Source organism: Geotrypetes seraphini, chromosome 5 (genome assembly GCF_902459505.1).
Source record: "Geotrypetes seraphini chromosome 5, aGeoSer1.1, whole genome shotgun sequence".
NCBI lineage: Eukaryota > Metazoa > Chordata > Amphibia > Gymnophiona > Dermophiidae > Geotrypetes > Geotrypetes seraphini.
In genome coordinates, this window is record NC_047088.1 from 94,209,164 (window position 1) to 94,274,418 (window position 65,255).

Below are 65,255 nucleotides of genomic sequence, written 5' to 3' on the forward strand. Positions count from 1 at the left end.
TAACGTGGAAAAATGCAAGGTCATGCATATAGGGAAAAAGAACCCGTTGTTCAACTACAAATTGGGGGGGGCATTGTTGGGAGACAGCAGACTTGAGAGAGACTTGGGTGTACTGGTGGATGCATCACTGAAGCCATCTGCACAGTGCGCAGAAGCCTCGAAAAAAGCCAACAGGATGCTGGGTATCATAAAGAGGGGCATAACAACCAGGACGCGGATGATAAGTGGACAGAGAGAGGAGAAGGTACTAGATGGAAGGGTTGGAGAAAGAGGGTATATGATGGAAGGAGGGGATAAATAAAAGGAGGACACATGATGGGGAGAAAAGGATTGAGTTAGGGAAACACTGGAGGGGTGAGGTGGCAAGCTTTAGGTAGACAGTAAAAAAGAACATTGATGAGAGAGTAGTAAGAACATAATCTAGACAGATGCAGAAAATAAATTGAAAAGGGAAATGAGGGAAAAAAGGGAAAGGGATTGCAGAGGAGAGGTGTGGGAGAGGGAAGGAGAGGAGAGAGATGCCAGACCAATGGGGATGAAAGGAGAGATGGAAGGGGGAGGCATACAGTTTCTGGAAGGGGCATAGAAGGAGAGAAGATGCCATATAGGGGAAAAGAGACGGCAGACAGTGGATGGAAGGAAGAGAGTTACAAGAAGATGAGGAAAGCAGAAACCACAGAAGACAAAGGTAGAAAAAAATTTCTATTTATTTATTGCTTTAGGAGACATGTGTCACTGTTTCTGTGAAGCATTGTATGCAGAGTCCAGCTTCTTGCTGGTTCAATTTAACCTTTGTCTATGGGAGGGGTTAGTTTGTGATTACATATTCCATACTAGGCGAAGGTGTGTTCTGTGTGTTCGAAAGACATAGTTTTCTGTTAGGATTGACGGTGTAGGATTGATCTGTGTTGGTCTGGCTTGTTTAGTTTTACAATGGGTGTATTGATGTACTGTTCACTGCAATATGTAAGATGCTGCCTTTTCCTAGGTGACGTGTGACGTGTGGCTTGTTACTAAAAATCATGTTTTTCATACAGATGGGGGGGGGGGGTGCCAAAAAATGATGGGCCCCGGGTGTTACATATGCTAGGTACACCACTGCATTATGTAAAGATACCAGAAAGCTGGAGAAGCAAAAACTTTAAGTAAATTGTTATTCTTCTAAGTTTTGAGTATTTAACCCTCCCACAATCTCATGGGCACTCATTTCAAGTTTCAAGTTTATTGAGATTTTGATTTAAACGCAATATCAAATATTTTCAATGTGTATAACAAAAATAAATTTTGGGAAATAAATAAAACCATTTGAACAATAAACATACAAACATATCCATAGATGATTAAAAATACATAAGGAGTACAAGGATAAACTACATTTGTTTACAAATGCGTCCTCCGTGCCTGCTCATAAATTTGTGGAATATGTAACTTGTCGCTCATGCATATTTTTTTTTGCACACACCTCATCAATCCTTAGAGGGAACATTGGTCATCATGCCATTGTATCGAGCGATGGTGCGTCCACATCTGGAATACTGCGTTCAGTATTGGTCGCCGCACCTCAAGAAGGACATGGCGGTACTTGAGAGAGTCCAAAGGAGAGCAACGAAACTGGTAAGAGGGCTGGAACACTGCCCATACGCCGAGAGGTTGGATAGGCTGGGGCTCTTCTCTCTGGAAAAAAGGAGGCTCAGGGGAGATAAGATAGAGACCTTCAAGATCATGAGGGGCATAGAGAGGGTGGATAGGGACAGATTCTTCAGACTGAGGGGGACAACAGGTACAAGGGGGCATTCGGAGAAACTGAAGGGAGATAGGTTCAAAACAAATGCAAGGAAGTTTTTCTTCACCCAAAGGGTTGTGGACACTTGGAATGTGCTACCAGAGGAAGTGATCAGGCAAAGTACGGTACAGGGATTCAAACAGGGTTTGGACGGATTCCTGAGGGATAAAGGGATCGTGGGATACTGAGAGAGGTGCTGAGATGTAACACAAGTATAGAAAGCTAACCAGGTAATAAGTATAGAAAGCCAACCAGGTCGTGCATGTGCAAGACCGGGGGGTTAGGACTTCGATGGGAAAATAGGACTTCAATGAGAAACCAAGGTGGCAAGGGGGCCCCTTCTGGTGATTCAGACAGGTCATGACCTGTTGGGCCGCCGCGGGAGCGGACTGCTGGGCAGGATGGACCTATGGTCTGACCCGGCGGAGGCACTGCTTATGTTCTTATGTTCTTAAAGAGAGAAAAATATATTGACAGAGAGAAAAGGGAAGGGGGAGGGAGAGAGAGAAAAAAGCAAAGATGAAGAACTGGGAAAGGGAGACTTTCTCAGAAGGTGTGGGCTGAACCTTTATACCCAGGCAGGGACTCCCCTGAAACTCCTTCTTACATCTTTACAGAAGCTTCCTCATATTGAGAATCTGTGCCTGCTCTTTACGGTAACGGAAAGAGCTCCAATGTTGTGGCTAAGGCAAGAAACAGAGGGTGAAAGATACTAGAAACAACAACAGGTCAAAGCTCAATGCTACAGCATCAGCCAGGGAAGCAGATAAGGAAGAGACAGAACTACAACCCCTTTCTGAATTCTCTAGTATTATTATCTTAAGAATTGCTTACCTGAGTCCAGGATCACACTATGGTCTCCTTTTACTAAGCTGCGCTAGCGGTTTTAACATGCGCTATAATGCTGTGCGCTAGACGCTAACGCCTCCATTGAGCTGGCTTAGTTTTTCTGCGTAGCGCAGGGGTTAGCGCGTGCTAATCTGCAGCGCGCTCTAAAAACGCTACCGCAGCTTAGTAAAAGGAGCCCTATGTCATGTTTACAAATCTAAATCAGTCCTAAAACTTGTCACACCATTGGGTTTCCGTCGCCACATGATTGTGGACTATAGCAGCCCTAATTGGGAAGGGGTAAATCGCGGACCTTACGGACCTCGCGGATCTAAAACCGCACGTCCTTAAAAATCTGAGGTCAGTGCATTGACAAGTCCGCCTTCGCTTTCCCTGCAGCTCAGCTCAGGCCCCTGGCTCCCTCGTGGACCTCACGGCTCTGAACTGCACGTCACATCCTTAAAAATCCGAGGTCCGCGCCACTTTTAGTCTCTGGCTCTGACAGAACTCTATGACAATTTAACTGTGACGGATCCTAATGCTTTTTCCTCCCTATGCTAGGATCCATCAGAGTTAAATTGTCATAGAGCTCTGTCAGAGCCAGAGACTAAAAGTGGCAGGGACCTCAAAAGTGGCGCGGACCTCGGATTTTTAAGGATGTGCGGTTTTAGATCCGCGAGGTCCGTAAGGTCTGTCAGGTCCCTTCCTGCCCTAATTCTTTTTTGCTTTTGGTACTGCATTGTCTTATACGGGCATTTTGCTGTTCAAAAAGTTATTTTGTGTTATTTTGAAAATTTCATTCATAAAAATTAAAAGAAAAATCCTAAAGTTGTTACAAATGACAGTTAACTAATTTTCCATATGTAATGCGTTTTTAACATAGTTTCAGCAGATTATTTTTCCTTTTCATCTCATTCCTCCCCCCCCCCCCCCCCCTCTTTTACAAAGCCCGATAGTGCCTGCCACTGCGGTAACTGCCCTGAAGCCCTTTGTGCAACTCTGCAAAAGGGAGGGGTGGGGGGGGGTTTAGTATTTAAAAGTCAAGATTCTGCACCTGCTCTTCTCCTGAGTGCCTGCAGTTAGTTCAGCTTTGTTTCATGCTTTTGTCTTTTCCATCTGTGATCCTTTTATTCCTCAGAATGTACTTAAGGCCTTATTTGCTGTTAAGTGCTGTTGGTTTGATATCGACTCATAGCAACCTCTAGACCAGTGGTCTCAAACTCAAACCCTTTGCAGGGCCACATTTTAGATTTGTAGGTATTTGGAGGGCCGCAGAAAAAATAGTTAATGCCTTATTAAAGAAATGACAACTTTGCATGAGGTATACTTTCTAAATCTTTCTTTAATTGCTTCTAATAATTTCAGCTATACACAGCTGAAAGCAGTGCAACATGCAGAAAGTGACGTTTAAATAATTTTTTACTTTCTGCATATTGCACTGCTTTCAGCCGTGTATAGCTGAAATTAACAGAAGCAATTAAGGAAAGATTTATAAACTATAAAGAGTTTACCTTATGCAAAATTGTGATTTAGATTCTAATCTAAAGTATCAACTGCAAGAGACAAGATTTTGGTGTAGTCCTCTAGGCTTTTATGTAGAGGGGAGAATCCGACTTGTGCCTGGAAAACTTGCCTTAAGTGCCTTAAATGTCCGGTGGTCGCATCCGCAACTGCCTTCAGCTTTCACCTCCTCCAGCACCGGACACAACCGCCAGAAGAGGTGCCGAATTTCACGAGAATTCACGAGATTACGTACACACGCGCAAGCTGCGCTGCCTCCAATGTTCTGGAACGTTGCCCGCCTCGATGCTGTAACCTCACGCAAGCGCTTTCCTGCGTCTGTATGCGATGGCCCTCTCCACGTTACCTCATAATCGCGTTCCTATCACAATTGTAGTTCTCCCCTTAACCCTTTGTATCTAGTCAGTTGCGTTAATTTATGTCTCTGTTATCAATTATTTTATTTGTCTCCCCCCATATTTGATTGTACACCGTTTTGTATTTTTTGAAATTGCGATTTATTACATTTGATTACACTTGAAATTTAAACTTTTCCCTTGAAATTCCCTAGTCCAGCAGCTCTAGAGTAGAGAATGACAATGGGACAAATTTTTCCCCGTCCCCGCGGGAACACATTTTCCCGTCCCGTCTCCACGAGTTCTTTTCCTGTTCCTGCCCCATTCCTGCGAGCTCCATCCTCATCTACACAAGCCTGAAACACTTTAAAATCATGAGTGTTCAAGGCTTGTGCAGTTAAGGCAGAGCTTACAGCAATGGGACAGGGACAGCGACAATGACAAAACTCACGGGGACGGGACGGGAAAATTGAGTTCCTGAGGGGACGGGGAAAAATGTGTCCCCGTGTCATTCTCTACTCTAGAGAGCTTGAGTAGGAAAAAAAAACCCCAAGAGTTCAAAAGTGCAACTCTAATTAACTAGAGCTGCAGGCATCTAAGGCTGCAGAGAGACCACAGCACTGATAATGTACTTTTTGCAAAGCTGTCAGCTAGGAGAGTTGCCAGCCGTCACTGGATAAGAGCTGATAGTTGGTAAACAGTCATAGGACACACAAGAAACAGTGGGAACGGACAATGAACACTCCACGAAGGATCACTGATGTAAGAGTCTTGTTTATTCCGACAAAAGAACATATATAAACTATGTCCTTTTATCAGAATAAACAAGACTCTTTTACATCAGTGATCCTACGTAGAGTGTTCATTGTCCGTTCCCTCTGTTGCTTGTGTGCTTTTATACCCGTGGGTTTTTGTCCTGTTGGACTTTTGTTGTTTGTCTAACCCTTTCAGGACCAAGGGACATATTTGTCCCATAACTTTAAAATCCTATAAATTTTGATTGGGATAGTCTACAGTTCTAAATTTGATATGTACGGATTCCATATGATACTGCCTTTATGTAAACAAACTGGTTCCGACATTCATTCATTAGCGTCGTTGCCAGATTGACGAGAAGATTCACTTGCCACACTGTCCATAAGCCAGAAGTGTGATTTTTTAAATAAAAATAATGATATTTCACAAAAAAAATCAATTTTTTGGCATCTGCAAGCCCTTTTTACCATAAAAATGTCGTCAAAACCACAAAAATTGGCCTACGATCCTTATGGTCCTGAAAGGGCTAAACAGTCATAGGAAACACTTTATTTATTTAGCCCGTCCTCCCAAAGGAGCCCAGAACGGGTTACAAAGTACATCCATAATAATCCAGAAAGAACAGAGATGACATAATTTACATAAATTACAATATAGACATGACAATAAAACATATGCACTAAGTAGCATCTGGTGAGATTAGGTGGCGTAGGTAAGTTGACTGAGTGGCATTTCTGGGTGAATGACTTTAAGGTGCTGGGTTAGTAAAGAGGAAGGTTTTCACGGCCTTCCTGAAGTTCCAGAGTCCATCTAGTGATGGTGTGCCAAAGTTTGGGTATGAAATGTGGGTAGGAGCGTTTGCGAGCTGTTTCAGTTTTGAGGGAGTGGCCAGAAGGTATGGCCAGTTGTTTTTCTCCTTGGGACCTCGGTGGTTGCTTTGGGAAGTAGATTTGTAGTTTAGTTTTCATGTAGAATGCTGTTACATAGTTTTGCATCAATGGAGATTAATCAGTGGCTTCACTGCCTGTTTTAGGTTTTTTGCTTTGCTATTTTAATTGTTTATTTTGAAAACATGTCACATTTCATCAGGCCTTTGGCACACACACAGTACAAGTTGTGATCCTAATACCAGTGCCTACTGCTTCATTTTTCCTCTGTTCCCTTTATGCTTAATTTTTTTTTTTTGTCCCTTTTATTTTCTTACTATCTTTCTAAAAACAGAATGATGCTACTTTCTGTCTAAATGTTAAACTGTAAACCACTTTGTTGTATCTATTGAATATTTTATTTGTGTTAATGTACATTTTTGTGTATTTTCTATTCCCTTATTTTAAATTGTACAGTGCTTAGAAGGTTTTTATAAGCGTTTTTATCAAATTTTAAATAAACTGTAAACTGTATCTTTCAGAGAGTTAGTATCAAAAAGGATACAAGACAAGGATGTGTTCTCTCTCCTTTTCTTTTCAACCACTCTGCAGAAGTACCTTATTTACTGGCGTATAAGACGCACCCCCTTTTTAAAAATAGTTTTTAAGAAAAAAAATACTTATGCGCCTGTACAGTGCACCCTCCCCTGTCAGGCTCTGATTGCACCCAGCCCCTTCCCTGCCAAGCACTGCTCAAAGCCCCTTTCCCTCCCAGGCTTTTCACCCTGTCCCCCCTCCCTGCTCTCTCCATCCGTCTGTCCTACCTCCTCTGCCGCTGGAATCCCTGGTGGTCAACAGGTGCAGAGGGCAGGAGGGAGCTTTCCAATCTCCTGCTCCACTGCTAACCTGGTTGGTGGTGGCTGCCACAAGATCAAGTTTCTTCAGCTGCTGAGCGGCACCGAACAGGAGTGTGCTTTGGCGCTCCTGCTCGGCGCTGCTCGGCTTCCTGACTGGTTCCTGCAAATTCTTGTGATTTGTGAGCATTCACGGGAGCTAGTCAGGAAGCTGCTCAGCGCAGAGCATGAGCGCCAAAGTGTACTCCTGCTCAGTGCTGCTCAGCAGTTGAAGAAACTTGATTTCACAGCAGCCACCACTGACCAGATTAGCAGCGAGGCAGGAGTGCAGAAAGCTCGCTCCTGCCCGCTGCACCTCTGCACTACCAGGGATTCTAGCAACAGAGGAGGTAGGATGGACAGGGCGCAGATTATTGGTGTATAAGATGCACCCCTTATTTTAAGTTTATTTTGAGGGGGAAAAAGTGCGTCCTATACGCTGGCAAATACGGTAATTATGAGGAAGTTGGACTGGATGATTTGAGTGTTGGGGCGAAAATAGGCAGAAGAACCATCAATAATCTGAGATACGCAGATGATACTACACTGCTGGCAGAGAGTGAGAAGGACCTCAAGAAGATGATCCTGAAGCTGAAAGAAGAAAGCGAGATGATGGGACTTTACCTGAACATAAAGAAAATCAAAATCATGACTACCGCCAATAAGAGGGTCCACATAAAGATCAACAATGAAGAAATAGAAGTGATTGACAGCTTCATAGTAACATAGTAATATAGTAGATGACAGCAGATAAAGACCCGAATGGTCCATCCAGTCTGCGTTTTCCTTGGGTCCCTCATTGATCACAGTGGCAGTTTGACAGCAGAGATCAAGTGTTGATTAGCACTGGGGCTTGCAGCCATGGTGAGCATAGTCAATCTTACTCACTATAACTGAGACTTCCCCAACAGATTTAGTTACTGATGTCTCCAGTTTCTGTAGAGCCTTCCAGATATTTTCCAAAGTTATTGCCATGGAGGAGCCATTCATTACCTTCTGCTCCCTGGATGTCTCTCAAAGTGGTAGTCTTGAAAAGTGATGTACTCTCCTTGCAAGGGTTCTGTTCCATTTCTGGAGTGAATCTCTGCATGCTCTCACCAACCGCCGCCACTGGACATGGAGGAGGTTGGGTTATCAGAGGAGAAAGAGAGATATTCAATCCCAAGGTCTCGGCAGCTCTTTCCACCAAGACCATAGCAGGACATGCCGATGGCAAAGTGGTCCATTGTCAATTGTTGGGAAACCAACAGTACGGTCAAAGAGGGAGTCGGCTGGAAAGTACTTTTGTTCTTGGTGTATGGCATAATCGGTAAAGAATATGAAAAACAGGAAAGCTCTCAAGCTCAAAAATTAGAACGCTAAAAGGTAATGCAACCACTGCTGCAGTCAGCTAACACGTCACCATCTTAGCCACTCCCCAACTTGTACCTTCTTAATTTTCCTTCAATTTATTTGCTTTCCCCAGAGATACTTTTTAGAAAGTATCTCAAAGAAGTATTGGAGTTGATTAATTCTGAAACAATTCTGTTAAGTAATTGTTACCGCTAAAAACAGGCTTCATGATATTCAACAAGGCATGGATCAATTGGTAAATCCAGATGTGAACTTGACTACTTTCCTTGAAGATTCTCAAGTTGTTATATACACTAAAGCCACGCTCTTAATTACCTTTGTTCATAAAAGTGATAAGTCATTAGTAATGAAAATGTATTTCAGGAAAAGAGAAATGAGCTTTTGTGATGGGAAAATCAATGTGTTTCCTGATGTATCCAGAATCACTCATCTCAGGCGTAATGTCTTATTAGCCTTGAAACCTTGAGTTTTGGTTCTGGGTGCAACTTTTTTTTCTAAAATATCCATGTATGTGTCTTGTCACCTATCAGGGAAAGGAATCCATCTTTTGGGATTCTTTACAATTAGAAGGTTTTCTTAAGGGTCATGAGAAATTACCTTGAGCAATATTGGAAGTAAAATTAAATTTTCAGCCACTTAAAAATAAACAATTTTGTATTATTTTTTTTAGTTTTGCATATTTTTCCTTTGATCAAGTTTGCTATCCCTCCCTTGATTTGGGCTTGTAGCTCTGTTATCTTGTGATATGAGAATGTGATATGAGAATGTTTTCTTTGTGCCTAGCTGTGATGGGGTAGAGTCACTATCATCCCAATCACCTTGGAGAGAAAGCTGCATAGAGAAGCCCTGTGCTAAAACCTGCTGGCTATAGGCTCTTCTCAGCAGGCCAAAGGAAGCAAGCTCATTTGCATTTTGAGCAGATCTCACCCTGAAAGAAATAGGATCTTGCAGACAAGGCCCGGAGCCCAGAAAGACAGGTGAGGGGAGTTCTTGGCAACAGGAACTCCTAAGAGCGACCCTTGAGGGAGTGCATGCTGCTACCTGCCTAACCCTCAGTAAGATTAGACCCGAGTGACCAGAAGAGACCCGGGTGACTGAAAAAGACCTGAGTAACCAGTGGTGATAGGAAGAGACCCGAGCAACCTGAAGTGACTGGTAGAAACTGGAAGAAACCATAGAGAGAGAGAGACCAGAGATGCCTGAGTGACCAATTAGCTTTATTTCTAATTGTATGGAAATATAAAAAAAATTATTCAATAAAAAAAGAAACATATTTCATTTTTGACAGATAGAGTGGTGGATATGTGGAATGGCCTCCTGGTAGAGGTGGTAGAGACAAAAGTTGTATCTGAAATCAAAAACGCATGGGCGAAGCATACGAGCTCTCTTAGAGAGAGGAGGAGGAGGTCTGGATGGGCGGTACAGCTCCGAAGCTCATAGAATTTCTATGAGCATTGGACCTGTTACTGCCACAGCCAGCGCTAAAAAAACGTGCTATAGTTTTGTAAATGGAGGGGGGGGGGGGAGGTAAATAAAATCAATTTCTGGTGGAAATTTAAGTGTAAACTTGGCACACCACACTTGAGTACACACATGCTTTACATACCACATGTCCAGTAATTTGTCTGGAACAGTTTATCATATGGTAGAGTATGAGATCTAGTATTAGTTAAGCCTATTTTTAATAGTAACTCTCAAGCAACCAGAAACTATATTTATCTAGCATCTATCAATCCTCATGGGTGCCGGTTAACCGAGAATCTACTTTAATATGAAGAAACTTTCCTTAATTCAAAATATTTACTCATCAAAGACTTCAAATGAATATATTTACTTGTTGAATAACTGAGCTTCAAAGAATGCTGGAAGATGTTTAAATGGGGTTTCTTGGGTGGGTCTTTATCTATGGCATTCTTTTCTTAATAATGCTTAATAATGCAAATATTCTCTGTAAAGTGACGTAGCAGTATATTAAATCAATAAACCTGTATTTTACTTTTTTCATTTGTAAAGCAATGATCTTTCAAGATTTATACTCTAGATACTATCTGAAAAATTTCACTCTTTGGGATAATTCACCCTTGGCATCTCTGAAGTAGCAACTTTTTAAAAATCATTTTTAACACATATAAATGGCATGTACAGTAACCCTTCTTAGCAGGATAGTTTTCAAGCTGCATTAGGGGACTAACCCATGTTATTTGCCCCTTATCCTGAGAGGAGTGGAGTGAACAAACATGAATCTGTTTGTTTTAATGACTCGGGAACACACCATGAAGTTACATAGTAATACATCAAAAACAAGCGGGAGAAAATATTTTTTTTCATTCATTGCCTGGAATTTATAGCCCGAGGATGTGATATAAGCAATTAGCATAGCTGGGTTTAAACAAGGTTTGTAAAAATTCATATGTTATCTAGGTAGATTTGGGGAAGACCACTGCTTATCTCGGGAGGGGGGGGAATGGGGGGAAGTAGCATGGAATATTGCTATTCTTTGGGGTCATTTCAGTCATTTGTGACCCAGATTGGCCACTGTTGGAGACAGGACATCTGGTCTGACTCTGTATGGATTTCAAATACAGTTTTCCCCCATGAATTTGCGGTTTGCGAATTGCGAGCTCGCTCATTTGCAGTCTGCTGCAACCGCCTCTTCCTGTAGTAAAGTCGGGCTATACCAATCAGGAGCTGCGTGTCAGAGCAGGAGCTGGCGCTCCAGCTGCCCTCTCCTGCCTTTTGACAGGTGAAAAACCACATTCACGATTTTTAGAAATTCACAGGGGTTCCTGGAATGGAGCCCCGTGAATTTCAGGGGAGTACTGTATTCTTATTTATTATGTTTATGAATTGCCTAGAGTAGTTGTTCCCAAACCTGTCCTGAGGGCTCCCCAGCCAGTTAGATTATCCACAATGAATATTTATGAAAGAGATTTGTATGCGCCATCTCTACTGCATGCAAATCTCTCTCATGAATATTCATTGTAGATATCCTGAAAACCTGACTGACTGGGGAGTTACCAGGATAAATTTGGGAATCACTGGCCTACTGACTTTTCACATAAGGAGATTCATAAGTTACATAAATTATATTGAACTGATTTGGGCAGGTGAAAATATTCATATGGTTTGCCCCATCACAGGCACATTCATCATTTCTTTCTAAATAGGCAGCCTGATGAACTGTGTTCATGTGTGTCATAGCGTTTAGAGCAGGGGTATCAAAGTCCCTCCTCGAGGGCTGCAATCCAGTTGGGTTTTTAGGATTTCCCCAATGAATATGCATGAGATCTATTAGCATACAATGAAAGTAATGCATGCAAATAGATCTCATTGGGAAAATCCTAAAAACCCGACTGGATTGCAGCCCTTGAGGAGGGACTTTGACACCCCTGTGTTAGAGCTACATCCTCAGCATCCTGAGATTATGGGTTCCAACCTCATGCTGCTCTTTGTGACCCTGGACATGTCACTTAATCCTCCACTGCCCTAGGTACATTAGATAGACTGTGAGCCCGCTGGGGCAGATAGGGAAAATGCTTGAGTACCTGATTTGTAACCCGTTTTGAGCTCCTTTGGGAGGATGGGCTAAAAATCAAATTAATGTGCAAGGACTGCAGCAGGGACAGATAAGCAAATCAAAAAATGCATGTACAAGGAGGTGCTGAAAAGTTCTCAGCCCAACCAACCAACTTCCAGATTCTGAGCATTATTTTGTTACTGTAGTTGAAAAGAGTGTTATCTTATTTCATTAAGTGCCAGTTTGCAGAAACAAAATTCTATATTTTGACAGCAATTACAAGATCACATATACACACCAAGTTCTTACATAGCCTTGTTGTTTATTGATAGTTCCTATAGTCTCATTACAAAATGGTTTCCCTGGAAGTAACAGATTTTTTTTAAATTTTAAATACCATCAATACAAATTAGAAAGGTATGTCAAATACCATAAATACTTAAATACATACAATAAAATAAATAGTTGTTTCTTTTAAATAAAATAAAAAATAATTATAACAGTACACTAGTGCTGTATACTACTGACAGCTTCAAAACTGGTCAATCAAGTGATAATCCAATAACGGAACATACACACAATACATTTAGTAACAATATAAAAATAATGGTAATAACACTAGGTTCCCAGAGGGATGATGGGAAATTTATGGCAGCAGGCCCAAGGTACTAAGGGGTCTTTGTACTAAGCTGCAGTAAGTGCTAGCATACATTTACCGTAACTTAAAAGGGCTTACCACAAGATGCATTCAGGTATCCTGTGGTAAGTTCCCAAACACTATCCATGCGCTAAAAAATATGTACAGTAGACTCTTTGTTAACCAGAGCTCAAGCAACCAGAAAAATAAAATCTAAGTAATACTGTAAATGAAAATAAAATCAACTTCTGGCATAAATTTAAGTGTAAACTTGGCATGCCACACCCAAGTATGCCCACACTTTGCCTACCACATGTCCAGTAGTTTGTCTGGAACAGTTTATGGTATGGCATAGTATGGGTATTAGTTAGGCCTATTTTTAATACTAACTCTCAAGCAACCAGAAACTACATTTATCTAATATCTATCAATCCTCAAGGGTGCTGGTTAACTGAGAGTCTACTGTATTTTTTTTTGTGCTGAGGAAATGTATCTAGGGGGCTGAGAGGGGTATTCCTGTGATAATCAGTTAGCATGTCCACATTACTGCACGCTAACAGATTAGCATTGGATTACGATCTACAAGACAGGTGTTGGTAGGTGCTCCCATGGTAAACTTTTTTAAATTTTACTGCTGTGGTATAAATGGACTTAGTATGTGGAAAAAATTGGGTAAGGGTACGCTATGACCAACTTTTATTGCAGCTTAGTGAAAGGATACCTCACAATACTAGTCATAGTAGAGCTAGTGTTAGATATTGCTGGGGTCCAAAACAGAAATTTGGAAGGGGACCTGAAAGCCCACTAGGAAGCTCTTCCTTCTTAAGGTAGGCTTGGAGGCCCAGAGCAATTGACCTAGTTACCTGAGTGAGAGAGGGGGATGCTGAGGAGGGTCACTGATCATGTGCCTGGACTCTAATCATCTGTTGTGTTCACAAGGAGGCACATAGTCCTTTGCCAGACTATGAGGGACCTTCAACAAGTTTCCGCATTTTTATTAACACTATTTTTTTTAAATATCTCAAAAGCAAATTAAATCACTACCTGTAAGGTGAACCAGTGAGCCGGCTTGCCTGACTGAATAGTCACATGATATTCTACAACTCACCTTCTTACCACTTCTCCCGCCCCAACCATTCCCCCCCCTCCCCCAAATATGAAAGTGTGGAAACTTTTTGAAGGACCCTCTAATTTCAGGGATGGGATGATCAGGAGTTGGTTCAGGTTTCTACTGATTATTGTTTGTGAATGTTATTTTTTTAAAAAATTGTCAGTTTTTTGTAAAATGCCCATTTAGGAGACAGAAGAGAAAAAGAAAGAGATGGTGAGAGACTAAGAAAAAGAGATAGACTAAAAGGATAGCAGAAACTATAAGGGTCAAAGAATGAGAAAGGTAAATAGGTAGTGATGGGGAAATTAAGAATGAGAGAGAGTGGAAATAGAAACAAAACTGCTGGAGGAGAGGGTGAGCAGAGGAGAGAAAAGAACAAAATACAAGGGAGAAATTGATGAGTAAGGGAGAGAGAGTAGATGAGGTGGGTGGATGAACCATTGGTGAAAGAGGGGGGAGAAGGGCTATTGCAGGGGTGAGTAGAGAGGATGGGTTTTCTGTGTGCTGTCTTAACCAATGAAAGCCTCTTGTTGCTTTTGTGTGTTCAGTTATCATGCCATGTGCAAATGGTGTTATCTTAGGGCTCCTTTTACTAAGCTGCATTAACGTTTTTATCGCATGCCGTATTTTAGTGTGTGCTAAACCTGCGCTTCGTGGCTAGAACTAATGCCAGCTCAATGCTGGTGTTAGCGTCTAGCGAGCACGGCAATTTAGCGTGCGCTATTCTGCACATTAATGCCCTAACGCGGCTTAGTAAAAGAAGCCCTTAGAATTCTCTATCCAACTATCTTTCTGGCCCTCAGTGTAATCCTGCATTCCTCTTCGCTGAACTACGCAAGACAGTGTAATCCCGTACCGCACGCTGTACGAACTGCTCAATGCTCTTCAGGATCAGAAACGCTTTTTCATAGATCCCCCAAATACTCTTTTGCTTCAAGATATTTCCAAGGACCCTTGACTGCCCGACTCTGTGGGCATCCACACCAAGTACTGACATCTGCAGAAATACAAGGACAAACTGCATTAAATATTCACAGGTAAATGATAACTCCAAGCCTAAAACAAAGCTGGGGAGGCCCACCCTTAACCTTAAAGGAGTCACCACTGCCTATAATCCATTCACAGCCCCAAAAAGTTCAGCAGTGCCAGGGTTAAGCCCCAGCCATGCACGCTCGGATCTAGACCCCACAGAGTGCCAATGAGGTGTGTAGGTTTCACCCAAATAAACAATCTTTTCTGCCTTTTGTACTTTCAAAATAAAAAAGTTTTATTTTCCGTGACAATTCTTCAAACAGAGCAACTGGCAGCAAAATCCTCTATTCGGGCTTTCAACTCAGTCCCTACTTTAAAAATACAGCCCACTTTACAAATCTCCCACAGTTCAGGATTTCTATATTTTCCAATTTAAGAAAATCCAGCAAATTAGTTTTATAGCTTTTGCCCTGGGCTGCTGCCTTCTCCCAGTCCAAGCAGCCTTGGCAAATGGGAGCTAATGTTTGCTTCTCTCAGCCCATAAGCAACTCCAGGCAGTGCTCCTGCTTGCACTAAATTCACAGACTGCTACTATGATCCACAGTCAAATTAAAGGACACTCTCTGGTGCCTAACTCCAAAAAGCTCTCTCACCTTACTGCCCTGACACTCTCTAGCTGGGCCAGTAGGTGTGGGAACAAGCTCCATCCAAATACAGACAAATGGACCCTGTACACTTCCCGTGTTCCCAAATAATCAATGTCTCTGGACAGGAACAAACTTTGGCACTTGCAAGAGCCCTGGTTTTAAACTTGGCTTCCTCTGCAATACTGCTAGGCTTTTCTCCCCCACTACACCAAAGCTCATTCAAACACACCTGTTCCCACACTCAAACAATCACTGTTTTAAATCCTTTCAGTAACAGGATCCTTACTTCACTTTTAACCAAGAAGGTTTTATTCCAAATGAGGTTTATTCATGCATGCTTTCCAACTACATTCCTTCCTCTGTCTCACAACTATAATCCATGTCATAGTCTACAATATCATTATCAAAACTTTGTTCATTCACCTCCATAGGAACTACTTCACTGCCATGTGGCTCCCCTCCCCCACTCTGTAAAAGCTCTCATTTCTCTTAGCCAGCCTGCTTACACTTTTCCTCAGAAACTTCCCCCTCCCAAGCTAACCTGGCTTTGGGACATAGACCCTTGCTTTGCCTGGGAGTTGCAGACAGCAGCCTTAAACGAGGCAATGATACTGTGATAGAAACAGGGTTTTCAAATGCTCCTGGCAGCCCTCTAAGCTGTGCTGCCCTGCTTTGCAGTTTCTGTTGCTGCTCTGGCTCTTCTTGTTTCTGCCACTCCTCCCTCCAGCTATCAGCTTTATTCTTCCCGGGCTCTAGCCCTGCTGGATACAAATCAGCCCTGCTGACTCCACCCTTTTCCTTAACCCTGTGTATGTCAGCTGGTAAAGCTGCAGGTTTAAAAGGAGTTTTTACTGTTGCACTTTTGAATAAGGAATAATAGGGTAGATTAGAGGAATTCTGAGCTTCTGCTGCACTCTGTCCTATTCTCTGACTCTCTGATGTGTGAGCTGTCTGCTTGCCAGACCTTACAGTTTGCTTTCTGATCCTAGGAATAGGCACTGGTTTGTCAGGAATAGGGTTTGCAGCAGAGTCTCTGAATGCTTACCACAGCAAAAAAAAGCCTTACCATGGGATGCTTTCAAGTGTTCTGCTATAATTTTGTGATTGCTGTGTGCTTCCAACACACAAAAAGTAGATTTTGGGGTGAATATTAATTTGACGGGTGATGAGCATCTTGCTCACTATTGACAGCTTTATTCCCAGATATTTAAAACCAGGACCTGTGTGGGATTTGGCTTTGAATATCTGGTTATTTTTAAGCCAGTTAAGACACAGGGGGCAATTTTTGATGGGACGTCTAAGTTTGGATGTTTTGAGAAAGATATCCAGAAATCCTGTAGAGAAAGTGTCCATTCTCAAACAGCAAGATGTTTATCTTTTTTTTTAAATGACCTATATAGACATTTTGATCCTTAGTAAATCTATCTTTTTTGGCCATTCTCAAATATAAAGATGTCCACATGAAAAATGCACAAAAGCAATCTTTTCGGACGTTCAAGCAGCCAGCATTCTTAGCAAACTGTTTACAGACAACTGAGCATTCCTTGCCACAGGAGAGGGGCACTCTAAGGATTACTGCAGAGAATGTCATATTAAAAGTCCCAGGTACAGATGTCATTATAAAACTTACTTATACTGTATGGTGAGCCCATTATAAAACTTACTTATACTGTATGGTGAGCCCACAAAAACCCACCCAAAACTTACTGTACCCCCACCTGTACACCACAAACATAGCCCTTGTGCCTACAGGTATCATTTTTATGTAGGTACAGTAGGTTTTGGAGGGATCACCATACAATATAAGCAAGTTATAATGATATCTGCCTGGGACTTTTAATGCGATGTGTCTCTACAATAACCTTTAGAGAGCCCCTCTGCTCTGCTGTGGAGATGTAGGAGGGGTACTAAAAATTCTCAGCCCAACCAACTTTCTAAATCTGATGTTATTTTGATCCTGTAGCTGAAAAATGTGTTGGTTTAGTTTTGTAAAGTGCCAATTTGTAAGCTCTAACAAAATAAACTAAAGTAACACTCTTTTCAGCTACAGTGACAAAACATCATCAGATTTAGGAAGTTGGTTGGGCTGAGTACTTTTCAGCACCCTCTTGTATATGAGCCATATGAATCTGTCATACAGACTGGAAAATACTGGTGTTTTTTTCACATCTTTGGGTGGTGGGGGGGAGGTTATATCTTAATCTCTCTGGTCAGTTTGGGCACCTTTTGATCTTTATTCATTTTTAAAACAGGTCTAGCCCCAAACGTCTAAATGATGCCCCAGATATTGTTAAAGGTTTGATTATCCCTTCAGGATGTCCAAATCCTAAGCCTGCCCAAAACACATCTCTAACCCCTCCCCCCCTTTTTTTTAGATGCACTGGAAAGAAATAGACCAGAAATTCATCTGGGAAGTCTGCTTTGAGAATGCCCTCTTGGACATTTTGATTAGTAAGATGTCCAAGTGCTGGTTTATGATGTTTTTTTAGATGTCTATCTTTTTTGAAAATGAGCCCAATAGCCACTTAAGTTAATATTCATCACTTAAGCGACCATGGGTTTCTGCATAAAAATAGGACAGACTTTTATGTGGTCCCATTTATGCAATAAACCTGGATGCTTAAGGGCTGAATATCTTAAGCAACCAAATGCTGAGTCCACCCACAGAACGCCCCTAGTTTGCTGCTACATTTGGAAAATCAGAACTCATCACAGGGGAAAGTTAAGATGGCAAGAAACTGCAGGACCTTTCCGCCTAGGTTGCGTTAGAGGCCTGCCTGGTCCCTGCCCACTCCTGTTATGGAGTGGTTGGGGGTCCAACAAGCCTTTAGCGTAGGGTTGCCAGTCGTCCGGATTTCCCCGGATATGTCTTCCTTTCAAGGACATGTCCGGAGGTCTGGACGGCTTTTCTTAACCTGGCACTTTGTACGGGTTTTGAAAAGCTTTCAGACAAAATCGCGTCGGGAAGGGGCATCTGCGCTTGCGCGGATGCAACACGGTGATGTCACACACACACACGCATGTGAAGTCATTGTGTATCGGCAGCATATGCGCAGATGCTGTGTGGGGGTGGGGCTGGTGGAAGAACAGGGCGTGACAGAGGTGGAACTGGATGGTCTTGGAGGCATGGTCACGGGTCCAGATTTTTCTGAGGGAAATCTGGTAACCCTACTTTAGCGTGATCTAGGCTGAAAAGTCCTGTGCTTCCTTTCTGACTTAGCTACCCTTGCTGCTGCTGAGCTTTCAGACTTGCAGTTTTGCAGCAGACAAGGACTGCCTAGAAGACGTACTGAGGAGGGAAAGGAAGGGATCTCCCCACGGCCTGGCCAGCACTGATGGGCAGCAAGCGATCTCATTCTCTCCCTGAGGCCCTAGTCACCTGACTATAGATGTGCTACATCAGCAGCTCAGAAAGTGTGAAATGGAGGTTCTTTGATGATGTAATGTGAGAACTGGGCCAAATGCTTGCGTAACACACCTAATGTATGGGATTTGTTATATGTGGTTATCAGTGCTGGAAATCTCACTAGTAATATCTGATCACAAAAGATACCTGCAGATGAATGTGGTGGAGAAGGTCTCGTAGGTCAAGACTTGCATTATCGATACTCTCACTGAGAGCAGGGTCACCTTTATCATGCTCATAGGCATAAACTTGATCCAAGAGATTTTTGTAATCCTCACAGCTCTCAGCCAGAAATCGTAATCGCTGTGCATCCTGGGGAGAAACAAGCACATAAATATTAGCTGTCATGCACCTTCTAAATCCAGTCTGCATCTACTCCAGATCCATCAAAAGCACAAACTTACACCATGCCCAATTATCCTTTGCACTTTCCATCCCCGGAACCCAACCCAGACCCCACGCCAGGTATCATTGACTCTTTCTTACCCCAATCAGGGCAGGATTAATTCATTGAGGGCCCCTAGGCACACAAATACCCTGGCCCCCCCCTCCGACCCACCCCACCATGTGCCTAGGCGGAAACAGGAAGCTGCGTCAGAGGGAAGCTTTGGGCAAGCAGCACCGCTTGCACAATTACAGTTCCTGTTGCCTTTCTTACCCATGCTGCTTGCTTGTCTTACTTTCCATCAATGGGGGATGGGGCCCATGTTGCCAATCAGGGGGGGCCCAAGTTGCCCATCAATGCTGGAGGAGCCCATCGCCGTTTGGAAAAAACAATGTTGATGCCCTTCTTCATCGTGCCCCCCTGACCATTTCGGGCTCTAGGCACGTGCCTACTTGGCCTATTGGTTAATCCTGCCCTGACCCCAATATTTATTTATTTATTCATATTTATAACCTGCATTATCTCAAAATCTAAGCAGATTATTAAAATTAAAAAAAGCAGAAAATATAAAAGAAAACATGAAACAATAAAACAAAACAATGAACTTAAAACCTAAATAAAATTATCAATCATGCCTGCCTGAAGAATATAAGAAACAGATCATAACTAATCAAATTAGATCTCCAGGAGGCTGATTAAATAGATAAGTCTTCAGCCTTCTCCTAAATGTTATGGTGTCTTCGACATTAGGTCTGCCAGTAAACAGTTACACAACATAGGTCCAACCATGTCTCATCCAAACATATATGGACAAAGGACAGAATAGCCAACAAACCTTACTATATACAAGGGGTAATATAGTGTATCTACCTGGTTAGGCTCCATCTCTGGCGGTATTCAAATCTAGACTGAAAGCCCACTTATTTGAAGCTGCGTTTAAATCCTAACCCTACCAACATATCTGTCTGTCATCCCCTCAATAGTTCCCTACCACTTCTCCAGCCCTCTCTAATTCCCTTCATGAGCACTAAGCTCAGACTCTCCTTTGTCCTATGTGATTCCACCTCATCAACCCCTGTCTAATCCCCTACAGGAGCACTGTGTTCTGACTTCCCTTTTGACCTGTGTGTCTGTCATAATTAGATTGTAAGCTCTTCTGCACAGGGACCATCTCTTGTGTGTGCAATAAGCAGTGCTGCTTGCGTCTGGTAGCGCTTTAGAAATACAATAATAAATAGTTGTTGTTGTTGAAAGGGAAGTGGATGCCTATATTTCTTTACAGAATTATCTCCTTAGTAGGCAATTCTGTAACTGGGTGCCTCCACTTAGGCACTCAAACAACACAGCCAGTGAGTGAGCTGTTCTCATATAAGACACTTATATGTGTAAGTGTCCTTATTTATTCATTTAAGACCTCATAACATGCTGTATGAGGTCTTGTCCAGTCATTGTAATGGATGTAAACCGCCTAGAACTCTTTGGGTATGGCGGGATATAAGAACATAATAATAATAATAATAATAATATCCTATGGATTGTCCTATCATGTCATGACCTAAAATGTACTGTTATGGTCTACATTACTATTATGCTTTATTATGTATATAAATCTGTAAACCAGGGGTCCCCAAAGTCCCTCCTTGAGGGCCAAATCCAGTCGGGTTTTCAGGATTTCCCCAATGAATATGCATGAGATCTATGTGCATGCACTGCTTTCAATGCATATTCATTGGGGAAATCCTGAAAACCCGACTGGATTCGGCCCTCAAGGAGGGACTTTGGGGACCCCTGCTGTAAACCGTCCTGAGCCCTTCTGGGAGGATAGGATATAAATCCAAATAAATGTCAGACGCAGTTTAAAATATATCTTTTGTATAATCACCTGTGTAAGCTTGCATCAGTTTTAAGATGGTTATGAAACAGATTTAAGACACTAAAGTATCCTGCCTTATTCCAATCCTCATCTCATCCCATGAACTACTTATCTTAACTGAAGAACGCTTTTCTTTTTATCATCACATCCACAAATTGCTGAGGATGTGGCAACGTGTACTGGTGGAAGAGGAATTCGCAGTAGCTCTTTGCTTTACAATACAGAACATGGCTTTAGTATACCTAGAGCACTTGCCTATGCTGTTGGAATCCAGCTCAATCATACCTATAGCATCTTCTTAAACTCACCAGGAGATAGGAAGACCATGATAGCAGGAGAGCTGCAAATGAAAGAATGAACATAGATGCCCCTCTTACCGAGATATGTAACCACTCCTGAAACTTGAGCTCCACTTTGGGTAACATACTCCAGTCATGGAATAAAGGCATATATGATCCTGATAACCTCTCCTGCTTCTATATCAGACAGAAAAAAAAAAAACACAAAACGTTATTGTAGATCTAAGAGAAGGTTCCTTTCTTCCTTGCCTTCTTCCTTCCGTCCTCAGCTTGTGACTGTAGGTGGAAGTCTCCCGCTTTGCTTAGAGCAGTGGTCTCAAACTCAAACCCTTTGCAGGGCCACATTTTGGATTTGTAGGTACTTGGAGGGCTTCAGAAAAAATAGTTAATGTCTTATTAAAGAAATGACAATTTTGCATGAGGTAAAACTCTTTATTGTTTATAAATCTTTCCTTTTGGCTAAGTCTTAATAATAATATTGTAATTTATAGCTAAAGAGACATATGATCAAGAAACTGTTTTATTTTACTTTTGTGATTATGATAAACATACTGAGGGCCGCAAAATAGTACCTGGCAGGCCGCATATGACCCCCGGGCCGCGAGTTTGAGGCCACTGGCTTAGAGGGAACAGTGTGCTCGTGGTTAAAGTATTCTGGACATCCCTCAATAAACTCTGTGGATCCTGCCATTTCACTGAACTTATTTGGACTTCTTTCTCATGTCTACAGACAAGTACTCAGAGCAAGAAACGTGAAAACGTGCACAACATTTAATGAATAAAACATAAACATGTAAAATCACACAAAATTGACATAAACAAAATAGAACACATACCTCCCTTTCCACTAATCTGTGGTATTGAAAGATCACCGTGCACAGCAGAGCCCAACTTTAGAAGCGCAGCATAACATGAAATACTCGTGACCAAATAAGAACATAAGAAGCGCCATCTCCGGATCAGACCTTCGGTCCATCAAGTCCGGCGATCCGCACACGCGGAGGCCCTGCTAGGTATACACCTGGCTTATTTTATATCCAACCATATCTTTATATGCCTCTCTCAAGGAGATATGCATCTAGTTTGCTTTTGAAGCCTAGGACTGTCGATTCCGCAATAATCTCCCCTGGGAGAGTATTCCAGATGTCAACCACTCTCTGTGTGAAGCAGAACTTCCTGACATTAGTCCTGAACTTGCCCCCCCTTAGCTTCATGTCATGTCCTCTTGTCCGTGTCAAATTGGACAATGTAAATAATCTTCTCTGCTCTATTTTGTCGATTCCTTTCAGTATTTTGAAGGTCTCGATCATATCCCCACGCAGTCTCCTTTTCTCAAGGGAGAACAATCCCAGTGTTTTAAGTCGATCCTCATATTCCAGTTTCTCCATACCCTTCACTAGTTTAGTTGCTCGTCTCTGCACCCTCTCCAGCAGTTTTATATCCTTCTTTAGGTAGGGAGACCAATGCATCACAATTGACAACTTCATTGACCAAAATTAACTAAAGGCTTCTCAAAAACAAAGAGGTCTTTACTAACTCCCTCCTTTACAATGCCGCACTAGCGTTTTTAGTGTCGGCTCAGACGTCCGTAGGAATTCTATGAGCACCAGAGCTGTTACTGCAGTGGCTGATGCTAAAAACGCTAGCACGGCTTTGTAAAGGAGGGGATAATTTCCTAAAAAATAATAATACTAATAATCAGAAGTCATTTGAGTTGATAAGAGCAATGCATTCCAAAAGATAGGAGTGGCTGTTTTAAAGCATCTATCCAGTACCTATTAGGTGAATCTCCTTTAAGGATAGTTCTGTCAGAATTCCTTGGGAAGACTATAATTGCTGACACAGACAGTTCCATTTAAGAACATAAGTAGTGCCTCTGCTGGGTCAGACCAGGGGTCCATTGCGCCCAGCAGTCCGCTCACGGCCCATCAGGTTGAGGACCTGTATAATCCCCTTTTCCTTCAGGAAAGCATCCAATACCTTCTTGAAACCCAATAGCGTACTCTGTCCTATCACACCTTCTGGAAACGCATTCCAGGTGTCCACCACCCTTTGGGTGAAGAAGAACTTCCTAGCATTGGTTCTGAATCTGTCCCCTCTTAGTTTTTCCGAATGCCCTCTCATTCTTGTAGCTTTCGAAAGTTCGAAGAATCTGTCCCTCTCCACTTTCTCTCTCCCCTTCGTGGGGGTGGGTCCCTACCACGATCAGTTCAGCGGCTGTGTTTATTTGAAATGCAGGCCAGCTTTTTGCTGGCCTACATTTCAGGCACCTATCGCGGCCCTAGGGAGATGCCTAGGGCCACCTAAGCTCACCTGAGGCCACTTTCGGGTGAAAACACGCCCACACCTAGCCTTGGGCGAGCTTAGGCGGCCCTAGGCGCCTCCCTAGGCTTGCGAAAATGCCTACAATGTAGGCAGTCTGCCTCAGGATGTTTTTTAAAAAAACAAAAACGTGCATCCCAATTGGCTGGTTAGACAGCAGTAGGACACCTACCGCTGCCTACAATTGGGACGCCGTTTATAGAATTTGCCCCTTAGTCTATCCCCTTGCATAAATGCTTTTTGCTTTACAGGAGATGTTACGTACAAAAGTGTGGATCAGTGACTGCAGCCGAATCAGAAGTTTTTGTGCCAGTTTTAAGCTAGACTCAAATTCTCTTTGAAGGTCAATTGTCTCTTCAGCTGCTACTTCGGAGCTTGCACTGATGCCCATCCCAAGGTGCCTTGCAGGAACTTGAGGAAAGCCAGAGGCCCATGCACTGAAGCAGAGAAGAATCAGAAAGAATCCTGGAGGGAAAAGAAGGCAAGAAAGAAACATAGAGAGAGAGAGAAGGAGAATGAGAATGAGAAAAAAAAATTATTGTGCATTTATGATTTCTGTCAGGGGTAAATCTCTAAGAAGCCATGAAGTTTTAGGTTGCAGGAATGCACAGACATGTAGGGACACCTAACCTAGGTACCTCTTATAGAATTTTCCTCAATGTGCACACAACTTAGGTGCAGGCATTTATGCCTGGTTTTCATTGGCATAAATGGCCATGCCTATAAGGGGCTGCTGAAAAGTTCTCAGCCCAACCAAGAAGAGAATGATGTGGAGCCATGAAATTTACAAGTTATTCCACATTTTAATTGACACTTTTTGTTTCATTTCATATCATTGAAATGAAAGTGTCAAGAAAAATGTGTAAATAACTTGTAAGTTTTATGGCTCCCCGTTATTCTCTTCTTGGTTGGGCTGAGAACTTTTTAGCGGCCCCTCATAAATGTTAATCACACAGATGGGTATTACACGTATTTTATAAATTGTGCCTAACTCTAAAGGCAGTTTATAGACTAGCGTTAAGCACAGATTTTTGGGAGCAGATTTGTTTTAGACAGCATATATATAATTTGGTCCTTGGTGTGCAACTCTGCAGTTTTAGAATATTTATTTATTCATTCAATTTTTTATACTGTTCTCTCAGGGGAGTGCAGAACAGTTTATAGGAGGGTTAGTGAATCGGGTCAGAGAACAATTGGGTCGCAAAGGGGTTGCATACCGATCAGTACACGATCGGTTTGCTTAGTGAATCTAGCCCATAGATAGCTGCCTTCATTTGCTTATCTCTGATCTGAAAGGAGTATTTTGGCCTAGATTCACTAAACCTCCAAACCGTATGAAATCCGTTTCCGTTTGCATGCCGGCCGACTAATTCAGTAAAGGCCTGCATGCAAATGGGGATGATCGTTAACACGCCCTCCTACCAACGGCCAGAGCGATCCCCGCTCATGTGCACACCCTGACAGTAGTGACAGGAGAAGCAGCCTCCTGTCACTGCTGTCAGGGCTCGGCCTAGCCCAGATATCTCTTCCCTGCTCCCGGACTCTCCTGTCAGGGCATGATTAACCAATACACCAATTAGGCACGTGCATAGGGCCCGAAATGGTCACAGAGGCCCGATGAAGGAGGGCATCAACATTGTTTTTTCCAAACGGCGATGGGCCCCTCCAGTATCGATTGGCAACGCAAGCCACACCCCGATTGGCAACGCGGCCCTCCCCCAATCAACAGAAAGTATGGCAACGGGAACTGTAATTGTGCAAGCGGTGCTGCTTGCCCAAAGCTTCCCTCTGACGCAGCTTCCTGTTTCCGCCTGGGCGCATGGTGGGGTGGGGCAGGGGGCCCAGTGTACTTGTGTGCCTAGGGGCCCTCGACAAATTAATCCTGCCCTGTCTCCTGCTTTCTGCTGCCGTTCCCTGCAGTGCAAGCCTGTGGTTTTAAAGTGTGCCTGCAGAGAACAGCGGCAGAGAGCAGGAGAGTCCAGGAGCAGGCAAGAGAGATCTGCCTGACCCTCCCCCCCAGGCCCCGATCTCTCCTGCCTGCCCTGCTCTGCTCTGCTGTGCCCCCCCCCCCCCGAGAAAAAATCAGGAGGGATGCCAACTCCCTCCTGCCATCAATGTTAAAAAGAAGAAAAAAAAAAGCAGTGCAGCACGGCACTACTCCCCCCCCCCCCCCCGACTCCAAAGGGCATCAACAATGTGCAACAAATCTTGAGGAATGATGATAAAATAAAAAAACCCAAACAATTGCAGGAGAGTCCAGTGCACATTGTTGTCGCCCAGGTTCTCAACTTGTGTGTGCGTTCTACACACCCTGGATTCCTGAGGAAGGAGCATTTCTCCGAAATGCGGACCGTGTCAGGTCCTGTGTCTTCTGATATGAGAACCAGGATTGTGATTATCACATTGCATTGACTCCAATAAAGGATCCTGTGCTTTGTACATCGCCTCTGCAGTTTTTTCTTTTGTTCTTCTTTGGTTGACTTTCAACTGCAGACCCGTAGAATTGCTTTTGTTGTTTTGCAGGAATTTATGCACACATCTTTATAAAATACCACCTAGCAAGATGCATATGCAAATTCTAATTATTGCCAATTAGCACTGATAATTAAATTGTGCACAAACCCAAATCTGCTTGTACAATTATGTGCATCACATATAAAATCCAAGAGTATATATTTAACTTTTCTTGTGTGCAACTGCAAAAGGGGCATTACTGTGTGTGGGGGGGGGGGGAGGGCGGGAGGTGGTATGGCCGTGTCAGGGGCATTCTATTTATGAATGCTCTTTCTAGAATAGTTGCATTTATGAACAAAACTGCTGATTTTAGGCAACAGCATTCACACGGGCCATAGACACGGTGTAAGTGGTCATGTCTAAAGTTTGGTAAAAAAAGCTGAGTGGTTGAAATTCTTTTCCTCCCTCTGCTACAAGTCCGTCATAGCCTCGCTGTTAAAGGCACGAGCTGACTATGACTTGTAAAATTTTAAAAAGGAGCTTGAAAGCGAATCCAAAAGGAAAGAAAAAAAAAGTTATTAGTCATTGTTACTATTTTTAAAGGATTTACATAAGTTTACTCAGGGGTTTCCACAGCCTGAACATTTTTTGCTGATCGAATGAGAACTTCTCGTCAAGTCTGGGACCTTGTGTAAATAAATGAACACATTCTGTTTGAGACTTTCTCTAGGTATGTGCCACATTAGCCCTCACCCACATACATCTACACAACTAATACACACCCACAATGTTCTCTCAGTGCACCTTAATCCTGTCATCTATTCCTGTGCTGAAACCTTCATGCATGAACACAAGTACACATGAACATAGCTCTGCCAACACACCTCAGTCTAGTTCACTCAACAGTCCCTCTTCCTTTGTTATGGCTTTGTCCTACCAATCTTGTCTATCTATATAGCTGAACTGCTGCCTGTTAAGATGTTTCATTGTGCTGTACTTAACCAAAATGTAAACCCTAATCACTATAAAAATTCATTTTATCCACCTTATTTATTTATTCATTCATTCAATTTTCTACAACATTCTCCAAGAGAAGCTTGGAATAGTTTATATTAATTTATTCAAGCACTCAAGCATTTTTTCCCATCTGTCCTGATGGGCTCACAATCTAACTTAATACTATAACCCTATTTTTTGGTAATTATTTTATTTTGTTTTAACATAAAACAGGAGGAAAAGAATTCAAACACTTTGTCACTGAACATGGACACCAGTGACCGACAAGTATAGCTCAAAGACTCAGAGCTATCATTAGTCCACAAATACCTCCTTAGCTCAGAGCACGGCACATCAAACTTATGTACAAAATGGCAATTAGCTGTTTTGGCAAATGCTCAGAGGAGCTCTCTGCTTCATGATATAGCTTCCTCAGGAGCAGCTATCCAAAAATTGCGCCAAAAACTTAACAATTGCCACCTTCAAATTACTGCAGCATTGTGTTATTTGAAAGTTCTAATGTGTTGCCTGTTAAGGTGTTTCACCGCATTATCCTTAGTCCAAAAAACGAAAGGAAAAACAACCCCAGTGGGAAATGTAGTATCAAAGGCCTAGAAAAGTCTTTAAGGTGTCTGTTTCCTGAACCCCAGCACGGTCCGTGTTTCGGCTGAAACAGCCTTCCTCAGGGGTATGTGAAAAGAGCCTCCGAAACAGATTGTAACGGCCTGCCTCTCACACGTAAAACCAAAGATTCATTGCTGAAAACAAGTAGAGCTGCTGCTTTTCAGCAGTGACTTTTACAGTGAATCTTTCTTTCAGCTGAAACACGGACCTTGCTATATACAGCACATATATTGTTTGTATATACTATATGTGTCACTTTTTGTGTATATGCTATATGTGCCATATTTTTAATAAATTGTTGATTCTCACAATTGATGGATTGTGCCACCCCCCCCTCCCTTTGATACTATATCACTGTATTATCCAAATATTGTAAGTATATCTATGTTATATGAAAGTTCTACCATGCCACATATTATGGCATATCATTTCTAGTTTACTGACATTTATCATTTTTCTGCTATCTGAATGTTTTACTATGCTGTTTTTATCTATGAATTTCCTGATATTGCATCATGTCATTGATAGTATTCGGATTTGATTTGCTTGTCTCCCAAATTTACTTCATTGATTGCATTTTATGCTTATGTTTAGTCATTTTACTATTGTTATGCTGTTAATAAAATTTTAAGTTTTATGTCAAGCTGTATAACACTTTGAGTGAATCTCTTCATAAAGATGGTTAGTATATTCTAGTGACTGTATATTATGTATGTTAACCTGTAATGCGTTCTGAGCTTGTTGGGGAGAACAGGATAAAAAAAAAAAAAAATTAAATAACTTAGTTTGGAAACTGCCACATGCCTAGACAGTTTTGTCAATATCCCCTCCTTCCTGCCCTGCATTATCCGCTGCCGTTCTAGTGTGGAAACCCTCGCACCCACACACTTCAGTCCTGTCATGAAATCCCCCTTGCTATTCCAGTACACAGATCACACCCCCTCCTTACAGCAAAAGAAAAACTGAAACTCTATCAGCGTATTGCAACATTAAGTTAAAAAAAAAGTACAACCAAAAGACCCAAAAATGAGTTTTCATTTCTTTCCTAAGCACATACATTCACATCTTTGCGAGAAACCCACAGAAATTCTATTTCTGATCAGGACCATGTGAAGAGAGATGAGTAGATTCCTGGTTTTATTCATTGTTTGATATACTGCCAATTGGAATTTCTGTCTTGGTGATAAACACAGCAAGAACTTCAAGAAACTTATTGTCACTGTCCTATTGTATTCCTACATAGGGTAGGGTGATCATATTTTTAAGGAAAACATGGATAGCCCCATACATCTCTAATTTCTGTTCTTTACACCATTCCCTGTGGATATCTATGCAATCTAACCATCGCCTACCTTCATGAAAGCTTCCATTTCATTTCCACCTTCTCCACCATGAACATTTGCTCCCAGTCCCACTCTATCTCCTCTCCCTCCCCTCTGAACCTCCAAATATTTTCATAGGAGGTTTGCGACAAAAGACGTATGAGGAGAGACTGGAAGCCCTGAATATGTATACCTTAGAGGAAAGGAGGGACAGGGGCGATATGATTGAGACGTTCAAATACTTGAAAGGTATTAACGTAGAACAAAATCTTTTCCAGAGAAAGGAAAATGGTAAAACCAGAGGACATAATTTGAGGTTGAGGGGTGGGAGACTCAAGAGCAATGTAAGGAAATTCTTCTTTACAGAGAGGGTGGTGGATGCCTGGAAAGCGCTCCCGAGAGAAGTAGTGGAGAGGAAAACGGTAACGGAGTTCAAAAAAGCATGGGATGAATACGGAGGATCTAGAATCAGAAAATAATAGTAAATATTGAAGAATTAAGGCTAGTACTGGGCAGACTTGCACGGTTTGTGTCTGCATATGGCCATTTGAGGGAGGATGGGCTGGGGAGGGTTTCAATGGTGGGGAGGGTATAGATGGACTGGAGTGAGCTTTGATGGAGACTTCAGTAGTTGGAACCTATGAACACTATCAGGCAGAGCTTTAGATTCTTGCCCAGAAATAGCTAAGGAGAAGAAGAAAACAACAACAACAACATCAAATTTTTAGATTGAATCAGGTTGGACAGACTGGATGAACCATTTGGGTCTTTATCTGCCATCATCTACTATGTTTTCATCTACACCCTCCTAGATTTCTCTTCCCCACCCCCAATAAAGACCTTTACTCCCAATCTCTTCTCTCTCTCCCTCCTAACTTCTCCCCCTTCCTACCCCTCCATCTTTACTCCCAATCTCCTCTCTAAGTCCTCTCCTCTCACCCTCCCCAAAGACCTCTGCTCCTGGTTTCATCTCAATAGCACTGTCCCTATATCATACTGTATATTCCTATCTTATAAGAAGCTCATACTTGATGAAGGATTGGAGAATACTGTGGTACCTGGTACTAATTAAATCAGGGGTCTCCAAAGTCCCTCCTTGAGGGCCGAATCCAGTCGGTTTTTCAGGATTTCCCCAATGAATATGCATTAGATCTATGTGCATGCACTGCTTTCAATGCATATTCATTGAGGAAATCCTGAAAACCCGACTGGATTCGGCCCTCAAGGAGGGACTTTGGAGACCCCTGAATTAAATTGTTACTCTTTTGGTTAGTACAGACATGGGCAACTCCGGTCCTCAAGGGCTAGAATCCAATCGGGTTTTCAGGATTTCCCCAATGAAAGCAGTGCAAGCAAATAGATCTCATGCATATTCATTGAGGAAAACCTGATTGGATTCCGGCCCTCGAGGACCAGAGTTACCCCTGTCTGGGTTAGTAGCTTTACTAACTTCTGTTGAGTGGGAAATGGGTACAAGAATTGGAGGTCTGATCAGATATGAGAGGAAGAACTGGAAGTTCATTATGAGGAAAATGGAGCTGTAAGAGCATTCATTATCACCTTTGTGTATGAAGATAATGTTGCCAGCTGATTCTCCTCGACTCCAGGAACTGTTTGTTTCTCATATGTCCTGTTTTTTGTTTGTTTTCTTCCTTATAATCTATGTGGATTTCTCCATCATTTAATTTGATTATGGACTAGACTGTATATCGAGTTCTGACTTTCTTCACTTCAAACTACATACCTTTTATATTACCAGAACATGTTACTTTCTCTTTAAGTGTGGATTGGTTGGCTGATGAAACATATAAAAAATCTGCTGTTTCTAGTAATGTACAGTATAAACTACACCACTGCTATTAATGCACACTATTGTCATTATGCTACTGTATTGTATGGTATGTACTGTCCAATGTAACATACTGTGAATGTTGGCTTGTAACCCGTTCTGAGCTCCCGGGAGGATGGGATAAAAATTGAATTGAATAAATAAATAAATATTGTTTATCATGCACATTGATGGTGTGCTATTATTATTGCTCATTCTGAGACCCATAAGAACATAAGAACTGCCATCTCCGGATCAGACCTTCGGTCCATCAAGTCTGGTGATCCGCACATGCGGAGGCCCAGCCAGGTGTACACCTGACGTAATTTTAGTCACCCATATCCCTCTAAGCCTCTCGTAAGGAGATGTGCATCTAGTTTGCTTTTAAATCCTAGAACAATGGATTCTGCAATAACCTCCTATGGGAGAGCATTCCAGGTGTCCCCCACTCATTGTGTGAAGCAGAACTTCCTGATATTTGTCCTGGACTTGTCCCCCCTTAGCTTCAGGCCATGTCCTCTTGTCTGTGTCACATTGGACATTATAAATAATTTTTTTTCCTGCTCTATTTTGTCGATTCCTTTCAGTATTTTGAAAGTCTCGATCATATCCCCTCGCAGTCTCCTTTTCTCAAGGGAGAACAATCCCAGTCTCTTAAGTCGTTCCTCGTTTTCCAAGTTCTCCATACCTTTTATTAGCTTCGTTGCTCGTCTCTGCACCCCTCTCCAGCAGTTTTATATCCTTCTATAGGTTGGGAGACCAATGTTGGACACAGTATTCCAAGTGTGGTTTGACCATCGCTTTATAAAGTGGCATTATAACTTTCTTCTTCTTTTGTCGGTCCCATAATGCCATTTATGACCAAGTCCAAGGTGGCGTTTCCTCTCGTCAGCTATCCCATCATTTGTTCCAGGAAGCAGTCCCCTAGCTCTTCCAGGAACTTGGCCTCCTTGCCGTGGTTTGAAGTTCCCAGGTTCCAGTCTATCCCCGGGAAATTGAAGTCTCCCATGATTATTACATTACTTGTCTTACTTTCTTGTTTAATTTCCTCTATCATTTCTGAGTCTGTCTCCTCCGTCTGTCCTGGGGGTCGATAGTAAAGGCCAATTGCTAAATATTCTTCCCATAGACATAACATGAGAAAAACAGTCTGAGATATAAGATTGTTCTGTTCTGTGTGGTACACTATTTATTGAAATGTGCTGTGGTTAAGGTAGAGTAACGGCGTGGAGGTTTGACAGTGTGAGCTAATTTCTATGTTAACTTTCTAATGCAGAATGGGCTGGGACTGTACTTTAAATTCACACCTTCTGTAATTTACTGTAATTGTTAATAGGGCAGATGATGTGGAGCAGGTAATGGTACCTCAGTAAGTGGTGTTAACTGCATATATTATCTGTACAACAGTTAATGTACAGTGTGGGGGGGGGGATCTATAAATGGTGCTCAAAAATCAGCGCTGAAAAATTTCACACTAAGCATGGTTCTATAAAGGATGGACACCACTTGTAGAAAATGCCTAGAGCCAATTCATGTACTTAACTTTTGATGCCAGGCTGTTGAAAACTGGTGCAAATGCTAGAGCCCAGTATTCTGTAAGTATGCAGGTCACCTTTTGAAATGTCCCTGACATACCCATGTCCCTTCCAAGGCCATGCCCCTCTTGAACTTTGCGTTATAATTTATTTATCTCATCCCTTCCCCCCCAGAAAGCTCAGAACGGGTAACACGATAACATACATATTAATTAACAAACAATTTTTTAATACCCTAAGTGGTTTTACATTCAGCTACTTTATCACATTTCCCTATCTGTCCCGCTCTAGTATACCTGGGGCAAAGGGGGGATTAAGTGACTTGCCCAGGGTCACAAGGAGCAGTGAGGGATTTGAACTCACAACCTCAGGGTGCTGAGGCTGTAGCTCTAACCGCTGCGCCACACACTCCCACAAGGCACAGGAGACTAAGACAGTGAAATACGTCTAGTTCAATTGTTCTGGATTAGTAGAGGCAAGAAGCATGCACAGTTGAACATGTCAGTTGAACATATATGAGGAATACAGTGGTTTGGGAGTTACTGTTTTTGTGCTAGTTTATCCCGAAAACTCAGGTGAAGAGCTAGGTTTTTATTGCTTTTCTGAATCTCAGAAGCCCATCAAGAGATCTGATGTCAGGAGGTAGTTGATTCCAGTACTTTGGTAAGAAGTGAGAGCATGACTTTCGTCTGGCACTTTTTTGTTGGAGGCTCCGACCAGGGGGTAGTTGGAGACGTGCTTCCTCCTGGGAGCGGATGGATCTGTTTGACACGTAAAGTGGGAGTTTGGCTGATATGTAGCTGGGCACCCTGATGTGTAAGGACTTGAAAGCAAGAACTAAGCCTTTGAATATGCAGTGTTTGGCTATGGGTAGCCAGTGGGCTGACGCTAGTGCTTGGGATAGTGAATCGTGGGTGCGAAGGTTCTTCAGTAGTTTAATTGCTGCATTTTGAACACATTGGAGACTAGAGATCTGCACGGGAACGGGGATCGCGGGAGTCCCGCGGGAGTCCCGCAGGAATCCCCCATAACCCATGGGATTCCCACGAGGACCCCCCTCTGGCCCACAGGACTCCCACGGGGAACCCCCTCTAGCCAACGGGACTCCCACGGAGATGGAAAGCTTTGGAAGCAGGGTTCATCCATATAATATAATGGACACGTCAGCCTTAGTAAAAGAGGGGGTTTATAAGTTAATTACCTGAACAGAAAACAAAAAAAGGGTTCCACCAAAGAGATTCCACAAGGAAAACAGCAGCGCAAACACAAAAGAAACTGTGGAATTGATGATCCTGTCAGAAGTAATTGCTGCTTTTTATGGGGACGGGCGGGGATGGAGGTAATTCCTTGCGGGGTTGGGTGGAGACGGAGAGGATCCTGACGGGAACGGGTGGGGACAGAGAGAATCCTGGTGGGGACGGGCGGAGATGGGTGGGATTTCTGTCCCCGCGCAACTCTGTATTGGAGACACTTAAGATTTTCTGCTTTCAGTCCGTTGAACAATATGTATACTCTGGAGGAAAGGCTGGAGAGGGGAGATATGATAGAGACGTTTAAATACCTACATGGCATAAATGCGCATGAGTCGAGTCTCTTTCATTTGAAAGGAAACTCTGCAATGAGAGGGCATAGGATGAAGTTAAAAGGTGATAGGCTCAGGAGTAATCCAAGGAAATACTTTTTTACAGAAAGGGTGGTAGATACATGGAACAGTCTCCCGGAAGAGGTGGTGGAAACAGAGACTGTATCTGATTTCAAGAAAGCCTGGGATAGGCACGTGGGATCTCTTAGAGAGAAGAAGAAATAATGGTTACTGCGGATGGGCAGACTGGATGGGCCATTTGCCCTTTATCTGCCTTCATGTTTCTATGTAATACATTGCAGTAGTCCATGCGGAAGAGGACAAAGCCATAGAGAAGATGGGTGAAATCTGGTTCAGAGAAATATTAGAGGTAGGCACCATGTCTTATCGAATAGCATACAGCCAGATGCCCACCCAAATTATATTGGCAAATTAGCACCAAGTTACTGACATTATTGGTCTTGTCAGCCAATTAATGTAAGTGTGAATCTTGGAAGCGCACTCAGATTTTGGCTCGTAAATCTAGGTGCCATATATAAAATCTGGGGTCGAGTGTATTGTCTCTGCATTAACCATATGGGAAGATGCTGGGAACGCCTCCAAAAGCTAATGCAGAACTTTTGAAGTTGCTATGCAGCTGACGTGCTGTAACTGGAAAACCTTACTGCTGGCTAGGGCCCTCTGTTAATATGTTTTGTGCTATCTCTATTGATGCTCACTATATGATACACTACTCTTCTTCTTAATCTGTCTCTACAGTGCAGTCTCTCTATTAAAAGTATACTCTATATCAGTGTTTCTCAACTCGGTCCTGGAGTACCCCCTTGCCAGTCAGGTTTTCAGGATATCCACATTGAATTTGCATAAACTTGATTTGCATACACTGCCTCCATTATATGCTAATTTCTCTCATGCATATTCATTGGGGATATCTTTTGAAAATCTGACTGGCAAAGGGGTACTCCAGGACCAAGCTGAGAAACACTGCTCTATATCAATGTTCAAAACAAAGAAAAATCCAACGGGTCTATAGTAAAAGGCGAGTACCAAAAACCAAAAAAGGACTGTAGAGTGGCATGTACAAGGTACAGGAATGTTTATTAAAAGTCTATACAAAATTGTAATTCAAAGAAATGGCTCTCATATACATGGAGTGCGGACCTAACACAGTCTGTGTTTTGGAGAAACACTCCTTCCTCAGGGGTCCAAGATATCCTATGTATCACATATAGAGAGTCATATGGAGAACATTGTTGTATAAAATCTGTGCGTTAGCCCGGAAGAAGTTTTGCCTTCGACTCACAAATTTTTATGATTTTATACAACAATGTTGTTCTCCGTACGTTGTTGTCTATATGTGATACATAGGATATCTCGGACCCCTGAGGAAGGAGTGTTTCCCCGAAACACGGACCATGTTGGGTCCGTACTCCATGTATATGAGAGCCATTTCTTTGGATTACAATTTTGTATAGACTTTTAATAAACATTCCTGTACCTTGTACATTCCACTGTATATCAATGTTCTTCATTGCAAGGCCAGGGACCATTAGAGGTCCCTATTATCTCTTGTCTCCTGTCTCTTTCCCCAGTATCTATTCTCTCCTTCTCCTTTCCTCAGACTTGCTGCTGGCATACCTCTATAGCAATAATTTCATCTAATACCTGCACCACACAGCTCTTGGTGAACAGCTATGTACTGCCCCAAATCCAACTCTATTTTCACAAGACTGAGAAAACACCACAAAGTTCAAATTTACTGCAAGCTATTGTTGTTGCAAGAAAATAAAATGGCTGTTCAAAAGGAGTCACCATAAGCAAGCCTCCAGAGATATTATAGGAGAAGATTAAATGCTGGAGAAGGAGAGGGGATGAGAGTGGAGTACGATGATATCCGGAGCCAGCGAAAAGGGTGATACTGGAAATAAAAGGACTAGGTTCCAAGAGCATCTTTATACACAAAACCTTTCAGTTGTTTCTTAAGAGATAAAGATGTCTTTATGTTGAAACTGTTTTTATTGAAGGAATAAAGTATACATCAAAAGAATATACCTAAGTATACAATATTAACAAAAACAATCATACTATGTAAACCATTCAATACAATCTATTAATTATCATTTCTTCAAAATTTTTTATTTTAATATACCCTATCTCCCCCCCTCCCACCATCCCAACACCTCCCCCCCAGGATGGAAGGTGACTTGGAAACAATGAAGGCAACAGAAGAAAAAAAAATTCAACTTAAATCATTAAGAATCAAACTCCGAGCTCTAGGTGAAAGTTTTTGAATGTAGGGATCCCAAATTTGCATAAAAACACGAGTCCGCCTGGGAGAGCGACGAACCTCCCAAACCTCAAACAAATGTACACGATGAAATTGATTCCTCCAGTGCCAAAGGTTTGGAGATTCTGTCTGTAACCAATATTGCAGAATATACTTATACCCCACCACGCAAGCCTTCTGAAATAAAAGGCTACGTCCCTTACCATATACCCCGCATGCAGCTTCTTCTCCAAATATCAACCCCTTGGGGATCCTATTACTTTTCTATCCCACAAAGAACCTAAATATGATAGTATGGCAGACCAGAAAGACTTAATGAAAGGACAGTGCCCAAAAGCATTTGAAAATGTGTTGAGATCTTGAGCACTTTTAATACAAGTTAGAGAAGGCACTAAGCCCGCATAAAAAGCTTGTACTTGCGTGAAATAGGCCTTATGTAATATTCTATATGTACACTCCCTCCATATAGAACCCGTGAGAATTTTAGGTAAACGATGAGGTGCTTGGCTAAAATCAATAAGTGAAATTTGAGTCTCCAACTCTGCATTCCATTTTTGCAAAAGCCCATCATATGTTCTTGGAGGAAGCAATTGCCACCACCACTGATGTAAAACAGATACCGAAATTTGAAGATCCTCACTCTGATTTAAAAAAAGCATGAATCCTGTCACGAACTCCATAAGAAAGCCCCAACCTCCATAAATGACTCATATAATGTGCCAATTGTATGTAACCATATAAAGCCCCGAGTCCTCCACTCACTGTGAGAGATAAGTTAGGGAAACTCTCAATTTTCCCTACCCTATTCAAAACTTGTGCAATATAATGAACACCCCGTATCGCCCAACTTCGAAAAATCCTAGAAGTCGTACCAGGGACAAAATCTCCATTACTTATTCCAAACCAACCTCAGATGACTCAAAATGGAATTACATCGCAAATGAACTGGTAATCGTGATCTAGGAACTTGAAGCAAAGATGTCTTTAACTGTAAAAATAACAAGATAGTATTTCACAAGGAAGGGCCATAAAAATAGAACATTGTCTGGTGATGGTCTTGGCTCTCACACTGAAGGTTTTTGTTGACACATTGGTTCCCAGTTGAAAAATATCAAAGATCTCTGCTTTATGGTTTGCTGTCACTTTTGCATGTGTGATGAAGCAGTCTCTTATTGCACACTGGTACACTATTGCTATTAATGCATAAAGAATTATTGCATTATTGGGCATTGCTGTATTTAGAGTTTGATTTTATAAGAGGAGGTCCAAAAAGCCACCTATTTTATAACGGCAACAGAAACACTTATGCATCTTTCTAATATAGAGCCCCAGACCCCACCCCAATAGTGCACAAATCCTGATGCACAAATTTACACTTGCCCAGAAAAAGATGTAACAGTGTGCATATCTTCTATCTGTGTTCACACCTGTTTAGTAAAATATGCACACACATTGTTCCACACAAACTACAACCCCAGGAATATCCACATGCTGCTTTTATAAATGCAGGTGTACACTTTCCCTGTGTGCAGGTACGCAATTTTAGAAAATCCCTTTTCTATGTCCAAAACAGGCTTCATAAAAAGCTTTATAAAAGAACCATCTCAAGGTGCATTAGAGGTAGCACCATCTCTATCAGTGTGCATGCTACGGTGTGCGATTGCTATTCATACCCCCCATTCTTAAGGCCCAGTCATATTTTATTCTATAGCAGCAGGGCAGGATTAATTCATTGAGGGCCCCTAGGCACACAAGTACACTGAGCCCCCTGCCCCGCCCTGCCCCACCCCACCATGCACCCAGGCGGAAACAGGAAGCTGCGTCAGAGGGAAGCTTTGGGCAAGCAGCACCGCTTGCACAATTACAGTTCCCGTTGCCTTTCATACCCGCGTTGCTTGCATGTCTTACTTTCCATCGATGGGGGGGCTGCATTGCCGATTGGGGGGGGGGTCTGTGTTGCCGATCGATGCTGGAGGGGCCCATCGCCGTTTGGAAAAAACAATGTTGATGCCCTCCTTCATCGGGCCCCCCTGACCATTTCGGGCCCTAGGCACATGCCTACTTGGCCTATTGGTAAATCCTGCCCTGTATAGCAGTGTTACTAATGTTAAGAGATCAGTGGAAAAATAACGTGTTCAACTAATCATGCCTCATGTAACTTGATATAAACAAACTGACAAGCAGCTAATAAATGTGTTTACCAAGACCTCAAACACCCGGGACACAAGCTAAGTGCTCTTCTAAATTATTTATTATTATGTACAGCACCATATAGATACAATACGGTATCATAGTCTGCATTAAAAAAATAAAATTAAATTAAACCAGACCGATGATGAATACGTCACCCCAGTAAAGACACAAAATCAGTTCAAGTAGTGTCCCGAGTGTTTAAGGTCTTGGTAAACACATTTATTAGCTGCTTGTCAGTTTGTTTATATCAAGTTACAAGTGCTATTAATGTTGCAGTCTTTCTGAGTGTGCAGTCTATATAGTGTGTTGTCACTAACAATGCACACTCTAAATTTCACCATGCTATTAATAATAATAATAATAATAATAATAACTTTATTTAAGCAGTCTCTGGTGTGCTATTGCTAGCAGTGTACCTCATATGTTATTATTATTGCTTTCTCTGTGGTCTGACAGTACTATTTATAGTTATTGCATAGTGCACTATCACTGTTAATGCACGTTCTATGGTGGTGCTATTAATATAAATATCTGTGCTATTATTAGAGACTCTGGAGTATGCTGCCTGTTAGTGAACAGTTTACTGTATTCTAGTGCTACTAATACTCAATTTAGGGATCCCTCTCATTATTAATATACAGTTTATCACATGAACTACTATTATTATAATACTCTACATTGCACTATTATATACTAGAGGAAACTATCACACATAGGGCTCCTTTTACAAAGGTGTGCTAGGGCCTTAACACGCGCAATAGCGCATGTTAAATTCCCGAGTGCGCTAGCCACTACCGCCTCCTTTTTAGGAGGCGGTAGATTTTTGCACGGTAATTTTGTGCTTGTGCTAAAAACCCTAGCGCACCTTCGTAAAAGGAGCCCATAATGTACAAGTTTGTTTTTTGATTAATTTCTCTTGTGTATCTTTTTTTTTTTTTTTTTTTTTAATTCACCGCCAGCCTTTTTGGTGGACGGAGAATTCTCTGAAATTCAAAATTTTAAAAAAAAAGTACTCTATAGATCACAAGTGCTGTTAATGTGCATTATTGGATAATTACTGGAGCATGATCTATAGTTTATTAGCTGTTATTAATGTTGTTATGGTTTGCTATCACAATTAATGCACATTCTGTGGCATGGTATTGCTATAAATGTGAATTTTATAGTGGGGTAATACTATCAAATTGTGCTAAAATATAAACACCCTAAGGGGTTCACGCTGTAAAAGAAACTTAGGGTTGGCTGTGTGTGCATGCTCAGAAATCATTTCTAGTGTTTTCTGAATTCTGAGAGCCACTCTTTCTTACCCCATTCCCCCTTTGGAGGAAAGGCGGGAGAGGGGAGATATGATAGAGACGTTTAAATACCTACATAATATAAATGTGCATGAGTCGAGTCTCTTTCATTTGAAAGGAAATTCAGCAATGAGAGGGCACGGGATGAAGTTAAGAGGTGATAGGCTCCGCAGTAATCTGAGGAAATACTTTTTTACGGAAAGGGTGGTAGATGAGTAGAACAGTCTCCTGAATTCAAGAGGGCCTGGGATAAGCACGTGGGATCTCTCAGAGAAAGAAAGAGATAATGGTTACTGCGGATGGACAGACTAGAGGGGCCATTAAAGGGTTGTGTCAGAAAGATATTAGGCGCCTTCAACTCATACAAAATACAGTCATCAAAATCATCTCGGGTTTGAAAAAATGTGATCATGTCATCCCTTTGTTAAAGAAAGCTCATTGGTTGCCTATCCCACACCGGATAACCTATAAAATTGCTCTTCTAACATTCAAAACTCTACAGACTAATGCTCCTACATTTATAGATAGATTATTAATTCCATACGATCCCCCCAGAACCTTAAGATCAGCCTGGCAAGATTCTCTTAATGTTCCGTCCTTAAAAATAATTGGCACCCGTCAAACTCTTATTTTCACAGTTACTGCCCTTTTAATTTGGAACTCTCTCCCCTTACACCTTAGAGCTGAACAAAACTTGGATAAATTCAAGAGTAGTTTAAATGCTTTCTTTTTAAAGATGCCTATAATTGATTTATCATATATATATATATTTTTTATTATCACTTGTCATATCCTTCCTACTGTTCCTCCCTTTTATGTGTTCTTTTTCTCAACAAAATTGTAGTTCCTCCCTTTTTTCCTATTGTTGTCATGTCGCAACCCGAACCTAGTATGTCAGTCTTGGTAGGTCTATGTTTATTATTTGTTGTTTGTTCCCTATTCAAATTTAAATTTTTAATGTACAACGCTTTGTAAGAACATAAGAACTTAAGAAGTTGCCTCCGCTGGGTCAGACCAGGGGACCATTGCGCCCAGCAGTTCGCTCCCACGGCGGCCCATCAGGTCCATGATCTTTAAGTGATCCTTTGACTAAAACCTTTCAATCCCCATTATTCTTCTATCTATATCCTTTTATGATCCTATCTCTACCTTTATCTATATCCCGGGGAAGCGTTTTATCAAATTTTAATAAACTATGAAACTATGGGTTCCTTTTACAAAGCTGCGCTAGCGGTTTTAGTGTGCGCTTAGTGCACACTAAATTGCCGTGCGTGCTAGATGCTAATGCCAGCATTGAGCTGGCATTAGTTCTAGCCGCGTAGCGAGGGTTTAGCGTGCGCTAAAATTCTACGTGCGCTAAAAATGTCATTGCAGCTTTGTAAAAGGAGCCCTGTGTCATGTTTCTATGTTTTACAAATCCAAGCAAGAGGTTTTTAGCGCTGGCTGGCACGCCGAATGCTCTGCGCCGCTCTGATGGTCATAGAGTTCCTATGAGCGTCAGAGCAGTGCAGAGCATTCAGCATGCCGGCTGGCACTAAAAACCTCTTGTGCAGTTTTGTAAAAGGAGGGGCAGTCTCTATGAATGATGTTACCCACTACTTATACGGCTGATTTACCCTATTGTCTTTAGAGGACCCCCTATTACAGGTAAGCAAATTTGCTCTCTTGGTATAAATTAAAAAGTAGAAATAAACATTTTCTTTTGTGTCCATGTTTTTGGCTGATTGTAGATGAGTCAGCTCCTGAATAATAATTTTGATATACTTCAAGAAGTTAGATGGTACATAAAGCCGGGTAGGTATGGGTTTTACAAGGAATATGTTTATAATTGCCTGTTTTGACTATGAATGGCCTATTAGAATCTGCTTAGAATACTAATACAATAGGCATGTAATACAGCAGATACAATAAATAAAATATATGAGCACTAAAGAAACATCTTTAGCAGCAAAAGTAGTACAACAGATAAACAAGGCAGAGGGACAAGAAAGGAAAAAAATCCCCTTACCTTTACTGTCAGGTTTCATGTTTCTAGCTGTTTATGGGGGTTCCTGACACGGTCTCACAGATGCGCAGCGAGCTGATAAGTGTGCGGTATTTTTTTTCCTCTGGCCGTTTTTATACGCAGCACCAGTTTCATTTTTAGCATTTTTTTTTTTAGCAGATTAAGCAATATCATTACCTTTTCTCTTCACTTCCTCTTTTTGATGAGATTGAATTAAAGAACATTATTGCAATAGCACAGGGTTTCGAAGAAACTCGGGCTTCCCTCTAGAAAGAAATAGTTTTCAGACGTTCTCTTTCTCTGTTTCTTTTCCTAATTAATCACTAACAAACTCAGATGCTGCACTGGAAAATTTCATTTTGTTGGTTTAGGTTTTAAAACTTCTGTTTAAAGACGACCTTTTACTAAAGCATGCTAGAATTTGGCCTTAGAGCATTTTGACATAGGACTTTCCTGTGGGCTAAAGCCAGACTAATAGAGGCATTATTTTAGAGGGCCCAATATTCGAAGCGATTTAGACAGCTACTGACTGGTTAAATTGCTTCGTCGAGGCTAGTCACTAATATTCAGTAGCACATAGGTCCTCTTTTACTAAGCTGGCCTGGGGTGCTAAATGCTTCAACGCTCATAAGAATTCTATAAGTGTTGGAGCAACGTCGGAGCATTTAGCTCTCTGAGCCATGGCAGAAACCTCTACCTTGGCTTAGTAAGAGGGGTGAGGTGGGTAAACAGCTAAGTGCGGCTGAATATTACAGTTAGTACCTAACAAAGGGCTAGATTCACAAAGCAAATCGATTGTGTACTGATCGGTTTGCGACCCCTATGCGACCAGATTTCTCTTGGGTCCCATTCATTAACCTCTCCTGTGATCCGCCTCAAATCCATGCATGCAAATGAGGTAAAATGCATGCAAAATAGGCAGGGACGCGATTCACAACACAAAATTTCACATCCAACTGGCACGGCCGATCAACTGAAGAAGCGACTGCTGGGGACCAGTCGAAAACGTCTTTCCGACTCTGGAAGCCCTGCTCTCTGCCCTGCTCGCCACCCTCTCCTGCCTGCTCGCCCTGAATCCCCGCATTGCCGCCTCGGTTTTCTCCTGCCCTGACTTCCCTGAATCTCTCATGCCCTTCCCCACCCTGCGAGCCTGTGGTTTTAACCCGCAGGTTTAAAGTGGGTTAAAACCATGGGCTCGCAGGGCTAAAAACTAATAAAAAAGTTAAAAATAAAAAAAGATTGCAGCTCTGACGGGCATGCGCAGACCATCTACATCTGCGCATGTATGGGGATCGCAGAAAAGCGATCCATGCCAGCAGATGGGGGCGTTCCTTCGATCGCCCCCAACTGCATATTTTACTTTGCAGAATTCGTCGGGCCTGGTTGGGCATTCTGGGGGCGGATCCAGCACTTGTCCGCTTAAATGATGATATTCAGCCCTTAAGCGGCCAGGTTTACTGCAAAAACAGGGCTGCATAAAAGTCTGTTCTATTTTACCTCCTCTTTTACAAACCACACTAACAGCTGCCATGTGGCAAAAGTACCAAAGCCCTTTTACACCCCTATGGGCATTGGGGCAGATACCACAGCAGCAGCCAATAGCATGACTTTGTAAAATGAGGGGGGTGGGGGGGTTGTGTTAATATGATAACATGGCTGTTTTTGTTGAATATCGATTTAAGTGACTATGTCTTAACTGGCTTAAAAATAACTGGAGGAAGTGGGACCACTGGACGACGGAGACAGGAAAGGAGCGATAAAGGAAGAAAAAGAGATAGCTGACAGGTTAAACCAATTCTTCTCGTCAGTCTTCACCAGAGAGGACACATCCAATATTCCGGAACCCGAGGTGATTATAAACGGAGAACACGATGAAAGGCTGGTACAACTAGAGGTAAGCAAAGAGGATGTCCTTAGACAGATAGACAGACTAAAGAGCGACAAATCACCAGGCCCGGACGGCATCCACCCAAGGGTACTAAAAGAACTGAGAAACGAAATAGCAGAGACACTTCGCCAAATATGTAACCTCTCCCTAAAAACAGGGGAGATCCCAGAGGACTGGAAAATAGCGAATGTCACGCCCATCTTTAAGAAGGGATCAAGGGGTGACCCGGGAAACTACAGGCCTGTAAGCTTGACCTCGGTTCTAGGGAAGATGATGGAAGCAATGGTAAAGGACACAATCTGCGAACACATAGAAAACAATGGACAACTGAAGGCGAGCCAGCATGGCTTCTGCAAGGGAAGGTCGTGCCTCACGAACTTGCTGTACTTCTTTGAGGGAATAAACAGCTAGATGGATAAGGGGGAATACATAGACATCATTTATTTTGACTTCCAAAAAGCCTTCGACAAGGTACCTCACGAACGGCTACTTAAAAAGCTGTGGTACCACGGGGTGCAAGGGGATATCTACCGATGGATCAAACACTGGTTGGCAGGCAGGAAACAGAGGGTTGGAGTAAAAGGCCAATACTCAGACTGGCAATGGGTCACGAGCGGAGTTCCACAGGGGTCGGTGCTGGGACCTCTACTGTTCAATATATTTATTAACGATCTGGAGGCAGGGACAAAATGTGAGGTTATCAAATTTGCTGATGACACCAAACTCTGCAGCAGGGTTAGAAACACGGAAGACTGTGAAGACCTGCAAAAGGACCTAACGAAACTGGAAGACTGGGCAAAAAAGTGGCAAATGAGTGAGTGAGTGAGTGAGAAATGCAAGGTCATGCATGTAGGGAAAAAGAACCCGATATTCAGCTACAAAATGGGGGGAACACTGCTAGGGGTGAGTAACCTTGAAAGGGACCTGGGGGTGATGGTCGACACATCACTGAAACCATCGGCGCAATGTGCGACAGCCTCAAAGAAAGCAAAGAGTATGCTGGGCATCATCAAAAAGGGTATTACAACCAGGACGAAGGAAGTCATCATGCCGCTGTATCGCGCAATGGTGCGCCCGCACCTGGAGTACTGTGTTCAATACTGGTCGCCGTACCTCAAGAAGGACATGGCGATACTCGAGGGAGTGCAGAGGAGGGCGACTAAACTGATAAAAGGTATGGAAAATTTTTCATACGCTGACAGGTTAAAAATGCTGGGGCTGTTCTCCCTGGAGAAGAGGAGACTTAGAGGGGACATGATAGAAACCTTCAAAATCCTTAAGGGCATAGAGAAAGTGAATAAGGACAGATTCTTCAAACCGTGGGGAGCCACAAGCACTAGGGGTCACTCGGAGAAATTGAAAGGGGACAGGTTTAGAACAAATGCTAGGAAGTTCTTTTTTACCCAGAGGGTGGTGGACACATGGAACGCGCTTCCGGAGAATGTGATAGGCCAGAACTCTGTACAGGGGTTCAAGGAGGGTTTGGATAGGTTCCTGGAGGATAAGGGGATAGAGGGGTACAGATATAACTTGAGGTAGGTTATAGAAGTAGGCAGAAACCACTTCACAGGTCGCAGACCTGATGGGTCGCCGCGGGAGCGGACCGCTGGGCGAGATGGACCTCGGTCTGACCCAGTGGAGGCAACTTCTTATGTTCTTATGTTCTTAAATATAATATAAAAATGTAATAAGGCAAATCACCTTACCCATCAAATATCAATTAGCAAAATGCTAGAAGCAACTACCACTTACACCATGATATTGTGACCACTAGCTCAATTCAGAAAGCTTTTAAAAGCATTTCTGTACCAAGCAAGGAGCCAACCCTGAAGTAACAGAAATGGTTGTTTTTTTTAATTCTACATCAATAAAATATATAACTCTTAAAAAAAGAAATATATTTTATATTAAATAGATATTAATTTAGGTGGGAGGGTGCATAGTGTGGCGATGCCAAGTGTCACTAACCAGCATTATAAAACAGTGCACAGCCAGATGAGCACACAAATCCAAATTGGGGTTAATTAACATCAATATTTGATTTAGCATTCAATTATTAATGTTAATTGGCTCATTGGCCAGTTAAGTTGCATGCACATCTCAGGTGCATGCCCAGATTTGGGCATCCGATCTGGGTCAACAAGCTAAAAAGAAACCCAACTAGTCCGCAGTAATGTGATGCAACCAAAAACCAAAAAGGAAACTGCAGAGCTGATGTTCGTGATGCAAGGATTTATTAAGTTAGCAGAAAGATGCAGATATAAATTCAATCAACAGAATCCATATTGACTTGGAAAGTACGGACACAACACGGACCATGTTTCAACTGGACTGTCTTCCTCAGGGGTCCTAGGGTATGAGGGATAAAGTATGACAGATGGGGAAGCTAGCAAAATTTGCAGGAAAGTCTGGTTGAGGAACATCTTATGGCAAGACAAAACTACCCTTGCCATAAGACATTTTTCAAACAGACTTCAAACAGACCTGAATACAGATGGATTTCCCTCTCTGTGAATGGATTTCTGAGGGGGGGGGGTGTCTTGTCGCCCCTTGGCACACGTACTGGTGCCAGGCACTCTGTAGGACGGCAACTCAATATTCCGGCGCGCTTCCCAAACTGGGGATAGCCCTACCAGGAGTATTGGCAATGAGCCACTGTCCATCCCAGCCAACAAAGTTTAGTTAGTGCAAACATTCACTTAAGATTAACTCAATATTGTCTTTATTCTCTAGAACATAGATCAGCAGTACTGCAGCGAGGTACAGGAAAATGTCTATAATGTTCACAAAAAGAAAAATAAAAAGATCAAAAATGAAAACCACAGAACAGCACCCTGAAGCTAGGCTTTAATACAGGCAGAGTGCCATGCCCACGCCTTGGATAATTCAGACTCTCCTTCAATCCAAAGAAAAATATTCTTGTAACAAATCTCCCAACAGAGAAGAATATTTTTACCACTCAGTTCATCAGATCTGTATCATAATATTCACTTTAATTGGCTCTGATTTTAAAACAGCATGAACCTCCAGCTCCTGAGAGCTAGGCAGGGAGAATTGCAGAATCTACTTAAACAGTGGCTTCTTAAAGCTCCCATGAAACCCTGTCCAGGATAGAATTTCAGATTCCTCCCAAAACAATTCTCAGCCACTTGCTGAGCCAAAAATAAAACAGCAAACAAAAAACACTTTACTCTTAACCCTTTCAGGACCATAAGGATCGTAGGCCAATTTTTGTGGTTTTGACGACATTTTTATGGTAAAAAGGGCTTGCAGATGCCAAAAAATTGATTTTTTTTGTGAAATATCATTATTTTTATTTAAAAAAATCACACTTCTGGCTTATGGACAGTGTGGCAAGTGAATCTTCTCGTCAATCTAGCAACGACGCTAATGAATGAATGTCGGAACCAGTTTGTTTACATAAAGGCAGTATCATATGGAATCCGTACATATCAAATTTAGAACTGTAGACTATCCCAATCAAAATTTATAGGATTTTAAAGTTATGGGACAAATATGTCCCTTGGTCCTGAAAGGGCTACGAAACATAACTCTGTTTCCTCTTCAGCACAGGTTTGTGCCCATCCCCCAGTCTGTGCACACTACAATTGATTTCTTTATTTTCCCTTTTCAATCTAACTGGACTTAGGGAAGAAATTTTAGGTTTCAGTTCCCAACCTTTATAGCAAAAACATGTACTTTAAAATCCAGGCAAGATTCTTGAAAAAGACAAACACAAGCAAAATATGTAACTCATATCCATAGACTCCATTCCAATCTCTGCTGGAGCAAACTGGCTTCCAAACTCCATAGGTTCCTCCTGGAAAAAGGATTCTACTTGAGAGAGCGGAGCAGCCTCTAACATTTCCATATCATTACCTTGCCACAGCCAGAGTTCACTCTCCAAAGAGCTTTTCTCCTCTGCCTCCTGTGGTGTGAAAGTTTCCTGCTTTTGAAGTTGTGAGCCCCACCCAAACTTACTTGCACCTGGTCTAGAGCTTGGTTTTCCTGGGTTTCCCTCTGGTCATTCTGCAGATTACTTAATTTCCTCAATACAGGGAACTGCTTATGTTTTCTGAGCAAAGTTCTAAGCCAGGATTTTCAAAAACCCGTGTTAAAAAGTGACAGTGTGCTAACGCAGCCTTTTTGATAGCGAATAGCAAAAAGCGAGACATTCTTAAAAAATCACACATGCAAATGAGGTCAGTGGACAGCAGCGAAGATTCGCTAAATTTGCATGTGCCCATCACTGGTGACAGTGATGGGCACATGTGCAGAAAAAAACTCCCAAAACACAACAGCGGGAGAGATGCCCACACTCTCCCACTGCCCTGAAATCTTGGATGTGGACCCCCCACCACCCCCCCTGCAGCAGGAGAGATGCCCGCTCTCCCCTGCTAGCAAGTGACCCCCCCCACCACAGAACACCTCCTCTCCTGCCTCCGATGGCCCCTCCCCCTTACATCCAAATTGATGCACCGGAGGGACGTTGATTCCCTCCTCTCAGAAGTCCTGCGTCGTCGAAAATGGAAGAGATGGTGAGCCCTGGGGTGGTGGGGAAGGAGGGAGAGATGCCGGATGAAAGGGTAGTTAAGAAAAGGTGGATCTGTGGAGGGAGATGAAAAAAAGGAAAGATCCCAGACTTCCTGGGGAGGGAAGGGAAATGGAAAGGGAGGACAGAGATGGCAGATGGATGGTTAGCATGAAGAAAGAAGGAGACCCTGGCAAGCAATTTATCAGAAGACAACCAGAGCCTGGGACCAACAAGATTTGAAAAATAACCAGACAACAAAAGGTAGAAAAACTAATTTTATTTTCTGTTTTGTGATTACAATATGTCAGATTTGAAATGTGTATCCTGCCAGAGCTGGTGTTAGACCGCAAACGTGAACTAGGATTTAACAGAGAGAGGAAAAGTCCTTTTTGTTTCTTTATTTTATTTACACCACAGTGCCAGTGTGGTTAGGAGAAGCCAAAGGGGGTGAAAAAGCTATAAAACCCACCAGGATTTTTGAAAAAAATCACCCAACTGAGCAGGAAAATCGAATCGAAAAACCAATTAAATAGGCTGAATCAAAATTTTTCTTCCTGAATTGGGCAGTTTGCGCTACTGTCTCAGACTTTAGGACCTGGGATTGGGGAGAGATGGCATCTTCAGTACTTTATAATGCAAGTGAAATGAGGATTTGGTCAGACTTTTGAAGGGTCTGCAGAAGAAAAATATTGTATAGGCCGGGGACATGAGACAGCGGGAAATGGGAACTTTTCTTCCTTCTATTTTTGTGAATGGAAAGGCTGAGGATGTCAGAGAGTTCAGTTAAAATATGTGCTTTATAAAAAAACATAATAATGTGTTTTAGAAAGTTTATAAGCATTGCTGGTCTACCCGGTGAGGTGTTCCTAGTGGTGGTGGTGGTGGTGGCAGTGTGTCAATGTGTTGAGAGGAAGAGGTGGTCTGGGAAATTCTCCTGAGCAAACTCCGGGCCCATTTCCACCCCCTAGTTAGTCCACTCCACTCAACTGGTTCACACACTGAGTGGGTCTTTGGGTATTGTTTTGTGCCTAGGTAATTGTTTTGGGATCTCTTCCAGTGGTTTGTCAGTATCTCCTTGTGGTCCAAGGAAGGAAACTTTGTTAACCTTAGCATTGACCTTTTGTAACAGTGCTGCTTGTGTGGCATTAGGCTATGTAGTGATCGAAAGAAAAAACCATACCTTTGCACATTTTTGCACTATATAGTGGGTGTATGAGGAGATTCACATTTCCTGCGCAGCTGAGTCCTTGTGAAGTTACCTTGTTCTTTCTGTATTTGACATCTAGCAAGGTCTCTGTTTGGAAGGAAAGATCTAAGCTTAAAAATGAAGTGGCCAGAAGTTATGGTAAAAGCAGATAGCGTTGCTGATTTTAAGAAAGGTTTGGACAAATTCCTGGAGGAAAAGTTCATAGTCTGTTATTAAGACATGGGAGAAGTGTCTGCTTGCCCTGGATCGGTAGCATGGAATGTTGCTACTCTTTGGGTTTTGACCAGGTACTAGTGACCTGGATTGGCTACCATGAGAATGGGCTACTGGGCATGATGGACCATTGGTCTGACCCAGTTAGGCTATTCTTATGTTATGTTCTCATCTGTAGGGGCCTTTGTTTTCACTTCTTATTTTAATGTATTTTTTTTTCTGGGAACTTATCAGTGTTTTTTTATAATGGGAACAAAAATGGAAGAGAATTAATGTGTGTGGAATGGGGGGGGGGTGTAACTAATTTCTTCAGCTAAATAATTCAATCCACCTCAACCAGACATAAGAGAACTCACGCACCATTCACACACCCTCCAACCAAAAACGTCAAAAGAAAAAAACAGTTCGACAATCTCCTAACACTCGACCCCCAACTCTACAACCTATTGACCTCGACCACAAACTACAAAACCTTCAAAAAAGAAATAAAAACCCTTCTAATAAAAAACACATAAAACCGAACTAATCCCATAAAATCACATAAAATCAGAACTGTCCCAAGCATCACCTGCAACTACTCCATATGTATTTCTCATGTCATGACAATTCAGACATAATTTATGTTATGTTATGTTTGGAATAATGGTTACATATATGAGGTTCAATAAAAGAATATTTTCACTCCCTGTTTCTATTCTGATCATTTATACCGTTTCATGGTTATTACAAAAAATATTTTTTACATGAGGGGTGGGTGAGGGGGGGGGTGTCAAAAAATGATGGGCCCCGGGTGCCACATACCCTAGGTACGTCACTGGTTCATCCCACACTTTTTTGAATTCTGTCACTATTTTCATCTCCACCACCTCCCTTGGGAGGGCATTCCAGGCATTTACCACCCTCTCTGTGAAAAAGAATTTCCTAACATGACTCCTAAGTCTGCCACCCTACAACCTCAATTCATGCCCTCTAGTGATTTAACCAGTCAGCAGCTGGCTAAATCGCTTTGAATATTGGGCTCAATATTATTGGAAAACTCCTGCCAGCTACACCACTATGGTTCTGAGAAACTTAAAAATGCTACCATGCTGAATGTCATTAGACCCTAACACTTCTCCCTCATTCAGGGACTGTAGGAACACATGGGATGCATGAATACTGACATAAGAACATAACATTGCCTTAGAGGGTCAGCCCAAAGGTATCCTGCTTCCAACAGAGACTAGTTTCAAGTTTTCTTTATTTTTATTTTTTTTCAACTTTATATTTATTCAATTTTTCAAATTTCAAACAAGCAAATCAAATACTTGCATACAGATTTATGAAAGTTATTAACAGAAAATTATAAACCTAATTTCACTTAACCCAGTGATTTAGGCTATTCCTTATCTAATCCACTATATTTAGTCCGTCATATTGAGAGAGATTTAGGAAAAAAATTATTAATGGAAAAACTCTTATTCAAACTAGAAAGCGGCAATTATCTGTAGATCCTACAGCCGGTTATGACAAGTTATACATTTTCAGCTACGAGCACTACTTGCTCTTTTGATTCTAAAAATCGTAACAGTTGTTTAGGTTCAAGAAATAGATAATTCTTATTCTGATATGTAACGAAACATTTTACAGGAAATTTCAACAAAAAATTTGCTCCCAGGGCAAGGATTCTTGGCCTCAACGCCAAAAACTCCTTTCTCCGCCTCTGAGATCTTAAAGACATATCTGGAAATATTTGAGCATTAGAACCTAAAAACTGATCATTTATATGATGAAAATACAATCGTAATAATAATAATTTTATTCTTATATACCGCCAAAGCCATGGTAGTTCGAGGTGGTTTACAACAAAGAAGAGCTGGACAAATAGCGAATACAGGTACAATGTAAAATCATCAAAATACAGGAGAGCATGATACAGAGGTGAGGCATAAGAGATTTTGGGAACAATTCGGTTAGGGTTGGAGAGGAGAGGCTTGAGAGGACTTAGTTACAAATTGGTTAAACAAGTTTGTTTTTACAAGTTTTTTGAAACTTAGATAGGATGAGGAGTGCTTGATAATGTTACCCAGCCAATCGTTCAGTTGACCTGCTTGGAAGGCAAGTGTTCTGTTCAGGTATCTTTTGTAACGGCAGACCTTTAGTGTTGGGTGGTTAAATAGATGTAGTCTGCGTGTGGGTATAGATGGACATTCTAAGTTGAAATGGGGAACCAAGTATAAGGGGGCTGAACCTAGAATGGATTTGAAACAGAGGCAGGCAAATTTGAACACCACTCTCGCTTCGAGGGGCAGCCAGTAGAGCTTTTGGTAGTAGGGAGTTAGGTGTTTCCATTTTTTTAACCCAAAAATCAATCGGATTGCCGAGTTTTGGATGATTCGGAGTCTTTGATAATACATATTCTCTATCACTTTCCAAAGCAAGAGTTATTAACAAGGTTTTCCTCTCTGTTATAACCTCTAAAGAGTTTTCCAGAAAAGTTATTAAATTAGTATCCACTTCATTTACCCCTTGAATCTCATTAGGAGTAGACACTTCCACAGATTTCATTATATGAAAATAATTAGCTCTAACCATAGGTTGCAAACTTTCTGTTGAAATGAGCAAAATTTCCTTAAAGTACTTCCTTGCCATCTCCATTGGTGATATTAAGGGACATTTAGGAAAATTAAGGTCTCAAATTATTTTTCCTTAATTGGTTTTCAAAGCTTTCCATTTTCCTTGCGATAAATGTTCTTTCCTTGACTAATTCCAAATCCAAAGTCTTCATTTCACAAATTTTTGTCTCCTGTTTTTCTATCTTTTCATTTCTATCTTTAAGGGCCAATCCCTGTTGCTCCACTTTAGGGTGGATAGTCCCATAGTTAGTGCTTAGAGTGGAAAAAGACAATTTGAGGTTTGAGTCCATAACTGAAATAGCCTGCCATAAGGCCTCCATGTCTATTTTTTCCGGCTTCTCCAACACCCCAAAATGAGATCTTAATCCCACCAGAAGCTTCTCTCACCTCTGCTTCAGTGTGGGGTAACTGTTGCTGTTCTCCAGTCTCTCCAGCTCCCTATGAAGTTGGAGCTACCAACCCTCCTTCACTGAGGCTCGAAGTCTCCTCTCAGGGCATCAATTCCTCAGAAACTCCTAACACTGGATTGCTTCCGGGTTGCGGTGGAGGCTGCCTTTGCTCCGGGCTTAACAACGCCCGAGTCTGTAAGCCAAGTTCGCCTGATGAGTTTGGGCTTACTCCCGAAGTAGAAGCTACAGATTCACCCAGTCGGGTAAAGGCTCCTTCAATAGTTGTCTGCACAAACCGTTGTGGTGCCGCTTATCGCCGCCGGAGGGTTACTGCGAATGGCTCCTTTCCTCTTACCCATAACTAGGTAAGAGGAGTGCTGTTAAGAACGCCGGCAGCCCCAAAATGATGGAGCTTCCTTCTCAGACGTCCGCTCCCGTCGCCATCTTGATTCCTCTCTCCCAGTCCAGTTTTCTTTATTTTTGATATATCGTTTATCAGACGGGTGTCTAAACGGTTTACAATAAAATGGGATTTAAAAATAAAATATCAAAATAAAAATATCATATCAAAAGCTAAAAGTACATGAGATGAGGGGGAAGGTAAGTTTTTAAATACATCGAAATAAAAATAAAGGGAGGTAAGTGGAAAAGGGATATACATTTAGGGTAGGGCTCGCTTCAAAAGAAGCATTTTGATTTTCCAAAGTATTTCAGAGAGTGGAAGTGAATTCTAAAAGAAAGTTTGGATTAGAGATTATATGCGTACCAAGTGCCTGAGAGAATCCCAGCAAGATCTAGCAGCTAAAGAGCAGATCTTCATTAAACTCACATATAGGCATTTTATAATTGGCAAGGATGAACAAAGCCTATGGGAGCCTTTAGCCCTTACACCAGGGCCGCCATCAGGGCAGTACTACCAGTCCTGCATTCAGGGGCCCGGGCTCCCCCAGGGTCCTAGGCAGTGTTCTAAGGCAGGGGTGCCAGTAGCTCGCCAAGGCAAAGTGAATTGATCACCCAGGACTCACTTTGTCTTGGCGATCTAATCTATCGGGCCGATCAGTCTTCCTCTCCCCGACGTCAATTCTGCAGTCGGAGAGGAAGTTCGGGCCAGCCAATCGATGCCTGGCTAGGCGGAACTTCTTCTCCGACGTTAGAATTGACGTCGGGGAGAGGAAGACTGATCGGCCCGAAGCAGGGAGAGCATGCGTCGGCATCGGCTTTGGGGCCTGTTATCCATTGGTGGGTCCTGTTCCCCGATGGCAGTGGCAGTGGCAGTGGCTTGGGGAACGGCAGGGAGAAAGAAAGAAAGGGGGCAGGCAGGGAAACAGAAGGAAAGAAGAGAAACAGAAAAAAAAAAGGGGGCATGAAGAGAGGAAGAAAAAGTTGGGGAAGGGAATGAGGTGTGGAGGAGAGAAAGCATACAGGCTGATAGAAGGGAAGAAAGATTGGATGCACAGTCAGAAGAAGAAAGTGCAACCAGAGACTCATGAAATCACCAGACAAGGTAGGAAAAATGATTTTATTTTAAATTTAGCAAAGTGGAGGCAGTATTACCACAGTTTTCAAAGGAATTTGCCCAAATAACTTAATAGTTAACTGGGTAAATTCCCAGAGATGAAAACTTCCCTTCACTTACTATGCACAGTTCTGAATTTATATCTGCTGTCTATATTTTACAATATGGTCCCCTTTTACTAAACCACAATAGTGGTTTTTAGCGCAGGGAGCCTATGAGCGTCAAGAGCAGCGCTGGGCATTCAGCGCAGCTCCCTGCGCTAAAAACTGCTATTGTGGTTTAATAAAAAGAATGTCTATTTTTGTATGGTTGTTACTGAGGTGACAATGCATAGTGTCATCTACCTTGACCTCTTTGAAAAAAACCCAGAATAGGAATGATAATTAACATTTTCTCAGCGTATAGTGTGCTTTGTGTTTTTTAATTTTATTGTTGGTAGATCATTTTGACTTGGTCATTTTAAAGTAACTCACAAGCTCAAAAAGTTTGGGCACCTCTGAGCTAGAGCGTTGAAACTGTGTATTTCTATTTTATCCCCCCTTTTACAAAACTGTGGAGCGTTTTTTAGCGCCAGCCGTGGTGGTAGCAGCTCTGATGCTCAGAATTCTATGAGCGTCAGGGCTGTTACCACTGTGGCTAAAATCCACACTACAGTTTTGTAAAAGAGTGAGGGGTTAGTTTGTGATGACATATTCCATACTAGGCGAAGGTGTTTTCTGTGTTCTGTGTGTTCGAAAGACATGGTTTTCTGTTAGGATTGACGGTGTAGGATTGATCTGTGCTGGTCTGGCTTGTTTAGTTTTACAATGGGTGTATTGATGTACTGCTCACTGCAATATGTAAGATGCTGCCTTTTCCTAGGTACTCATGTGTGATGTGTGGTTTGTTACTAAAAATCATGTTTTTCTTACAGATGGGGGGGTGCCAAAAAATGATGGGCCCCGGGTGTTACATATGCTACGTACGCCACTGTATGTAAAGATACCAGAAAGCTGGCGTAGCAAAAACTTTAAGTAAATTGTTATTCTTCTAAGTTTTGAGTATTTAACCCTCCCACAATCTCACGGGCACTTTTTTCAAGTTTCAAGTTTATTGAGATTTTGATTTAAACGCAATATCAAATATTTTCAATGCGTATAACAAAAATAAATTTGGGGAAATAAATAAAACCATTTGAACAATAAACATACAAACATATCCATAGATGATTAAAATTACATAAGGAGTACAAGGATAAACTACATTTGTTTAAAAATGCGTTCTCCGCGCCTGCTCATAAATTTGTTGACTGGAAGGATCCAGCAATGTGGCCAGATGTCATTCAGGACAAAGACAGAGAAAGAATTGTGCAATTTGGATTAATGATGGAAGATGATTTAAAGCGAATGGCACAGTCTATGAGTAAAGATCTTGACGGACGTTCTTTTTATGAATATCTCTTCTATGCCAAATCACCCAATGGACGTGAGAAGATTTTACGGGACTGGCTTAGGTGGAGCATTAGCAGAAAAGTATGTGTGTATTCGGCCCATGGAAGAAGGAGGGGTGTCGGGGGGGGGGGAAGGGGTACGTGGGGGGCCCAATAGGATTGCTCAGTAAGGGGCCCAGAAATTTCTGATGGCGGCCCTGCCTTACACCCTCCTCAATTAACATTTCAGGCTTCTAACCCACTCCAACAATCATGATCACTCCAAAACAATCCTTTAAAGAATAACCACATAATTAGATAAGTTTTGTTTTATGTGTATATAGATAGATAGATAATGAAGGCACTTTCCAAAAGCTGTTTTCCTGGGTAAATGGGCTATTTGAAAACTTCTCACCCTTCCTGCTGGCAAAAGTAAGCACTGATGATTATTTGAATTTGTGTGGCTGTCAAGATCTATAGTTTTGCTTTGATTGCAGCTGCTCTTTGCTATCCCCAAGAAATTTCAGCCATAGTTGACTGCTTAATAAAGCACAGATAACTAAAAGCAGGATTTGGAAACAGAATTTGTACATATATATATAAATCATAATAAAGAGCGTGCATCAATTGTTCACTAGGGGAAGGCAGGAATGGAATGTAGGAAATAAAACATTTTAGGGCTGCAAAGAAAAAGATCTAAAAATAAGTCCAAAAGAGGAAGTGGTGGGGTGGAGGAATGGAGTTGCTTTATCTAGTGCTGTGCTTGTTCCTCTCTAAATGAACCTGGCACATAGACCAAGGATATTTTGGGTGTGATCTTAATCATATCTGTCAGTCATTCTCCTGGTGTGTCTTAGTTTCTATTCTTCCTGACATTGTTTTTGAGAGAGATGGGGAATAGAGAGCAAGGGGGGAAAGTCTAACTCTCTTCTCTTTTTGGGGTGGGAAGGAAATGGATCATTAAGGGATTTCCTCAGTTTTCTCTAAGTCATGGTTTTCTGATGCAGCAGAGGACGGCTTTTCCCCTACAGTTTCTCTGACACCAGATACTCAGCAGTTATGTAAAGTTACTTGATACAGATACCAAGTTCCTGGATTTCAGACCAGTCCATCCTGGTGCATTATGGGACTTGCAGAACTGATTTCAACAGGCAGGATTAGGTAGGGTTATCAGATGTCCAGGAAAGCCCTGACATGTCCTCTTTTAAAGAACCGCCCAGATGCCAGGATGGATTTCCAAAACCTAGCAGTTTGTCAGAGTTTTGGAAAGCCTGAGCTCAAGGTAGTGACTGGGGGTGGGGGTAGGGGGGGAGTCTCTGAGCATGCATGCATGCATGCAATGTGATGATGTTGCATGCATACGCACAATGGTATTGGGTCATATCTGCGTATGCTCGAGGCTCTCCAGATGCAGGCCCGAGCTCAGGGAAGCTGATGAAGGTTTGTGTGGGGGTGTGACTATGGGTGGGATGGGGCACGACTGGGGCAGAACAGGGCATGGTTGGGGTGGAACAGAGTGGGACCAAGTGCCCTCTTTTTTAACGTTCAAAATCTGGTAACCCTAGGATTAGGCAGTATAAGTCCCACACTGCTTTGGGATTGACCACAGTCTCCAGCCTGGAACTGGGCAGCTAGGCTTTTCTGCTTCATATGCTAAATGTCTCTCTCCTGCAGAGGTAGCCAAAAGCTTTGTTGCCCATCTGGGTCTCTTCAGGGACTCTTTTTGTAATCCATCCTTTATATTACTTTGGCAAAACACATACAGGTTATAATGCTTATAAAATTTTCTGTCCTCATTTCATTCCATCTGGATCTCATCCATGCATCATCAGAGAAGTCTCTTTCTTCATGCCTTTGCAACTGATTCTCATCAAGAGGCCATCTTGAAACTTTTCTGCTGACCTTTTGCCATCTGATTCTTATAAGGAATTCATTATGTATGGTATCTTGCAGAGCTGCCAAGTTACCCATTCTAGGAGGGAGACTTTTTGGCCGGTTCTGGATTTCTGCCAGCCTCATCCTGGTTGCATTATGGGACTTGCAGTACTGACTTCAATGGATAGCATTTGTAGTCCATGATTCTAACTGCTTTGGGATGTAAGTTTAAAGCCAGAACCATGGTCTAGGGCAGTGTTCTTCAACTGCCGGTCCATGGACTGTTGCCGGTCCGCAGAAATTTCCTGCCGGTCCACAGGGCTGGCACGTGCAATGGGCCCCAGATAGTGCTCTTCAGCCGCCAGTCTATGGTGTGATCGATGCGGCATTGTCTTCGGGCTGGCTCCCTCTTCCTCAGTGCTGCAGTGCACAAAGCCGTGGGCAGAGGCTCCTACGTGCATCCTGCGCCTGAACTGGAAGCCTTTTCTGACGTCGCAACGTCAGAGGGAAGGCTTTCAGATGAGGCGCAAGGAGCTGCTGCCCACGGCTTTGTGCACTGCAGCACTGAGGAAGAGGGAGCCGACCTGGAGAGAACACCGTGGGGCAGGCGAAAAGGCAAGGCACAGCATGGAGGGAGGGAAACAACAACGGTAGGGGGAATTATTTTATTTTTTAATTTAGTGATTGATTTACATCTGCTGTCTGTTCAGGAAGAAATGCATTTGTTTCTTTTCCTCTGGGGTTGTACTGCATGCAGAGTCTTGCACCTTAGGGTTTGTCTGTATATATTAGTACTTTTGGTTTTTGGTCCCGTATTTGCATGGGGGTTATCTGTTTTCTAGTAGGAATGAATATTGAGAAGCATGCAGTGTGCTTTGTGTAGTTTAATTGTGTGGTTAACCATTATGTGTTGTTAATACAATTATATTGTGTGTGTGTACAGTATATATGAAAAATGAATGGGAAAAATGGTGTTACAATTAGTACTATTATGGAGGCGGGGTCTGGAGACCAAACTCAGACTCTGGCATGTTCCCCTGGAACTGGGGTAACCCTTTAGGAATTGAGCTCTGGCCTAGGCGTTCACCTAGGGCCACCCGGTATACTGGCTGCAGTAGCCAAAAATCACCACCGCACAAAACAGTCAATGAAAAGAAGAAATCATTTTTATTTAGCCCTTTCACCGGGCTTAGGTCAGAATGGCCAGGCTGGCAATTGTAAAACACAAAGGAAAACCAAACCACAGTTTTCATAAAAATCAAAATACTTTTCAAAACAAGATTGTTCTGCTAGGATAGTTCCTTTAAAGGCTAGCAATGCAGGGAATCATAAGGACAAGCAGAGAAATGGATAACAGTAAACTTCACCACTGGGTTGTAACTGTTTGCGCTGCAGGTGGTTTCTGAGGTTTAATCAGGCACTGTGATGGCTTCATACAGGTAAGTACTTCAAAAAGGAAGTTTCCCTTTGCTTCTTGTTGAAGAGGTGAATGTGGACTGGCTTACACAAGTGAGAGAAAGTTTACACATTAGCATTCAAGTACAAAACAAATAAATGCCAATCTGCTTGGTCTGACTTTATAGCTCTCAAAACTTCTCCTCAGACCCACATTCACAATAGCTCACACCTGGCTGATTACTGCTAACCTGAATAAGAACATAAGAATTTGCCTCCACTGGGTCAGACCAGAGGTCCATCACGCCCAGCGGTCCGCTCCCGCGGCGGCCCATCAGGTCCATGACCTGTAAAGTGATCTTTTGTCAAGAACCTGTTCTTCCCTAATCCTTTATATCCTTCAAACCCCTTTTCTTTTTTAGCTATACCCTTTCTTTCTACTTTATCTGTAACCTTCAATCCCCTTATCCTTCATGAATTTATCTAGTCCCTCTTTGAAACCCCATAATGTAGTCTGACCTATTACACTCTCCGGAAGCGCATTCCAGGTATCCACCACCCTCTGTGTGAAGAAGAATTTCCCAGCATTGGTTCTAAACCTGTCCCCTTTCAATTTCTCCGGATGTCCTCTTGTTCTTGTAGTTCCCAGTACGCTGAAAAACCTGTCCCTCTCCACCCTCTCTATGCCTTTCATAATCTTGTACGTCTCTATCATGTCTCCTCTGAGTCTCCGCTTCTCCAGGGAGAAGAGTCCAAGTTTCTCTAACCTCTCAGCGTATGAAAGATTTTCCATACCCTTTATCATTCGTGTGGCTCTTCTCTGGACCCTCTCAAGTATCGCCATGTCCTTCTTAAGGTACGGTGACCAATATTGGACACAGTACTCCAGATGCGGGCGCACCATCGCCCGATACAGCGGGAGGATAACTTCCTTCGTTCTGGATGTAATACCCTTCTTGATAATACCCAACATTCAGTTTGCTTTCTTAGAGGCCGCTGCGCATTGCACCGTTGGTTTCATTGTTGTATCCACCAACACTCCCAAGTCCTTTTCAAGGTTGCTTTCCCCCAGTACCAACCCCCCCCCCCCATTGTGTAGCTGAACATTGGGTTCTTTTTCCCTATATGCATGACCTTGCATTTCTCCACATTGAATTTCATCTGCCATTTATTCGCCCACTCCTCCAATAGTAGGGGAAAAAAACCTCACCGCCCGAAAAAAATGCAATAAAAGAAAAACTCCAAACACTGATATGCAGAGCACCTTCAATACTTCTGCCTTCCACTCAGGTTTCTTCAGTTTTAATTCTTAGTCCTTTCTTAAGGGAAAAGAAGGAAAAACAAAACTCCCCAAAAACCAGCTTCTTGTTTCCTCCTATAGAAGCTTCTGCTTCCCAGCCCAGCTCAAACAGCAAAAAAGAAAAAAAAAAAAACTTCATACACTTCAGAGGTTTAAACCTTTCAAGGGCCTACCTCCATAAATTCAGGGGAAATACTGGCCTCCTCTGGCCCACAGGTGGTGTCCATTGCTTCCCAACCTGGTTGTTTCCTGGAGGTTTGGGGTAAAGCCAGTCCCTCCTCAAACATTTCCACTTCTTGACCCAACCATGGCAGCAGGGCACTGCTCCACTCCCTTGGTCCCCAGCTTCCTCCTGCTGCTGTGGCTATTTCACCTGCTCCTCCCCTTTACTGTTCCAAGCCCTGCACTTTATACTTGGGATAGCCATGCCTACTGCACCTGGCGCTCTAAGCTGTAGAGCCTGGCTCTCTCCATACTGCTTTTTTAGGGACTGCCTTAAAGTAACAGGCTTCTCTTTAAAACATGTTTGCTCATACTGAGGGGATATGCCGGACTGAGGGTGGGGGGAGGTGAAGGGGAAGAAATAATGGGCATGGTAACAGAGGAGAGGGACATAGAAGGTAGACAAGGGGATGGAAGGATGGAAAAGAAAGGGAGAGAAGTTGGACCCATGTGGTGGTGTGGAGGGAGGAGGAATAGAGATACTGGATAGGAGGGCAGTTGGGAAGAGAAAGTGCTTTTCATATATTTTCTGTTTTATATTGCCTTGTTGATAGTGCCGCTATCCTCAGAGTCCTTTTGGAAATAAAGAAAATCAACTATTCGGTCCATTCACTACTAAAATGGTAGATTTGAGAAAGGCAGAATCTAAAAAGCAATCTTACCCAAATGAAAGCTGTTAGGAAGAGTACAAGAGCTGTTGAGAAGCTGAAAGAACACTGGCATAATTTGGAGCATGGGTTCAAAGAAAATGTCCTTGAAATGTTTAAGTATATAAGAGACATACTTATGGGAAATCTACTTTGGTAGGGCACAGTTTCTCAAAGAATAGGTGACAGCAAATGCCAGGCACAGTAGGAAAAAAATTAGCAGTATAAATGCGACTGCCAAAAAGCAGTAAACCTTGTTGGCTCAGAAATAAAGTTTTCCTGAGGTCAGAGGCGTACCTAGGGTATGTGGCACCTGGGGCCCATCATTTTTTTACACACACCCCCATGTAAAAAAATATTTTTTTGTAATAACCATGAAAAATAAATGGTCATAATAGAAACAGGCACTGAAAATTTTCTTTTATAGAACCTCATATATGTAACCATTATTCCAAACATAACATAAATTATGTCTGAATTGTCATGACATCAGAAGTACATATGAAGTAGTTGCAGGTGATGCTTGGGACAGTTCTGATTGTGTTAGTTCGGTTTTATGTGTTTTTTGAATAGAAAGGTTTTTATTTCTTTTTTGAAGGTTTTGTAGTTTGTGGTCGAGGTCAATAGGTTGTAGAGTTGGGGGTCGAGTGTTAGGAGGTTGTCAAACCGTTTTTTTTCTTTTGACGATTTTGGTTGGAGGGTGTGTGAATGGTGCGTGAGTTCTCCTATGTCTGGTTGAGGTGGATTGAATTATTTAGCTGAAGAAATTAGTAACCCCCCCCCCCATTCCACACACATTAATTCTCTTCCATTTTTGTTCCCATTCTAAAAAACACTGATAAGTTCCCAGAAAAAAAATACATTAAAATAAGAAGTGAAAACAAAGGCCCCTACAGATGAGAACATAACATAAGAATAGCCTAACTGGGTCAGACCAATGGTCCATCATGCCCAGTAGCCCATTCTCATGGTAACCAATCCAGGTCACTAGTACCTGGTCAAAACCCAAAGAGTAGCAACATTCCATGCTACTGATCCAGGGCAAGCAGACACTTCTCCCATGTCTTAATAACAGACTATGGACTTTTCCTCCAGGAATTTGTCCAAACCTTTCTTAAAATCAGCAACGCTATCTGCTTTTACCATAACTTCTGGCCACTTCATTTTTAAGCTTAGATCTTTCCTTCCAAACAGAGACCTTGCTAGATGTCAAATACAGAAAGAACAAGGTAACTTCACAAGGACTCAGCTGTGCAGGAAATGTGAATCTCTTCATACACCCACTATTTAGTGCAAAAATGTGCAAAGGTATGGTTTTTTCTTTCGATCACTACATAGCCTAATGCCACACAAGCAGCGCTGTTACAAACATATTCTGAAGGTCAATGCTAAGGTTAACAAAGTTTCCTTCCTTGGACCACAAGGAGATACTGACAAACCACTGGAAGAGATCCCAAAACAACTACCCAGGCACAACACCCAAAGACCCACTCAGTGTGTGAACCAGTTGAATGGAGTGGACTAACTGGGCCCGGAGTTTGCTCAGCAGAATTTCCAAGACCACCTCTTCCTCTCAACACATTGACACGCTGCCACCAACACCACCATTAGGAACACCTCACCGGGTAGGCCAGCAATGCTTATAAACTTTATAAAACACATTATTATATTTTCTTATAAAGCACATATTTTAACTGAACTCTCTGACATCCTCAGCCTTGCCATTCACAAAAATAGAAGGAAGAAAAGTTCCCGTTTCCTGCTGTCTCATGTCCCCGGCCTATACAATATTTTTCTTCTGCAGACTCTTTAAAAGTCTGACCAAATCCTCATTTCACTTGCATTATAAAGTACTGAGGATGCCATCTCTCCCCAATCCCAGGTCCTAAAGTCTAAGACAGTAGCGCAAACTAGTGCTGCCTGATTCAAGAAAAAAAAAAATTTTCGATTCGATTCAGCCTATTGAATTGGTTTTTCGATTCAACTTTCCTGCCCAATTGGGTGTTTTGTTTTGTTTTTTTTCAAACATCCTGGTGGGTTTATTTTATAGCTTTTTCACTCCCCTTTGGCTTCTCCTAACCACACTGGCGCTGTGGTGTAAGTAAAATAAAGAAACAAAAAGGACTTTTCCTCTCTCTGTTAAATCCTAGCTCACGTTTGCGGTCTAACACCAGCTCTGGCAGGATACACATTTCAAATCTGACATATTGTAATCATAAAACAGAAAATAAAATTAGTTTTTCTACCTTTTGTTGTCTGGTTATTTTTCAAATCTTGTTGGTCCAAGGCTCTGGTTGTCTTCTGATAACTTGCTTGCCAGGGTCTCCTTCTTCCTTCTTTCTGCATGCTAAAAATCCATCTGCCATCTCTGTCCTCCCCGTTTCCCTTCCCTCCCCAGGAGGTCTGGCATCTTTCCATTTTTGTCTCCCTCCACAGATCCATCTTTTCTTAACTACCCTTTCATCCAGCATCTCTCCCTCCTTCCCCACCACCCCAGGGTTCACCATCTCTCCCTTTCTTTTCCCAACTACCCTCCTATCCAGTATCTCTATCCCCCCCTCCACACCATCCCTTGTGTCCAACTTCTCTCCCTTTCTGTTCCTTCCTTCTCTAAAAACCATGGTCCATCATCTCTCTCCCTCTTCTCTATTTTCAGACCCATTATTTCTTCCCACCCAAAGTCCGGCATATGCGCGTCTCTTTGAACCCCCCCCCCCCATACCCTCCGTGTATTTCTACACCAGGGCCTCCTCCCTGAAGGCCTGTCCCCCCTTAAAGGTCTGCATCCCACCCCTGAAGGCCTGCACCCCCCCCGAAGGCCTGCCCCCCCCTTGAAGGCCTGTCCCTCCCTTAAAAGCCTGCCTGCCTGCCTGTCCACCCCCCCTTGAAGGCCTGCCTGCCTGTCCCCCCTTTGAAGGCCTGTCCCCCCTCTTGAAGGCCTGCCTGTCCCCCCCATTAAAGGCCTGCCTGCCTGTCACCCCCCTCCCTCTTGAAGGCCTGCATGCCTGCCTGCCCGCCCGCCCCACCCTGAAGGCCTGATGCCCCGACCCACCCCGAAGGACCGCTCGCCCCCCTGGCCTCACCGCACCATCTACAAAAGCAGCCCGCAGTGGGATCGCGATGCCAGCGATCCCTGCACTGCTTCAGATCTGCTTCCTCTGCCGCGGACCCGCCCCTCCTCTGACGCGGCGGAGGAAGCAGCGCCGAAGCAGTGCAGGGATCGCTGGCATCGCGATCCTGCTTCGGGCTGCTTTTGTAGGTGGTGCGGTGAGGCCAGGGGGGTGAGCGGTCCTTTGGGGGGGACTGAACGCCAAGGCCGGGAGCATCCCCTCAGGGCTTGCACCCGGGGCGGACCTCCCCCCCCTTGGTACGCTACTGCCTGAGGTGTACTTTGTTTGTGGCTAGGCAACCAGTCCCTGTCCTGTTCAGCCTCCCTGCCTGGGGAATAGCCAGCTGACTCCTAACTATGGCAACTGACTTGGTCAGCTCTTCTGATTAGGGAACGGGAGTTCTTGATGCTGCATTCTCTTGGGAATAAGCCAGCGCTGACGCTGGGCTGGTCACAACGAGAATAAGCTATACACGGGGGTTCTTGAAATACATCATATAATTGTAGTATGTGCCAATGACGCTGTATACTTTTAGCTATCTGAGCTACTTGGTCAAGAAAAGTTAAGACACATACCATCTTCTCTTCACTTGGTGCATTGCTTGTTTGTAATAAAAGATCTCGATTTGTATAAAGTGCTCTAAAGAAGGCTTGCTGTAAAACCCAATCACCTTAATAAAGCAATCATACATAATCCGAGCTTGACTCTTGAAGTCTTCTACATTTGAACAAAGTCTCCCGATACGTAAGAACTGACTGATGGGCAATGATTGTCTGGCTGGGTTTGGCACTCTAAATATCGTGTCCTTACCAAGAATGTAGGTTATTCAGATGGTTTGACATAGGATGTGAGCAGTTCTAAGCAGCTCAGCTTTCTATAACTAACAAATGGTGATTTTGTCAATGCTTGGTGTTTAGAAGTTTTATTATTATTATGTTTATTATTATCATTTTGTTTTGTAAATGTGTTTCTGTGATTTATTAAAACTTGATTATCTGCTAATTCTCTGAATACACCAGACAAATAAAATAGTAAATAAAGCAGAGAAAGAGGAGGTCTTTGCATGTCTGGAGGAGTAGAGACACCTGAGCCAATTTGCTCAGAATTTCTTCTCCTGCTCATTTTTGCTGAGGTCATCAATTGGGCTAGCTCCCCAGTCTAAAGCCAGCAGTTCCCTGCAGCATGGCCAAAGGGGCTTGTCCTAAGGGGCACATCAGGCCCCTTGTGAGCCCCTTTGGAGTCCCAGTGGAGCCACAGTGAGCCAGAGATTTTGTCAACTTTGGTGCCATGGCCAAGACACAGAAAAACACA

The 65,255-nt window shown here is 42.5% G+C and overlaps 1 protein-coding gene across 1 annotated transcript; it reads right to left on the reverse strand.

Moving 5' to 3' along the window:
* Nucleotides 1–14,399: 14,399 nt before the first annotated feature.
* IL27 (interleukin 27) lies at nt 14,400–23,895 on the reverse strand. Its single transcript, XM_033944062.1, has 4 exons — nt 23,770–23,895; nt 21,261–21,359; nt 18,773–18,937; nt 14,400–14,597 (listed from the first exon to the last, which is right to left on the reverse strand). The coding sequence occupies exons 1-4, from the start codon at nt 23,893–23,895 to the stop codon at nt 14,400–14,402; spliced, it is 588 nt and encodes a 195-aa protein (XP_033799953.1).
* Between the last annotated feature and the right edge of the window lie 41,360 nt (nt 23,896–65,255).

Bases quoted from the DNA above. Each gene is read 5' to 3' on its own strand.
- IL27 (XM_033944062.1), bottom strand. From the start codon at position 23,895: ATGGGCATCAGTGCAAGCTCCGAAGTAGCAGCTGAAGAGACAATTGAC. The intron at 21,360-23,769 runs GTACGTAACATC...TGTCTGATATAG, and splicing joins AGTCACTGATCCACACTTTT to AAGCAGGAGAGGTTATCAGG. The intron at 14,598-18,772 runs GTATCTTTTGTG...GTATTTCTGCAG, and splicing joins TCCACCACATTCATCTGCAG to ATGTCAGTACTTGGTGTGGA.